The 72,089-nt window shown below is 43.1% G+C and overlaps 1 protein-coding gene across 1 annotated transcript; it reads right to left on the reverse strand.

Annotated features, from left to right (window-relative positions):
* Window positions 1-26,717: 26,717 nt before the first annotated feature.
* LOC136581753 (mucin-5AC-like) lies at window positions 26,718-53,004 on the reverse strand. Its single transcript, XM_066582375.1, has 34 exons — window positions 52,932-53,004; window positions 50,791-50,808; window positions 48,953-49,015; window positions 47,969-48,025; window positions 47,734-47,787; window positions 47,267-47,528; window positions 46,206-46,320; window positions 45,844-45,934; window positions 45,651-45,760; window positions 44,646-44,862; window positions 43,033-43,158; window positions 42,799-42,916; window positions 42,406-42,544; window positions 41,477-41,587; window positions 41,282-41,351; window positions 40,985-41,122; window positions 40,657-40,821; window positions 40,445-40,539; window positions 40,085-40,211; window positions 39,684-39,936; window positions 39,458-39,513; window positions 38,725-38,825; window positions 36,255-36,409; window positions 36,025-36,163; window positions 35,828-35,938; window positions 35,531-35,710; window positions 34,290-34,529; window positions 33,921-34,077; window positions 33,567-33,695; window positions 32,833-32,977; window positions 31,692-31,732; window positions 29,936-30,235; window positions 27,523-27,800; window positions 26,718-26,849 (listed from the first exon to the last, which is right to left on the reverse strand). Exons 1-34 carry the CDS (start codon window positions 53,002-53,004, stop codon window positions 26,718-26,720), a joined length of 4,566 nt encoding a protein of 1,521 aa, XP_066438472.1.
* Window positions 53,005-72,089: the final 19,085 nt, after the last annotated feature.

Here is a 72,089-nt window from a genome sequence, read left to right on the forward strand (position 1 = left end):
AAGGTGGGGGCGAGTTGTCTGTACTTCGGAAGGTGAAGAACCGACAACTACGAGATCCGCCTGAACAGTCAGGCACCCACAGGGTTATTAGGCGTAGGGAAGCTGTAACAGCCTTAAAATGTCTTCTCCTGAAGAGGAAGGCAGCAGACAGGTAATCAACTGCCTACTAAAGAGACGTATCGGGGCCGACTCTTCCGAACTTCCTCGGGGGAACAGTCCAGAAGGATGCCACAGCCAGCCGGGCACAGTATAAAGGCCACCGACTCAATCATAGCAGGAAGTTGTTCAAAAAGGTAAGAAGAAATAACTCGCAGGAGGAACTGTAAGAAAGAAGAAGAGGTTCAAGACGAGTCAGTCGTTCAACCATCTGGGTTTACTGTCGGGTCTTTAGGTTTCTTTTTCTTCGGTCTAGGAGACTTAGGGTTGCCCGCAACAAGCCAGGGTTCAGGTAGGTTCAGCTGTGGCAGATTCGGGAATTCTGGTAGTGGCATCCAGCTAGGGAGGTCAATGGGATCCATTTCCAAATGTTCCCAACAGTCGTGGAGGTCCTCCGGAGAGCGAACCATAAGCCTGCGGCCCTTGAAGGAAATAGAAATGCCAAAAGGGAAGAGCCATGTGTATCTGATGTCTCTTGCTCTCAAAGCTTCCAGCAGGGGGCGAAGTATACGTCGCTTTGCTAAGGTGGCGGGCGACAGATCTTGGTATATCTGAATCGGGGCATCGCCATATTTTAGGTCTTTGCAAAGTCTGGCAGCTTTTAGGACTGCAGAGGTGTCTTGGAAGGAGAGGATTTTGCATACGACATCTCTCGGGGGATCAGTCGTGGGGGGAGGGGGTCTGAGCGCGCGGTGGATGCGCTCAATTGAAATTATCGCAGCTCTTTCCGCACCAAGTAGCTGAGCAAAAATCTCTTTAGCCACTTTACTGAGGGCATCTGTTGCCCAGGACTCCGGAATACCTTTGAAGCGAACATTACAGCGGCGATTTCGATTTTCAAGGTCCTCCTGAAGTATCAGGGCTTTATTAAGATTATCATGCTGGTCTTTCAGAATGCTTGCTAACGTTAATGTATGAGAGGTCACTGCAGCGGTAGTTGTCTCTAAGTCATCCACCCTCCTCCCCATCTGTTTAATGTCCTCCTTTATTTCAGAGAGCTCATTCATTATGGGGCGCATAGCATTAAGGATTAAGTCCTTCATAAACCCTTTTGAGACCCCCTCTGAGTCCTCCTCGTCAGATGAGAGCTCTCCCCCTTCCTCCTTACTGTAACATGCTGCAGCCTGCGGGGCCGGCGCCATCTTTGGAGACGGGTGGGGGGAGCGCGCTCCGCGCTCCTTCAGGTAGCGCTGCATCCCCGGTTGATTTTTGAGAGCTCTCGGTGTGGAGAGCTGTTCACTCCCCTTCTCCTTCATGTTTCTCTTCATTCTGCGAGCTGTAAGTAGCGTTGTGGGTCCTCTGTGGGTGCCGTTCTGCGGGAGCACAGGGCTTAAGCGGCCATCTTGCTCCTCGTGCAGGCTCCGCCCCCATTATAGCAAAATTGATAGAATAAGGCACAATTGCAAACCTGATAAGAAAAGGCTGTCCACCAAAAATCACAAATCAGGCAAGGAGGGCTTTAAACAGATATACAACTTAGACCCAGTGATGACTCTGAAGGATGCTAGAGATCCACAGTGGAGATGGAAGTCTCTGTCCATAGGACTACTATAGGTCATATACTCCACAGACTGGGGTTTATGGCAGTGGCCAGAAAAAAGCCATTGCCTAAAAAAAAAGCATAATAAAAAGTATTTGGAGTTTGCCACAAACCATGTGGCCGATCCCCTGACACATAGATATAGGTTCTCTTTTCAGATGAGACTAAGAGCTCTTTCACGCAGACATAGGTGTTTTTCCGTGTGCCCACTGGTGCCGGTAAAATGCGTGAACGGGCGCACAAATCTACCAAGATACCGTTGGGTGGGGGGGGGGGAGTCAATCTAGCTCTGCTAAACTGACTTCCCCCTTTCCGCCCCCTCGCTGTTTTTCGGCAAGGGGAGAGGGTGGAATGGGGGTGAGAGCTAGTGTGCTAAGCTCCCATCTCCACCCCTTGTCAGCAGCCAGCAATGGGAGGGGGTAGAGCTCTCGCCCCATCCAGCCCCCTCCCATTGCAAACAGCCAACAAGGGGCAGAGAGAAGGAGGAGGGAGTTTAGCAGACGCGTGATATCAAGTAAATCACAGCGATATTGCAGCTGTGTTCTGTGCGATAGCGCTGCGTTTTATCGTGGCAATATTGCGATTTTGTATAGCTACAAAGTCACGCGACTTTGCAGCGCTCTTTTGTTGGGATTTTTGGGGTTGGGGAGGGGGGCTCGAAATATAAGCCCTACCATTTTCAGGTAGCATCTCCTGGTCAGAGGTTCAAAATCCTGACTCTGATTGGTTCTCGAGTGCCGCGGCTCAGCCAATCACTGCAGCGCTTGATGAACCAATCCCAGCCATTCAATGCGATGTGATGTTCTATTTTTCACCTTCAAAGTGGTCAGCATGTTAAATAAAATAGTACAACCCGCCCCCCCTCCCCCCCCCCCCCCCCAAGAAAATCCATTTTAGTTGCAGGTCATAATGCAACAAAATAGGAAGAAAAACTGTGCGTCTGTTTGTTTGTATATGAATACTGTATATGTTAATCCAAACTTCTATGTATTATACGTGCATTCAAACATTTTATAACTGTTGATTAAATTGAAAATAGACATTTCAAAGCTTGTTAGTCTAAAAGCCATCTATCTTATCCAGATTTCACACATTAGCCATATCCATAGCTATGTAGTGACCTCTAGTGTCATGTTAATAAAAAACAGCTATAGCTAGGCCAAATCTTTATTAGCAAACTAAAACTAAGGCTTTCAACAAGCTTAAAGGGGTTGTCCCGTGCCGAAACGGTTTTTTTTTTTTTTTCAACCCCCCCCCCCCCCCCGTTCGGCGCGAGACAACCCCAATGCAGGGACGTAAAAAAAAAACCGCTCAGCGCTTACCTTAATCCCCGCGCTCCGGTGACTTCTATACTTACCGGTGAAGATGGCCGCCGGGATCCTCTTCCTCCGTGGACCGCAGCTCTTCTGTGCGGTCCATTGCCGATTCCAGCCTCCTGATTGGCTGGAATCGGCACGTGACGGGGCGGAGCTACACGGAGCCGGCATCCTGCACGAGAGGCTCCATTGAAGAAAGCAGAAGACCCGGACTGCGCAAGCGCGGCTAATTTGGCCATCGGAGGCCGAAAATTAGTCGGCACCATGGAGACGAGGACGCCAGCAATGGAGCAGGTAAGTATAAAACTTTTGATAACTTCTGTATGGCTCATAATTAATGCACAATGTACATTACAAAGTGCATTATTATGGCCATACAGAAGTGTATAGACCCACTTGCTGCCGCGGGACAACCCCCTTAATATAGCAAATGTATTAAAGTTGCTGGTCCATCACCTGTGAATAGGTGATAACTGTATGATCACTTGGGGTCTAATCACTGGGACCCTCAATGATCATTTAAATGGCACATAATGCAAATTAGAGTAGTGGTCACACGTGTGTTCTACAATCATTAATAATCACCTTGAACAGCAGTCTGGCCGTTTAGCGGTGCACGTGGAGAAGAAGATCAATACAGCCAAAGAAAAGATGTGGAATATGTTTCCAGGTTTTCATATTTAGTTCTGGCGATGTTACGTGCTGGAGACCAGTAAAGAATCATTGCAAAGTTTACTGGGGTTACCTGCAGGGGCGTAACTATAGAGGATGCAGGGGATGCGGTTGCACCCGGCCCCAGGAGCTTTATCGGGCCATAAGGCCTCTCTTCTCCATACAGGGATCCCAGTACTATGAATAAAGCATCATATTTGGGGGCCCTGTTACAGATTGCATTGGGGCCCAGAAGCATCAACATATGCCTCTGATTACCAGGGTGATAATTAATAATATCTTCTGTGTGAGACTTAAATTACTATAAAAGTCTGATTGTATTTACATTATATATGGCAGTTGAAAAAGGCTGAAGGGGCTGAAACGTTTCCTCTATATTGCTAGTAGGCAATAAAACTAATGAAGTAGAAAGAAACGTGGAGTTAGATTTTCTTTGGATGCATGCGTTCTACAGCTCCAGCCAATGCCTATAGGACTGACGAAGATACATATATTCTACAAATGACTGGAAACTACTAAAATACTTTATGTATGCCATTAAATGGTTCAGTCATTGTATACAGTGTAGAAGGGCAGTACACAGGAAGGCCTACAGAGGGCTCCAGACAGGCATCCTAGAACCTAAGATAGGGTTAACATCTGTGGGTGTGGCAGAAACAAAGAGTTAAAAGTGTCAGTCCTGCCACATTTAGAGGGGATTGCTGGCTGGTAGCCAGAAAGGCGGTGAGAAACGCTGCATCAGGACTCTGAACCTGAGGTCCAGTTTGGGCCATCACGCGTTTGATAGAGGACAATACCCTCTAGACACCCCGGGCGGGGTAGTGATGGTGACCCAGTGGGTTTGTGAACCCTAAATTATAGACTGTGTGTTGTATGCTGTGTACATACATTTTGCTGTACTGCACCAATAAATGCGCCAGATTTGAAGTGAAATCTAGCCTTCTGAGCCGTTTCTACACATGTGGTGCCCAATTTCCGGTCAGAGTTTTCGGTAATCCAGAGGCAAGTGATCCCCCTTGCCACAACACTCTAAAGGGAACATGTCAGGTGCTTTATGCTGTCCTCACCAAGAGCAGGATAAAGTAATGACAGACACACCAGTACCAGTGGTTGTTGGGTGGTAGATCCAGTAGTTGACAGTGAGTGACTAACGTTTAGCTAGTGGTCCAGATGGCCAGGCTTTATTTTTGTTCCTGTTCTGTAAAGTTTATTTTGTGGCAGGTATCAATTTTTCTGAAGAGTGAATAAAAGCTGTCGAGTCCAGTTTGAACACAAATGCGCGTACATTTCCACTTGTACCAACCATTTTACCCCAGGGATGGTGATCGCATTGAGCTGACATCCCCCAAGATATCACAACCTTGAAGATCGATTAAATCTAATCCATTAGAGTTGAAAGGCCAGTGAATGTCCACTATTACTATTCCCTTTATAGTATTTTTCTGTTAATCAATAACACTTTTTGTTTGTTTGTATGTATTGTACAGCTGAATAGCAAACTTTTTTGCTTTGCTATGTGTAATCATTATTCTTCATTCTATGTGACTGGTAAGAGCACTCTCTTACTTGCCAGTTCAATGTTTGCACATGCTCGCAATACACAGATTCTTCAACACTGGACCCCAATCCTTAGTTTGACATCCACACATGGCTCGTAGCCTTCAGCTATGTGGCTCAAAATAGGAGCCCAGAATTGATGACTTGCCACATACCATATTGTACTCGGCAGTCACCACAACATACCGTAGTACAGTGTAAACCAATCTTACTGTGACAATGTGGCATCTGCTCTATTCATATGAATATGATGCCCTCCTCTCTCTTCCATTGATACATAACTTTGATGTGCCTTTGGCCATCATGCATGCCAAGTGATAAATGCAGCAGAAGAAAGGGTCGATTTTTTTTTGGAGATTTTTTTATACAGTGACATACTTTCATGTGTAATTTCTTACATCTGTTTGTTAATATTTCAGTGTTTTTTTTGGAATTGTACAAAAATGAGTCATATTGAAGGTAGAAGGTAGCTTATGAACTAGAGATGAGCGAGCCCACTCGGTAAGGCAGTTACTTGAGCGAGCATCGCTCTTCTCGAGTAACTGCTTAGGGATCCGAGCAGGCTCAGGTGGGCTGTGAGGGGAGCGGGGGGGAGCGGAGCAGGAGGAAGAGTGAGATCTCTCTCACTCTTCCTCCCGCTCTACTCCCCCCCTCCCCCACCTTCCTGCAGCCCCCCCCCCCGAGCCTGCTCGGATCACTAAGCAGTTACTCGAGAAGAGCGATGCTCGCTCGAGTAACTGCCTTACTGAGTAGGGTCGCTCATCTCTATTATGAACCTTTCTGAAAGTTGATAACTGGACTTGGACATGGCATTCTGAAGGTGAGAGATCTCATCTGATGAGCTACCACATGCTTTTCACAACCAGAGCATCTTAATATTTAATAAATAAGTTGCCCTAATTTTTTCATCTCATAGAAAAGTTAGAGATTGGACCTCAACTGCTTCAATGACTCTTAAGAGTTTGATATTGGGAAGATGTTTCATCATCTGCTAGTGTTGGCCAGAAAAATGATCGAATAGCTAAAGTTTGTGTGCAAATAGCATCATTTTTTACATCTTTTTTTGGAAAATGAAGAAACCATTAAATAAAAAAGACACCCAAAGTAAATGATTGCACATTGATTTTTATATTTTAATGACATATACATATACGAGGAATGGTAAGCATAAGAAAACAAGTAACAGCATAAAGCTTTTTGCAAGAAAGCTGGAATGCACATTTCATATCTATATATATGACCATCACATGCCTCCTTTTATCCAGCATAAGAATATGGGGTAGCAGAATGTAGACTTTAGAAGAAAAATCATTGGGGAATTTTAGTTAAGTTGGCTATCCAAAAAGCATTATATTGCTATCTTGCTCTCTGGTTTCTCGCTCATCTTCTTCTTCTCCTAGAGGTGGATTGGAATCTCTGCTGTGATTGCTGCTGCTGCTGTGATTGCTGCTGCTGCTGTGATTCCTGAATTTCAGTAGATGACAGAGGTTCGCAGGTAGCTACCGAACATCCACATCTAACCACATCTTTGTAGTAGTGGATTTTGCGACGACCATCGGCACATTTCATTTCTACTTGTCTTTCAGCGACCTCCAGTTCTGTGCAGCAAGAACACTTGTGATCCATTCCTTGTGATTCCGCTGAATATCTGAAAAGTCATATAAACAATATTATTAATCAGGTGGACAAACAATTATCTTTAGGAGATTGCCAGTTTGTTTTGGAAAAGGAGCAGTGACTCAAATTTCAGAAATTAAACTTGAAGACTTAGGCCTCATGTTCTATACATGCTTGAACATATGTGTGGTATTGTACTGCCAGGGTATTCTTCCGTACAAGCAATGGAGTCCAAAAGAAAAAAATACTCTGTTTATCTGCGCATGAAACCAAAAGCATGTGGAAGTCTAGCGTCACTCGATAAAAGTCTGTGGGTCCACTATTATGATTCCGTACATGTAAGAGACTGTACACAACCATAATATGGCCATGTGCATGAGCTCTAAGCTCCATTTATAAGATAAATGGTGGTGGAGTATACGCTGTATGTGCAGCTTATTTCTAATATTCACCCCTCATCTTGATAGTATGTGACTGATGTACTATGTTGTTGTCATGGCACTTACTTTGATGTTCCCATGCAGGGTCCTCCACAGTGTGTGAGCTCTACCGTCACTTCACAGTCATCTTCTTTCAATACTGTCAAGTTCGTCTTAGAGCTGCAGTTTTCAACCACCGGTTTCTCTACTACCTTAACTTCTACAAACAAAATAGAAAAGCTTAATATTGGCAAATATTTACTGCCCATGTCCAATCTTATTACAGTGTAGTACATTTCACTTGATATGGATTAGGATAGACTCATTATGTGTTGTTATGTTTGTTTAACAGGTACCGTATATACCGGCGTATAAGACGACTTTTGAACCCCGAAAAATCTGCTCTGCAGTCGGGGGTCGTCTTATGCGCCGGTAATACAAAAAAAAAAAAAAGTGTAAAAAAAAAAAATTTTATTACTCACCTCCCCCGGCGTTCTGTCGCGCTCCGGCAGGATGTCGCTCGCTCCGGCAGGCTGTCGCTCGCTCCTCGTCCCCGCCGCAGCATAGCTTTCTGAATGCGGGGCTTGAAATCCCCGCTTCCAGAAAGCTAATACACACGCCGGCAGCCATGACAGCATTGAATGGCTGTGATTGGCTAAAGCACACGTGGCTTCAGCCAATCACACTATTCAATGACATCATTGAATGGCTGTGATTGGCTGAAGGCGCACGTGTTAGCAATCACACCCATTCAATGATGTCATTGAATAGTGTGATTGGCTGAAGCCACGTGTGCTTTAGCCAATCACAGCCATTCAATGATGTCATGGCTGCCGGCGTGTGTATTAGCTTTCTGGAAGCGGGGATTTCAAGCCCCGCATTCAGAAAGCTATGCTGCGCCGGGGACGAGGAGCGAGCGACAGCCTGCCGGAGCGAGCGACATCCTGCCGGAGCGCGACAGAACGCCGTGGGAGGTGAGTAATAAAATTATTTTTGTTTCTCCACTGAATACCGGCGTATAAGGTGACAGTTGGGGGGTCGTCTTATACGCCCCGTCGCCTTATACGCCGGTATATACGGTACTTTGGATTTATTAATATAGAATGTCTGAAAATTTGATCTCCAGCTACAATTGGTAAGATTACCAATCAAGAAACACAAGAAATCTTAGCATGTTGTTATATACTATATGTGCTTAGTTATTTTATAGTAAGTGACTTGCCTGTCTTAGGTGTGCATGTCTGACAGCAGCCATCTTCATCAAATTTAACTGTACCCTGGAAGAAATGAAAAAACATTTTATGTCACACCAAATCTATGCAGCAACAAACCTTTATCTAAAAGTTTTGTGAAACAAGGCAAAATGGCCATTGATCTTGGTATGACCACAATGGTAGTCAAGGCAATGGATATTCTAATGACTTCAGATGCATACTTCCCCTCAGTCTTCTTTAACATGAAGGGTATTTCTTTGAGATCGGTCCTTAATCAGTGGCGGTCCAACCTCCGAGAACTTCATGAACAGTCATATTCTGGATTTCAGACCACCACTAAAGTTAGGCTATCAACGTTAAAGTTCTAGCACACTCGTAGCTATGCAGCAGAGGGATACAAACTGGTGATGCCATTCTCTTCTGTCCCCAGCTCACTCTACATTGTAAGTAAAGAGGAGCCAAGGGGCACAGGGACTAGACAAGAATTTTTCTTATTTTGCACAACACTACAGATTTTTCAATTTAGAATTGGGGACCAGAACAAATGTGAAATCTAAATACAGTAGTATGATGTTAAAATTTACAGTCCATATTGATAGCAACACTACATTCTGTATACATGATGTTACCTCCTCGCATTTTGAGATGTCTAATTCTTGGCACACTTTCTTCACTTTAGTCAAAATAGGTTGGCCATCTTCCTCTTCACACTCGTAATAACTGCAGGTGCTGCCTTCAGGACGATACGTTTCTCCAATCTAAACATTAAAAAATACAATTATAACATTAAATAAATAAATAAATAAAAAATTTAAAAAATCATAAGCTTTCACTACAGCTTAATATAAAATTGCAGTTTATCATATACAGGTTTCAGACATGATGTTTTTCACTTACCTCGATTAGAATGTTTGTGTCTTTCTTTCCACTTTCTCCCTTCTGACCATCCTTGGTGTCCTCTCCACTTTCTCCCTTCTGACCATCCTTGGTGTTCTCTCCACTTTCTCCCTTCTGACCATCCTTGGTGTCCTCTCCACTTTCTCCCTTCTGACCATCTTTGGATTTCTCTCCACTTTCTTTCTGTTGACCATCCTTGGCCTTCTCTCCGCTTTCTCCCTTCTGGCCATCCTTGGCTTTCTCTCCACTTTCATTCTGTTGACCATCCTTGGCCTTCTCTCCACTTTCTCCCTTCTGGCCATCCTTGGCTTTTTCTCCACTTTCTTTCTTCTGACCATCCTCTATGCTCTCTCCACTATCTTTCTTCTGACCATCCTCTGCATCCTGTCCAGTCTCTACCTTTCCTTTCTTCAAGATACATTGCTTGGGCACACATTCACCACAGCATTCACCTTTCTTTTCAACATATTTAAAGCCCTGGATAAAAAGAAACACAAACGCACAAAAACAGAGTAAATGCTGTTCATCTTTTGAAGGAGAGGGTAAGAGTAAAAATGAGCTGGAGCTTATGTCAGAACTTTAAGTGCCCTTTATGTACTATATTCTCAATTTCCATTATCAATGGTGTTAATACTGCTATTTAATGCATACAAATGAGCTCTCCTCCTGAAGAAAAAAGAAACTGCATTTCTAAGGCCACCTATAGATAACTTCGCACATATCCAACCTGTACCCTGCTCGGTACTGGTGAGAGACAAGACCCCCAACACAGCTATCTACAGATGGGTGTCTCTTCCATTTAGATAAAACTGTCTTTACTAAAAGAACTAATCATGTTTCAAGACTCTAATAGGTTGGATATTGAATTACAGAGTAAAGACCTATAGGTGGCTTTAGAGATTCAGATATCTGGATGAGGGCTAATTTGCATACTTTTTCCCAGGTAGCATTTCTTATAAGATTCCCTATGCCAGCTGGCAGTCTCCGCAAGGTGAAACAATAACCCCAAGAAATACTGCTATTTAATAAACAGGACTGGGAAAAAATGGGATAATGCTGTTCTGTTGAATTAGGCACATACCACAATAATATGATTACTTACCTTTTCACAGGTCTTATCACAGGCAAGCTTCTGACATTTTACTGCATAGAAACCAGATTCATCTTGCTCATCCTTGGAACACTCACATTTCTGACATGAATCCTTATTTTGTGGGATGGTGGATCCAGCCTGTGAACAAAATACATGATGCAGGATAAGTAAATATTCATCCTACGGGTCTATGATCATGTGTGTTGTGCTGGTGTGGATGGACCCTCATGAACCATTTTTATGTACCGTATATACCGGCGTATAAGGCGACGGGGCGTATAAGACAACCCCCCAACTTTCACCTTATACGCCGGTATTACAGTGGAGAAAAAAAAAATCAGTACTCACCTCCCCCGGCGGTCTGTCGCGCTCCGGCAGGCTATCGCTCCCATCTGGTCCCGGCAGAACATTGCTTTCTGAATGCGGGGCTTGAAATCCCCGCCTCCAGAAAGCTAATACACACGCCGTCAGCCAGTTACAGCCATTCAATGACATCATTGAATGGCTGTGATTGGCTAAAACACACGTCGCTTCAGCCAATCACACTATTCAATGACATCATTGAATGGGTGTGATTGCTAACACACGTGCGCCTTCAGCCAATCACAGCCATTCAATGATGTCATTGAATGGCTGTAACTGGCTGACGGCGTGTGTATTAGCTTTCTGGAGGCGGGGATTTCAAGCCCCGCATTCAGAAAGCAATGTTCTGCCAGGACCAGATGGGAGCGATAGCCTGCCGGAGCGCGACAGACCGCCGGGGGAGGTGAGTACTGCTTTTTTTTTTTTTGACACTTTTTTTTTTGTATTACCGGCGTATAAGACGACCCCCGACTTCAGAGCAGATTTTTCGGGGTTCAAAAGTCGTCTTATACGCCGGTATATACGGTATGTGTATTATTATATGGTGTATGTCACCCACACTTAACCCATTCATCGCTGAAAGTGAAACAAATAAATGTCTTGAACATGTCAAAATGCCAGTGGTGCCACATCTAAAACCACCACATTATACTTAATTCTCCCGCAAAGTGTTGATAGAACAGTAGAGTAAATTTAAATATGTGATTCCTATATATACGTACCTTATATATGGTATTTTCCACTACACAGACTGAATCAGGTTCTGGAATGGAGTACAAAAAAGTTTGTTCAAGCAAATGCTTCTCTCCAATATTATCCAAATTAGAGAACATGTAGTGTACAGGGGATGCCTATCATATCATACAAGTTGCATTTATAGATAATGCAGCGTTAAAAGGGCTATGCAATCATAAAAAATGCATATATCTTCCATCTTTTCACTTTTTAGAGTAGTCAACTATGCTATTGTACACTCAAAATACTGCAGAAAGAATGGAATCCTTATCAAATAGACACCAAATTGGTGTCTGTTTGCCTAATGACAGTGAATGGTTCCGTCTGGCTCTGTCGGGCTTCCATTTCAACATATGACAGAACCCCCAAATACAATCGCATAGTGTGTTTTGATAGGACTTTCGTTAAAACAAGTTTTCACAATCTTTCATGAGACCTACAATAATGTAAGAAGGAAATAGTGCATACCACATGTGATGGTGGCACAACAGGCACCAGGAGGCTTATGAGAGACCACACGATAGCCTGTCTCACAGTTTGGCATTAAGCATTCACATGGTTCACATGCTGCAAGAGAAAAACACACGGTCATTCGCAGTATATAACTGACTGCATTAAAGGCTAGTGCCAACATTTTGGGTATTTATCAGTTACCTTTATCTCATATTCGGTTGGAAAACAGTAGCAACCATTGATCAAATGAAATGTAATTCTTGTACTCGCATTTTGACATGTAATGAATTTCCTAATTGTATGGTGAGGGCTCTCCATATAAAAGCCCATATGGAATGTACAGTGAGAAGAGAAGCCACTCATCTTAATCAGTGCATTTGACTATTCCACCAGAGATCATCCCAAACACATCTGAAGGAATTTGGATTAAAGAAATTACCTTTCATTTCATTGTTCCCCCCTCGTCCCTCTTAACTTTAAGATCTCAGAACATCTTGCTTCGGCTGGTTGTCAAGTAGCATTTTGTCCATATAACTAAATAAGTGATGCCCAAGGGAATTTGAGGTAGTAATCCCCGTGGGAACCTGTAGTATGTATTTTGGGTTGCACACTAGATCTAGCAACTGATGTTTATGGGAGAACAGCTATAGGGAAAGTTTTTGTATCTCACAAGGAAATTGACAGTCATGTACTGGTTGTCAGATACACCTCCCCATATAGGGAATATGTCAAGAAAGTAAATGCTACTCGTGTGTTGGAAAGGAGTGTGTATCTTCCAAATAAAGGCCCCCAATGAATTTGAAAAACGTTGGTCTCCGTGGCTAGGCTACCCCGGTTTGTCCTCATTTTCTCTGATGTAGGATCGCTTACTGAGCACACTAATTTCTTTGTATCCCATGGGGAGATTTTTTTTAAGATATAGGCTAAAGATTAAGCCTCTCGTTGATGGGGATTAGTCAAATAATCAGGGACTTATAAAGTTGATCGCTGTTACTGCTATTCTCCTGGATAGACTCCTTCAGGTCCAGGATATTATATTGCACATATCTGTTTCCATATAATCATCTCTGTATGCCTCTCGATCAATGTTCGCTGTCTTGAGATGATGATCTATGTGGGTTGTTTACTATATTTTTCTTTGCAAAACTAGCAAAACACACCATAAGTTGAAGGTTGGAGTTTGAGGTTGTGTTTTTTGTCTGTTTGTACATTTTTGTTTAGTTTGGAAGAGAAAATGATTTAAAAAAGAAAAATCTGATTTTAAAAAAGTGATGTCCAGAACCTGCTATAAAAATACAGTATGCAAGAGATAATAGTAATTATCACTGAGATTACTAAAATAAATCGCTGCTAGGGTACAAAACGTCCATAATATGGCCGCCTGCAGACATATGGGTCGGATACTACTGCGAGAATTCTCGCAGCGGGATGCGACTTGTGTCCTGGTATTGAGCTTGTACTCACCCGTCCTGCGTCTTTTCTTTCTACACTGCGATGTGCCGGCTGGCGCACACCTGCACATGCACAGACCAGAGGTGGCGCGTCGGCCGTGACGTTTCTGTGCAGGAATAGGACATGCCGCGAATTGTTTACCGCGTGAATTTTCACGCGGTCAAATCGCGGCTGCCTGCATAGGATTGCATTATCTAATGCAATCCTATGGCAGTGTGCATGGGCAGAAATTCTGCGGGAAATTGCGCCGCGGAATTTCCGCCCATGTGCAGGAGGCCTATGGTGTCGGAATCCAATTCCACATAAATACAACAGGAAAAAATCTCCATATGAAAATCCCAATATTGAATCAATCGTGTCTGTTCTGTGGAAAGGGCTAGCACTATGGCCGTATTACAGGGATAAGTTTGTACAATGAGCGCAGAGTGTTAGAGCAGCAGAATGCAGTCCTAAGCTCTCACTCATAACCTGAAGGTTGGGGGTTCAATCCCCGCAGGGTTGAGGTAGCTGGCTCAAGGTTGACTCAGCCTTCTATCCTTCCGAGGTCGGTAAAATGAGCACCCAGCTTGCTGGGGGTAAAGATGACTGGAGAAAGCAATGGCAAACCAACCCACAAAAACAGCCTGCCAAGAAAACGTCACAATGAGACATCACCCTAGGAGTCGGTCAATGTCTATCTGTCTCTGCTTTTATTATAAAGGAAGTGACAGGTTCCCTTTAAGGAGATAGTACTGTATATAATGAATAATGGGTGTAATTTTAAAAAAGTATGAAATATCCTTTAATAGTATTTGTAGCTGGAAGCCACGTAGATAAGGGAATGGGGGAAGGTCTTACCCGAATACCGAAGATCAGAGGCGTAACTTGAAGCTCCTGGGCCCCGATGCAAAACCTGTAACAGGGCCCCCAACTATAATGGTTTATTCATAGTACTGGGCTCCCTATATGGAGAAGAAAGGCCTTATGGCCCCCCTAAGGCTCCTAGGCCCGGATGCAACCACATCCCCTGCATCCTCTATAGTTACGCCCCTGCCACAGACCTTCACCTGGACAAAGATCTTTGCACTCTTTACAGGGGATAGGAAGCTGGCACTGTCATCTGAAAAGAGCTGTGCTGTGGCAATGGCACGTGCCATTCAGCTGGAAATGGCGGCTGCGGCACAGTCAGTTCTCCTGTTGATGACATGCTCAGGATAGGTCATCATTAACAGTTGATCTGAGGGGGTCTGTCAAAGGAATTGCCATGGCAATCACCTGTTATCTGAGCTGGCGTTTGTGTGGAGGGAGTCGAAAATTAAGAGTTACATCTGCATTGCAGCAGATACAATGGAGCACATTTACTAAAACCAGCATTTCATACACTGGTCTTAGTGAAGTGGCTGCTGGAGTAAGTTGCAGCAAATTATTAGGAGACGCGTGCCTTTTAATAAATTTGTCAATCTCTAGCCATCCTATATGCCGAAAAGTCAAATTAACGCCATCTCCCACCTGGTACAGATTTGGAATATAATGTATGCCAGTATCTGACGTAAATTATAATAAATTTGGCAGGCCTTGGTTTTTCGGCTCCATTCCACAAAGCCATACCATCTTTTCAGAAAATTGGCAAGGGTATCATAAAAGTCAAAAAATTTAAATTTTTTTGCAGAATTACACCTTACATAAATATCTGTGACTTTTTTACACAAGAAACCTGACACATAGGCCTTGTTAAATACTCCTCCTCATATCCGCTTCCCAGTGGTAAGCAGTATTAGTTATAGTTATTAGTTTTAGTTATAAACTAGAATGTTCTCACTGATAACAGCAAACATTAATCTTTGAGAAATTGTACAATACCTTTTCTGAGACGTTCATTCCCAAATTCGCACTTTATCCATGAAATGTAATCTACACAATTTTACCCTATATTCACATTAACATTCTCAATGTTTCTTTCTTCCTATAACAAAAACTGTGACGAGTTTTAAGGTTTGTACTTACTGTGTTCTGTTGTTGTGCTAGGTTCTGTAGGTCTAACTTTTGTACCAGGAATTGTAGGAGGTCTTTTGCTTGGTCTAGAAGGTGGGCGTCTAGTGGATGTGAGATCCTTAATGAGGGTCTGTTCCGGTACAGTTAATGAACCTTCTGTGCTGCAACCCTTCATATCCCATTTCATTTCACAGTCATGTGAACAATGTGCATTGAATTGACAACCATCATTATCTGCCTTTTGATAAATCATTTCCCCTGGAATGATAAAGCATTGCAGTGCAAAACATTTTAAAATACGTGCATTAAATTATTCTCTTAGATTCACTATTATAATATAAGAACATCCTGCAATGGGTGGCTAGAAATTAAATGGGTATTCCCAGTAACGGATTTACTCTCAAAAGTGTTTAGGCACAAATTGTTTGACACTCCGTAAGTAGAGCACACCTTAAATTATGCATGGATTTGAAAACTTTATCTGCTGTTATAGAATAAATCAGGACATTGCAAAATACTTATCACCACAACCCAGTATAGATTTTGCCTTCTCACTCCCACAGCATTGGGAAACATATAAATTGATTCAAGGCCTGCCAATAGGCATAGGCCAATTGTACAGAAGATACATCTGGCCTTGGGTATTTGTACCTTATAAAGTGCTCATTCATACGAATGTAATACAACTATACGAATGTAATACAACTCTGTGAATTGCACTGAGCCAAAATACAGCATTCATAGACTCCTACAGCCCCCACTGTAGCTCTGCATGGGTAAATTCATAAGGAGGCACGTTTTTCCCACGCATTGTTTAAATATGACTAAAAAATATTTCAACTTGCTCCGTAAAAAAGAAAATATTGGTCATGTGGCACCATGTGAAGCACCATAAAGCAGCACATTGAGGCTGTTTCTATACACTTCTGGTACATCACACTGCTGTAGAAACACAGTATTTTGGCAGACGTAAGAAAAATCACACATACTGTATAGTAAATTAAAGAAAACTAAACTTCATTATGTATAGAAGATAAGCATTTACAAAAACAAATATTTAACAAAAATTAAAATACATGCTCTCACCTGGCCAATACATTTGATTGTCCGCAATGCAGAGACAACCTGGATTGGTCTCAGAACTTGAAGTGCCTGGTGGTTGTGAAGTTTGGTCTGGAACACCAGATGTTGGTTGGCCAGTAGGTGAGGTTTGACCACCAGTGGAAGTGCCTGGAACTCCTGATGTTGGTTTGGCAGGAGGTGTGGTTTGACCATCAGTTGAAGTGCCTGGAGCACCAGATGTTGGTTGGCCAGGAGGTGTCGTTTGACCATCAGATGAAGTGCCTGGAACACCAGTTGTTGGTTGGCCAGGAGGTGAGGTTTGACCATCAGTTGAAGACTCTGGAACACCAGATGTTGGTTGGCCAGGAGGTGAGGTTTGACCAGCAGTTGAAGTGCCAGGAACACCAGACGTTGGTTGGCCAGGAGGTGAGGTTTGACCATCAGTTGAAGTGCCTGGAACACCAGATGTTGGTTGGCCAGGAGGTGAGGTTTGACCATCAGTTGAAGTGCCTGGAATACCTGATGTTGGTTGGCCAGGAGGTGAGGTTTGACCATCAGTTGAAGACTCTGGAACACCAGATGTTGGTTGGCCAGGAGGTGAAGTTTGACCTTCAGTTGAAGTGCCAGGAACACCAGACGTTGGTTGGCCAGGAGGTGAGGTTTGACCATCAGTTGAAGTGCCTGGAACACCTGATGTAGTTTGGCCAGGAGGTGAGGTTTGACTGTCAGTTGAAGTGCCTGGAACACCTGATGTTGGTTGACCAGGAGGTGAGGTCTGACCATCAGTTGAAGTGCCTGGAACACCAGATGTTGGTTGGCCAGGAGGTGAGGTTTGACCATCAGTTGAAGTGCCTGGAACACCAGATGTTGGTTGGCCAGGAGGTGAGGTTTGACCATCAGTTGAAGTGCTTGGAACACCTGATGTTGGTTGGCCAGGAGGTGTGGTTTGACCATCAGTGGAAGCGCCTGGAACATCAGACGTTGGTTGGCCAGGAGGTGAGGTTTGACCTTCAGTTGAAGTGCCTGGAACACCGGATGTTGGTTGGCCAGGAGGTGAGGTTTGACCATCAATTGAAGTGCCTGGAACACCAGATGTTGGTTGGCCAGGAGGTGAGGTTTGACCATCAGTTGAAGTGCCTGGAACACCAGATGTTGGTTGGCCAGGAGGTGAGGTTTGACCGTCAGTTGAAGTGCCTGGTACACCAGATGTTGGTTGGCCAGGAGGTGAGGTTTGACCACCAGTGGAAGTGCCTGGAACACCAGATGTTGGTTGGCCAGGAGGTGAGGTTTGACCATCAGTTGAAGTGCCTGGAACACCAGATGTTGGTTGGCCAGGAGGTGAGGTTTGACCTTCAGTTGAAGTGCCTGGAACACCGGATGTTGGTTGGCCAGGAGGTGAGGTTTGACCATCAGTTGAAGTGCCTGGAACACCAGATGTTGGTTGGCCAGGAGGTGAGGTTTGACCATCAGTTGAAGTGCCTGGAACACCAGATGTTGGTTGGCCAGGAGGTGAGGTTTGACCATCAGTTGAAGTGCCTGGAACACCAGATGTTGGTTGTCCAGGAGGTGAGGTTTGGCTATCAGTTGAAGTACCTGGAACACCAGATGTTGGTTGGCCAGGAGGTGAGGTTTGACCATCAGTGGAAGTGCCTGGAACACCTGATGTTGGTTGGTCAGAAGGTGAGGTTTGACTATCAGTTGAAGTGCCTGGAACACCAGATGTTGGTTGGCCAGGAGGTGAGGTTTGACCGTCAGTTGAAGTACCTGGAACACCAGATGTTGGTTGGCCAGGAGGTGAGGTTTGACCGTCAGTTGAAGTGCCTGGAACACCAGATGTTGGTTGGCCAGGAGGTGAGGTTTGACCATCAGTTGAAGTGCCTGGAACACCTGATGTTGGTTGGTCAGGAGGTGAGGTTTGACCGTCAGTTGAAGTGCCTGGAACACCAGATGTTGGTTGGCCAGGTGGTGAGGTTTGACCGTCAGTTGAAGTACCTGAAACACCTGATGTTGGTTGGCTAGGAGGTGAGGTTTGACCATCAGTTGATGTGCCTGGAACACCTGATGTTGCTTGGCCAGGAGGTGAGGTTTGACCATCAGTTGAAGTGCCTGGAACACCAGATGTTGGTTGGCCAGGAGGTGAGGTTTGACCATCAGTCGATGTGCCTGGAACACCTGATGTTGGTTGGCCAGGAGGTGAGGTTTTACTGTCAGTTGAAGTGCCAGGAATACCTGATGTTGGTTGGCCAGGAGGTGAGGTTTGACCATCAGTTGAAGTGCCTGGAACACCAGATGTTGGTTGGCCAGGAGGTGAGGTTTGACTGTCAGTTGAAGTGCCTGGAACACCTGATGTTGGTTGGCCAGGAGGTGAGGTTTGACCATCAGTTGAAATGCCTGGAACACCAGATGTTGGTTGGCCAGGCGGGGAGGTTTGACCATCAGTGGAAGTGCCTGGAACACCAGATGTGGGCTGGCCAGGAGGTGAGGTTTGACCGTCAGTTGAAGTGCCAGATACACTAGATGTTGGTTGGCCAGGAGGTGAGGTTTGACCATCAGATGAAGTGCCTGGAACACCAGATGTTGGTTGGCCAGGAGGTGAGGTTTGACCGTCAGTTGAAGTGCCCGGAACACCAGATGTTGGTTGGCCAGGAGGTGAGGTTTGACCGTCAGTTGAAGTGCCTGGAACACCGGATGTTGGTTGGCCAGGAGGTGAGGTTTGACCATCAGTTGAAGTGCCTGGAACACCAGATGTTGGTTGGCCAGGAGGTGAGGTTTGACCATCAGTCGAAGTGCCTGGAACACCAGATGTTGGTTGGCCAGGAGGAGAGGTTTGACCATCAGTTGAAGTGCCTGGAACACCAGATGTTGGTTGGCCAGGAGGTGAGGTTTGACCATCAGTGGAAGTGCCTGGAACACCAGATGTTGGTTGGCCAGGAGGGGAGGTCTGACTATCAGTTGAAGTGCTTGGTACACCTGAAGTTGGTTGGCCAGGAGGTGAGGTTTGACCATCAGTTGAAGTGCCTGGAACACCAGATGTTGGTTGGCCAGGAGGTGAGGTTTGACTGTCAGTTGAAGTGCCTGGAACACCTGATGTTGGTTGGCCAGGAGGTGAGGTTTGACCATCAGTTGAAGTGCCTGGAACACCAGATGTTGGTTGGCCAGGAGGTGAGGTTTGACCATCAGTGGAAGTGCCTGGAACACCAGATGTTGGCTGGCCAGGAGGTGAGGTTTGACCGTCAGTTGAAGTGCCAGATACACCAGATGTTGGTTGGCCAGGAGATGAGGTTTGACCATCAGTGGAAGTGCCTGGAACACCAGATGTTGGTTGGCCAGGAGGTGAGGTTTGACCGTCAGTTGAAGTGCCCGGAACACCAGATGTTGGTTGGCCAGGAGGTGAGGTTTGACCGTCAGTTGAACTGCCTGGAACACCGGATGTTGGTTGGCTGGGAGGTGAGCTTTGACCATCAGTTTTAGTGCCTGGAACACCAGATGTTGGTTGGCCAGGAGGTGAGGTTTGACCAGCAGTTGAAGTGCCTGGAACACCAGATGTTGGTTGGCCAGGAGGTGAGGTTTGACCATCAGTCGAAGTGCCTGGAACACCAGATGTTGGTTGGCCAGGAGGTGAGGTTTGACCATCAGTTGAAGTGCCTGGAACACCAGATGTTGGTTGGCCAGGAGGTGAGGTTTGACCATCAGTGGAAGTGCCTGGAACACTAGATGTTGGCTGACCAGGAGGTGAGGTTTGACCATCAGTCGAAGTGCCTGGAATACCAGATGTTGGTTGGCCAGGAGGTGAGGTTTGACCATCGGTTGAAGTGCCTGGAACACCAGATGTTGGTTGTCCAGGAGGTGAGGTTTGACCTTCAGTTGAAGTGCCTGGAACACCAGATGTTGGTTGGCCAGGAGGTGAGGTTTGACCATCAGTTGAAGTGCCTGGAACACCAGATGTTGGTTGGCCAGGAGGTGAGGTTTGACCATCAGTTGAAATGCCTGGAACACCAGATGTTGGTTGGCCAGGAGGTGAGGTTTGACCATCAGTTGAAGTGCCTGGGAAACCTGATGTTGGTTGGCCAGGAGGTGAGGTTTGACCATCAGTTGAAGTACCTGGAACACCAGATGTTGGTTGGCCAGGAGGGGAGGTTTGACCATCAGTTGAAGTGCCTGGAACAGCAGATGTTGGTTGGCCAGGAGGTGAGGTTTGACCATCAGTCGATGTGCCTGGAACACCTGATGTTGGTTGGCCAGGAGGTGAGCTTTTACTATCAGTTGAAGTGCCAGGAATACCTGATGTTGGTTGGCCAGGAGGTGAGGTTTGACCATCAGTTGAAGTGCCTGGAACACCAGATGTTGGTTGGCCAGGAGGTGAGGTTTGACTGTCAGTTGAAGTGCCTGTTACACCAGATGTTGGTTGGCCAGGAGGTGAGGTTTGACCATCAGTTGAAGTGCCTGGAACACCTGATGTTGGTTGGCCAGGAGGTGAGGTTTGACCATCAGTGGAAGTGCCTGGAACACCAGATGTTGGTTGGCCAGGAGGTGAGGTTTGACCATCAGTCGAAGAGCCTGGAACACCAGATGTTGGTTGGCCAGGAGGTGAGGTTTGACCATCAGTCGAAGTGCCTGGAACACCAGATGTTGGTTGGCCAGGAGGTGAGGTTTGACCATCAGTTGAAGTGCCTGGAACACCAGATGTTGGTTGGCCAGGAGGTGAGGTTTGACCATCAGTGGAAGTGCCTGGAACACCAGATGTTGGCTGACCAGGAGGTGAGGTTTGACCATCAGTCGAAGTGCCTGGAACACCAGATGTTGGTTGGCCAGGAGGTGAGGTTTGACCATCGGTTGAAGTGCCTGGAACACCAGATGTTGGTTGTCCAGGAGGTGAGGTTTGACCATCAGTTGAAGTGCCTGGAACACCAGATGTTGGTTGGCCAGGAGGTGTGGTTTGACCATCAGTTGACGTGCCTGGAACACCAGATGTTGGTTGGCCAGGAGGTGAGGTTTGACCATCAGTTGAAATGCCTGGAACACCAGATGTTGGTTGGCCAGGAGGTGAGGTTTGACCATCAGTTGAAGTGCCTGGGAAACCTGATGTTGGTTGGCCAGGAGGTGAGGTTTGACCATCAGTTGAAGTACCTGGAACACCAGATGTTGGTTGGCCAGGAGGGGAGGTTTGACCATCAGTTGAAGTGCCTGAAACAGCAGATGTTGGTTGGCCAGGAGGTGAGGTTTGACCATCAGTTGAAGTGCCTGGAACACCAGATGTTGGTTGGCCAGGAGGTGAGGTTTGACCATCAGTCGATGTGCCTGGAACACCTGATGTTGGTTGGCCAGGAGGTGAGGTTTGACCATCAGTTGAAGTGCCTGGAACACCAGATGTTGGTTGGCCAGGAGGTGAGGTTTGACCATCAGTTGAAGTGCCTGGAACACCAGATGTTGGTTGGCCAGGAGGTGAGGTTTGACTGTCAGTTGAAGTGTCTGGAACACCAGATGTTGGTTGGCCAGGAGGTGAGGTTTGACCATCAGTTGAAGTGCCTGGAACACCAGATGTTGGTTGGCCTGGAGGTGAGGTTTGACCATCAGTGGAAGTGCCTGGAACACCAGATGTTGGTTGGCCAGGAGGTGAGGTTTGACCATCAGTCGAAGAGCCTGGAACACCAGATGTTGGTTGGCCAGGAGGTGAGGTTTGACCATCAGTTGAAGTGTCTGGAACACCAGATGTTGGTTGGCCAGGAGGTGAGGTTTGACCTTCAGTTGAAGTGCCTGGAACACCAGATGTTGGTTGGCCAGGAGGTGAGGTTTGACCATCAGTTGAAGTGCCTGGAACACCAGATGTTGGTTGGCCAGGAGGTGAGGTTTGACCAGTAGTTGAAGTGCCTGGAACACCTGATGTTGGTTGGCCAGGAGGTGAGGTTTGACCATCAGTTGAAGTGCCTGGAACACCTGATGTTGGTTGACCAGGAGGTGAGGTTTGACCATCAGTTGAAGTGCCTGGAACACCAGATGTTGGTTGGCCAGGAGGTGAGGTTTGACCATCAGTTGAAGTGCCTGGAACACCAGATGTTGGTTGGCCAGGAGGTGAGGTTTGACCATCAGTTGAAGTGCCTGGAAGACCAGATGTTGGTTGGCCAGGAGGTGAGGTTTGACCATCAGTTGAAGTGCCTGGAACACCAGATGTTGGTTGGCCTGGAGGTGAGGTTTGACCATCAGTTGAAGTGCCTGGAACACCAGATGTTGGTTGGCCAGGATGTGAGGTTTGACCATCAGTTGAAGTGCCTGGAACAGCAGATGTTGGTTGGCCAGGAGGTGAGGTTTGACCTTCAGTTGAAGTGCCTGGAACACCAGATGTTGGTTGGCCAGGAGGTGAGGTTTGACCATCAGTTGAAGTCCCAGGAACACCAGGTGTTGGTTGGCCAGGAGGTGAGGTTTGACCATCAGTGGAAGTGCCTGGAACACCAGATGTTGCTTGGCCAGGAGGTGAGGTTTGACCATCAGTTGAAGTGCCTGGAACACCAGATGTTGGTTGGCCAGGAGGTGAGGTTTGACCATCAGTTGAAGTGCCTGGAACACCTGATGTTGGTTGGCCAGGAGGTGAGGTTTGACCATCAGTTGAAGTGCCTGGAACACCTGATGTTGGTTGGCCAGGAGGTGAGGTTTGACCATCAGTTGAAGTGCCTGGAACACCTGATGTTGGTTGGCCAGGAGGTGAGGTTTGACCATCAGTCGAAGTGCCTGGAACACCAGATGTTGGTTGGCCAGGAGGTGAGGTTTGACCTTCAGTTGAAGTGCCTGGAACACCAGATGTTGGTTGGCCAGGATGTGAGGTTTGACCATCAGTTGAAGTGCCTGGAACAGCAGATGTTGGTTGGCCAGGAGGTGAGGTTTGACCTTCAGTTGAAGTGCCTGGAACACCAGATGTTGGTTGGCCAGGAGGTGAGGTTTGACCATCAGTTGAAGTCCCAGGAACACCAGGTGTTGGTTGGCCAGGAGGTGAGGTTTGACCATCAGCTGAAGTGCCTGGAACACCGGATGTTGGTTGACCAGGAGGTGAGGTCTGACCATCAGTTGAAGTGCCTGGAACACCAGATGTTGCTTGGCCAGGAGGTGAGGTTTGACCATCAGTTGAAGTGCCTGGAACACCAGATGTTGGTTGGCCAGGAGGTGAGGTTTGACCATCAGTTGAAGTGCTTGGAACACCTGATGTTGGTTGGCCAGGAGGTGTGGTTTGACCAACAGTGGAAGTGCCTGGAACACCAGATGTTGGTTGGCCAGGAGGTGAGGTTTGACCAGTTGTAAACTCACTTGAACCTGGTGATGTAGGCTGTGTTGTGGATGTTGTTTCTGTAGTTCCTATTACTTCACTTGATGATGGTGAAGTAGGTGCCGGTGTTGTTTCTCCACAGTTTTCAATAAACTTTTTAGAACAGCATTCATATTTGATCTCATGGTCTAGACACTGTTTGGTTTCATCTGATTGTTTTTTATTTTTGCAAATGAATCCATCTTTCAAGTTGCATGTTGCTTCTAGTCCAGTGTTTTCATAATTTAAATATGGTGGCTCAGCAGTTCTGCATTCAATTTTATTTTCAACTTCCTCATTTTTACACACTTCAATTTGATTAGCTTTCAGCTTCTTTGAATTTTCAATTTCTTCACCATTGATGCCTGTTGTAGGTTTATCACTGTTATGCCAATCTGTCCAGCGACATTCACTCTGTTTAAATTTCTCACAGCTGGTAGTAGTACCCGGGGAAGGAGAAGTTTCTGTTTTTGTCGTTGAAGTTGTTGTTGGGGATTTTGTTGCTTCGGATGATGTAGTTTGAGAGTCAGGTGGTGTAGATTCCATTGAAGTACTCTGAGTCGCAGTTATTAAACTTGTTGTAGCTTCAGTAGTTGTGGGTGTGTCAATTTTCTCACAGTACTCTGCACAACATTCATATCGTATTTGATAATTGTGACATTTTTCTTTTTTATCCTGGTCTTTATTCAAACAAATTAGTCCTTTTTCCATGTCACAAGTCATTTTTTGATGATTTTCTGTTACTTTTTCACCATCTTTATTAAGAGCCTGACATTCAATATTGCGCTGCAATTCATTGTCATTGCAAACTTTAAGTCCTTTAGCTTCTATGTCTTTAGCATTTTCAGTATCTCCTCCACTTCTTTTAGTAGTGGGCACATGGTTGTCAAACCATTGAGTCATGCGACATTCCATTTTCTTTATACAACTTGTTGGCGGTGATGTGGTAGATGTGACTCCCGTTGAAGATGTACTTGTTGGCAGACTTGTAACATCAGTAGATGAGGGTGTTGTGAATTCACCACAAGATTTCACAAACTTTTCAGAACAGCATTCAATCCTTATACTGTGGTCATGACAGTTTTCTCCAGACTGATCTCGATTCTTACAAATCAAGCCATCTTTTACATTACAAGTAGTTTTTTGGGGCTTCTTTTGTTTGTATGCTGTTTCAGAATCTTGTTCAGCTGAGCATTGAATTTGATTTTCCACTTCCCCCTCCTTACAAACTTCTAATCCTGCAGACCTTAATTTATCTGGATGTTCACTTTCTCCACCATTAGAGTCTGGAGTTGGCTTACTACCATTAAGCCACTCAGTCCAGCGACATTCTAATGCTCTTTCATTTTCACAGTCATTGGGAGAAGACGAAGTAGGTTCAGTTACTGAGCTTGTGGTATGGCTAGATGATTGAGTTCCTACTGGACTGGATGTGGTGGATGTTACAACTGGTTCACAATATGATGCACAACACTGAACCCTTATTCTGTAATTATGACAATTTTCTTGTTTCTTTTGATCTTTGTTCCTGCAGGTCAATCCACTTCCTAAGACACACTTTAGAATTTGTTGATTATCTGCTATCATTTTTCCTTCATGATCAATGGCTTCACATTGTATTTTATGTTCGTCTTCATGATCCTTGCATATCTCATGTCCTTTTGATTTTATATATTCTAGACTTTCACTTTCTCCACCATCACTCTGTTGATTAGGCTGATTAATATCATACCACGGCGTCATGCGGCACTCCATTCTGCTTTTGCATGTTGCTTGTGTTACAGTAGTAGAAGTTGTAACTTCTGGTGATGATGATGTTGAAGGAGGAACTGTGTCTTCTGGTGGGGTAGATGTTCCATGCTGTGGCATTGTTGTGGAGGATGTTCCGGAAGTTGAAGGCTCAGAAGTTTTAGTTGTTGATATTACAGGTGTAGGCACAGGCTCACAAATTTCTTTACAGCACAAAACCCTCATCATGTAATTGTGACATCTTTCTTTTTTGGGTTGGTCTCTATTTTGGCATTCCACACCATCATTCATATTGCAACTAAATTTCTGTTTGTTATCCTTAATAGGTTTGCCTTCACTGTCCATTGCAGCACATTCAATTTTGTCTTCAACTTCTCTGCTTTTACAAACTTCTATGCCCTTTGATTTTAAATCTGTAATGCTTTCAGTGTCTCCTTCATCACTTCTTGTGCCAAGCTTATTACCATCAAGCCATTCTGTCCAGTGACATTCTGTCTTAGGTACACATGCAGTTGTTGGTGAAGGTGTGCCTTCAGAAGAAGTTATAGGAATGGAAGTTTGTCCAGTTGATGATGGGGTAGAAGATGTTGATACTGGAGTTTTTGTAGAAGATTGTGAAGGTTCTGGGCCAGTTGTTCCCTGGGTTGTTGTAACACCACTAGTGGTTTTTTGTTCTGTAGTTTCAGTTGTTTTTACTGTTGGTGTTTGTGTTGGTTCACAAACTGTTCTACAACATTCAATTCGTATTTTATAGTCGAAACACTTCTCTTTCTCTTTCTTATTTTGATCTCTGTTATGGCATATCAACCCCTCTTTCAAATTACAAGTGAATTTTTGATTGTTATTAACAACAGCACGTTTGTTATCATCTACAGCTTCACACTCCATTTTGTTTGCAACTTCCTGATTTGTACAAACTTCATGTCCTGTAGATTCAATGTATTTAACATTTTCAGTGTCTCCTCCATCACCTTTACGATTAGGTGAATTAATATTATGCCATGGAGTCCAACGACATTCCATCTTTTGCACACAGCTTGTTGTTGGAGAGGGTGCAGGAACACTAGAGGTTGGTTGATCACTAGTTGAAGTTTGCTCATCAGTTGGAGTGCCAGAAACACCTGATGTTGGTTGGCCAGTAGGTGAGGTTTGACCAGTAGTTACATCAGTTGGAGTAACTGGAACACCAGATGTTGGTTGGCCAGGAGGTGAGGTTTGACCTTCAGTTGAAGTTCCTGGAACACCAGATGTTGGTTGGCCAGGAGGTGAGGTTTGACCATCAGTCGATGTGCCTGGAACACCAGATGTTGGTTGGCCAGGAGGTGAGGTTTGACCATCAGTTGAAGTGCCTGAAACACCAGATGTTGGTTGGCCAGGAGGTGAGGTTTGACTGTCAGTTGAAGTGCCTGGAACACCAGATGTTGGTTGGCCAGGAGGTGAGGTTTGACCATCAGTTGAAGTGCCTGGAACACCAGATGTTGGTTGTCCAGGAGGTGAGGTTTGACCTTCAGTTGAAGTGCCTGGAACACCTGATGTTGGTTGGCCAGGTGGTGAGGTTTGACCATCAGTTGAAGTGCCTGGAACGCCAGATGTTGGTTGGCCAGGAGGTGATGTTTGACCATCAGTTGAAGTGCCTGGAACACCAGATGTTGGTTGGCCAGGAGGTGAGGTTTGACCATCAGTGGAAGTGCCTGGAACACCAGATGTTGGTTGGCCGGGAGGTGAGGTTTTACTGTCAGTTGTAGTGCCTGGTACACCAGACGTAGGTTGGCTTGAAGGAGCAGTTTCATGTGATGGTTTTGTTGTGTCAGGATGAGATGTTCCAGGAGTAGTAGCAATTGTGCTTTGAGGTGTTTGTGAACTTTCTTGAGGCAAAGGTGTTGGGTGCCCTTTAGATGTAGGGGCTGGTGTTTCAATTGAAACCGAGCTACTAGTTCCGCATTCCTTATATGAGCAACATTTTACCCTCATTTCATAATCATTGCACTTGGATGGATTGTTTTCATGCAGACAAATAAGGCCCTCTCTTTGATTGCATGTCATCTGCTGGTTTAAATCTTTTACTGCCGTGTTAGGGTAATCTTTTGCTCTGCACTCCACCTGTGCTGGATTTGCACACACTTCGTAACCTTTCTTCTTCATATCCTCAATTTTTTCGAAATCTCCAGTCTCATTAGGACTCATTGAATTATACCATTGTGACCAAGTACAATCATAGACCTCAACACAAGAAGTGGGTGTAGCTGAAAAATATGATACAAATTCGATAAGTTAATTACAATTAAATACATTAGCAGTTAGAAAATTTAATGGGCAAATATACACAAATTATACTATATATGCAATTATACTATATATATGAAGATACTATATGAGAAAAAGTATACATGGAAACAATATAGACTATGCAATAAATATATCTAAGTATTGTTTTACAGAACGTATGACAGATTAATCTTTAGTATTTTATACCAAGCTCTTATAGGCAAACCTAAGTTAAAATTGTTTCACATCTCCTTGTCAAATTTTCTATTAACCCGTTAAGGACCAGGCTATTTTGTACCTAAAGGACCAGGCATTTTTTAGGGATTTTACCCCTGTGGTGGTTTTACTGCCCTATTTTTTTTACTTCAGGTGCCAAAATTATTGTAGATATGATACCTTTTAATGGCTAACAAAAATACATGATGTTACAGCAAGCTTTCAGGGATATATCGTCCCTTTCGTCAGGCTAATTAATGAAACATGGTTTGGATGGTACATAATTATAACATACAGAGGGGAGGGGAACACATTCCTCTTGATCTAAATAAATGTTCACACTCAGAGACTGTTTTGCACTCAAAACCTAAAACAACAGACAAACTGAGCCCAGACATAAATGGTAAATTAGTCCACTGAGCTCAGGACAGTTTTATGATGTATCTTATCTCTCCTCCAATCTGCACATGGAAGGAGAGATAACTCCTTAGAGCAGATAAGAGTTATTATACTGAAGGGCAATTTCAAGTCGCAGCATCACAGAAGAATTGGGGAGTACAAATTTATGGCCATATTTGATACCCTCAAGAATGGAATTACCTTCACCCTGGGACTCTTGCATAAGTGGAAAATATGAAAGGTCTGAAGGAGGTCAAGAGTGATGTCCTCTTTCCAATCATAATTTTTTTCTTTTGTTTTTTTTTCCTTCTTTCTTTAACCCTTTCCAGTCTAATATTTATCCTGGTTTTCCTAGGGGGCTTACTCTTTTTCTGCCGTTATACAACGGCGCTATATGCTGGCTAAAGCCAGTACTGCATGAGGTGATACGTTGGATCGGCTCCGACAGCAGAGAGGCTGGCAATATACAGTAAGAGAACCCTGACGAATGTCTTCCAACATCGAAGCTGTACAGTCTGAAATCATAATGTCTTCACAGCTCAGACAGTGGATTGGAAAGGGTTAAAACTTCATAAAAATTCTGAACTTGACTTGTAATAATGTTACCATCCAATAGGTGGTGCTGCATCTCCTTCCACATGCAGGTTGAAGGAGAGATAAGACACATCATAAAACTGTCCTGAGCATCATGTATTTTTGTTAGCTATTAAAGGGTATGTGGGAAAGAAAAACAAGAAACAGTTTCTCAGCGAACATGCAGAGTATTATTAGAATAAAAAATTAAAAGTGGACGATTCTGTTTAATTATCCAAATGGCATTCAATATTTAAATAGTTTTTTTAATTTAGTAAATTTACGCTAAAATAAAGTATGGGAATGGGTCCCTTATTTTGTTTTGGACAATTTGTATAATTTGATAAATAATTTGTATAGTTTTGGATTTGTCCCCCATGACGTCATGTAAGACCTCTGGGGATCATTCACATGGTCTTTTCTTTCATTTCACACTTTCCCACTGTAAGAGCCCCAGCTACAGGGAAAAAAAACATCCCTCTGTAGTGACATTAGTCACTAGCAGATCAGATCTGGGTCTGATAGGACCCTGCAGCTCTGCTATGCCAGGGAACTCCTGGCAGTCATGTGATCGCCGGGTCGCAAAGTGGAGGAAACACTTTCACTTCTTAGTACATAGCGCTCATTGAGTGCTATGCATCTGGGAAAGGAGAAGGCAGAAGCAGTTAAAAACTGCTTCTTCTTCGGGTTCTCAGCTGTTACTAATGGCTGACAACCAGACCTGTTTGATTGCAGGAGCAAAGACTTTAATCCCACGTTGTATATTTGCTATCGGCAGGGATTAAAGCCCAGGAACAAGCGCCATATATTTACTGCTCTTGGTCCTTACGGGGTTAAAGAAAAACTGAGTAAAACTATGTAGCGGCAGAAGAGTAGCATTTACAATAAAAGCCGTATAAAGCATGGATTTTTAAAGCCACAATACCTGTTGGAACTGATGTCGGTTCCCCAGTGGATTGAGTTGGAATTCCAGGACTGGAAGTTGTTGCTGGTTGTTCTGTGCTTTGACCAGTAGATGGTTCAGTTGGTGTTGTTTCTTCATATGAACTTGTTGGAGTAAAATTAAATTGTGTACTTGGAGCTTTGGTAGTTGGGCAAGCACCAATTTTCCTTACTATTGTTGAGTTTTCTGAACACATAGCATTCATACAGCCACCAATTCCATCGGATGTGTAGTAGATCATGTCACCGAGCAGAAATTCTTTGCCGTCATATTCACAACAAACTTGTTTTGAAGGGAAAAAAACATATAAATGTTTTCAGAAAATTATCACAATATTGTATCTCTATAACATGTACCTCACTATAGGATGCAACCAGGATTAGACAACAGGAATATAGCTGTATACGCATTGATTAAGGCAATATGTGTCTAATGCATCACAATGTTGTGCTTGACTACAACTTGCTCCAGGTACATAGTACCAACAAATTCTACAAAGAATGTGAAAATGTATGTGTAGGAATAAACTTCTAACCTGAGGTGCACACACACTAGGGACAGTATTATCTAATTCTTTCAGCATGTTTTTGGAAAGTGGAGATAAATATGAGCACTCATGAAAATCCAGGAGAACATTAAATTGACTTCTATTAGAGTACAAATAAGGAGAATGACTTCTAGCACTTTTTACGCTGGGCATCAGATGCCTGACGTATCTCTAAGGGTACCTACCCACTAGCAATTATTTTTCCTGCGATGCGAGAGTGAGTGAAAACACATGATTATGAAACCAATGATGTTCAATGGTTCCATACTCATTTGTGATTTGTACTTTTAAGTCTCGCAGCACAGATAAAATCTGCGATATCGCTCAATGTTTTCAATGGGTCTGGCGGCAGCAGCGCTAGCCCCATTCAAAAACATATGGAAAACATTGCGGACTTCTGTGACAGCTATGGCAAAGGACTCCTTCATCCTCGCGGGGACCACTGGGAGGAAGTAATCCTCTGCCACAGCTGTGGCAGAAGTCCACAATGTTATCCCATTGCTTTCAATGGGGTAGGCACTGCTACAGCCCCATTGAAAGCAGTGGGTTGCAGGCGACCCTTGTAGCAATGATTTACGGAGGAGGGCTTGAAATACAAGCCCTTCCCTGAAAATCATCCCTAGCTGCAAAAAAGTAAAAAAAAAAAAATTATACTCACCTAGAAGAGCCGTCCGGCCTCCAGAACACGGAAGACGACTGCCGTGCCGGAGAGAAGAGCTGGCAGACGAATCTCCGCCGGCCAGCCTATCTGACAGATAGGCTGACCGCGGAGAATTGTGGCAATTCACAGCATGCGAATTGCCGGTGGCAAGCGGAGAATCGCAATGGTTCTCCACTCGTGGAGACACAGGGCCGGCGCTTTCCATAGCAACGCTATGGAAAGCTTCAGAGGCCGTGATTCGCCGGCACCCTTATGCTGCTCTAAGAGAGGGCCGCAAAAACATGGTGACAGTTTTCATTTAAAAATGAAGTGTCATGCAAGGAAGCAGGAGTTAATGCATATATCTACACAGCTTTCCAAGGTAAGAAGGAGCGGTAACTATGTACTATTCATTCTTCTGCAAATAGGATAATATTATTTCAGGTTTTGGAAATGTAGCATCACAACATAACAGTTATCCTCCATATAGTGACTGATTATTATAATTACAGCATAGGTAATCTACAGCATTTTATTCCAATATGTCATACCTGCTGCTTTGGAACATACTCTTCCTTCATCCGTGCATTTGCTATAAGAAAATGCATGCATTATTAAAGAGTTAATGTCTGCTAACATATTGTTAGGGTTAGCTAATTACTCCAAATTTATTTTCTGTCTGAAAATACATCAAGTTGTTAAAAATGGAGTGTGCGTTTCATGTTGTTTTCGTTTTAACGTGATTTATAGCAGTTTTTTTTTTTACAGATACATCATTAACAGCAGAATGCCACATTATTACCGATTACTCATAATTCTAAGACTGTTTCTTCACATTGTAAAAAGCACTTGTGTTTAAAAGCCCCGCCTACTCACTGCAGCCAACGGCTGTACGATCTTACCGGCAGGTAGGCGGGATTTCAGACACATATGGTAGAAACCCAGCCAAATAGAGATGTACAGATAAAGAAGAAGAGATTGTAAACCTGCCATCCACTTAATCTCCCTACAAAGTTTCTGCAACCCAATTGTGTAGGCATACAGATTGCAACCTATTCAAGAGCTATTTGAGAGACAAATCTGATTATTATTTTCCCTGGATTTTCTATGCATTTTCCCTATAATACTCCATTTTGATAGCCATAAAGCGTTATTCACTCGGTTAGTGAGTGTAAATGCTTTTTACATCCGTATTTGTATTTTTAAAGCATAAGTATCATCCAATAGTCATATGTTTTAATGCACAGCAAAAAAATTAATATCAATGGACACGTGTAAAATTCCGGAGCGCACATGCATAATATGCAAGTGCATTCTGTTTTTTTTATGCACCTATTGACTTGAATGAATGATTTCGTTCTGAAAATCGCACCAGAATACAACACGCTGCAATTTTTTTTTACACAGACAATGGTCTGTGAAGGAAAAAGGCACACGTGAATATACACATTGACTTTAATGGGCCCAAGTTCTGTCCGGGTTCTGGCCCTTTTAAACTCAGATGGAACTCGAATGTTAAAATCACTCATATGAATAAGGCCTAGTAGTGGCGATCCATGTGAGAGACTCTTCTCTATAATCAGCTTTGATAAAAAAAGATGAGACGCAGAATCATAGATATATTTGTATAAACCCCCTCCTATACTTACATCCCTCATATATATGCAGATATGCATGCGTTAACACTCTTACCAAACTGAACATCTGGTTGGACCTGGCATTTTTTCTCCTGGTTTATATTCTTCTGACATTTCATCATAGCAGTTGCACTTTTGAACACAATGCATAGACTCCTCATCGAAGTATGGTTTATCTTCAGGACATTTGGGGTAGCACCCTGAAGCGTAGAGAAATCAATATGGGTACAATGAGAAATTAGCTCACATATTCTATTACTTCAGCTACTCTACATAATAAAGTCTTGGTAAGTATACTATTTTATGAACAACAGTTTGTTAGCGCGACATCAAAACGCATTCGCCAGTCCCTAATATAAGATGTACATGTCCAATTTAAAAAAAACACACTTTATAATATACGCGATTTAACTAAATTGTAATGAAAACTATTATTATATAAAGTATACCAACACTTTTCATGCCTCTAAAGCTACATTTATACTTGGCGTTTTGTGTACTTTTTAATATGCTTTTGAACCGGAACCCCTTAAGAAATTCTGCTGTGAATTACTCCATCTAAACATACCGTTATAATGGTCCTATTAAGCGAGAGGCCAAAAACCCTCAAATCAGCTTTTATTAAGTTACCAATACTTATTTGTTTGCATTTAATGTTGCATTTGTGGAAAGACTCACCTCTTTCGAGTATGCAAATTAATATGAACTATAATGTCAACTATGATCTTCTAATAAAGTCTATGGAAACTTAATACTTGGCAATTTTTGGTAAAGTAATGAAAAACTTACCTTCTAAGCCCAGGAAATTGTTATAGCAAGTACCGGATGGATTCCTACAAGTCTTCATACAAGGAGCACCACAGGATTGGTAATGCCATTCGCAATGGCCTTGTTCATTGTAGAAATCACAAAAGACAGCTGTGGAGATAACAAAATCAAACTGGAGTCACATTGACAGGCTGTATAGGTTTTACCACATCTGCTTAGTAGTTTGTAACTAAAAACTGCCTGCTCTAAGTATTAACCATGACTTAGGTCAAGTTGTATTAATTTAGACTTCGCAGTTTATAAATCCAGACAACATACATGATATCTGTCATATATAAAAAAGCATCTTGACTCTTACAAAAGAAAATCACTTACGGCACATATTTGGATTTCTCCATTTGATACATTGCCCCGCCTCACTGCAAGCCTGAGCATAAGCTGCTACGACAGTACAGAAGCAATCACAGTCTCCACCAGCATCGCAAGCACAAGCATCGCTTACACAATCTTCCATGAAGGGCTTGTAGTCCACCTAAATATAGGAAATAACTGGAGATTATGAATGGTGTAAGAAAGCATCATTATTTCTTACTGAGATTTTTTGGGGGGAGATTGTTTGGATTTCAGTAAGATTATCTTGGTGTATTTGAGTTGTTATTAAAAAGAACAATGTAAGATTAGAATGAAAACAGCAAAAAGTTAAATGCAAGATGATTGTAATGGTCAAAATAAACTTGTTCTCACCACAGGATGACAGGACGCAAACACCCCACTAGCGAGGATATTACATTGTTTTTGGGACCATGCTTTTCTATATGAATTAGAGCCACAGGTATCTTTAACTTCCACAGCATCGGGACATTTCGGAGAAGCTTTCCAGCTGTTTCCAAACTCAACAACATCTCCCACTACAGACTGACTTCTGGTGATGTGGTCATTGGAAGTGTCTCCATCAAAGTTACCACAGAGACCACAGAGTTTTCCCTGGAAAACAAAAAGTTTGAATGGGTAAATATAAAATTATTTAACTTCATTAAACTCACTAATCGTGTATTGAGAAAATCAAAAATCTGTATTTGTGTAGCGCCAACTTATTATGCAGCGCTTTCGAGCATGGGAGAGCACAGAAAATAAAACAATTACATGTGATACACAATCAATTTGAAACAATTTGGGTGGGATGATACAGGAGGTACAAGGGGGGGGTGATAAGACATGGGGAACACAGGCAGTACCAGAATTACATGTAGAAATCAGTTATTAAGAAGCAAATGAGTGGGGCGGTAAGGAGGTGCAGGGGTAGAGGTCTTATGCAATAAGCAGGGTGGAAGGTGTGGGTAGCCATAGGGAGGGGCAGGGGGACTAGGTCAGGAGATTTGGTACGCCTCCCTGAAGAGGTGCGTTATTAAAGGTATAATATCATGCATTGGGAATTGTCCGGATGCCTTGGGGTAGAGCGTTCCAGAGGATGGGTGCTGCTCTAGTGAAGTCCTGTAGGCAAGAATGTGAGGTTCGTATTAGAGGGGTGTTAAGTCTGAATGCATTAGCGGATTAGAGTGTGCGGGCTGGGTGATGTACAGACAGGAGGCAAGCGAGGTACGGTGGTGTGGCACCATGGGGAGCTTTGTGGGTGAGGAGTTTAAATTTAGTTCTGCATTGTATAAGCAGCCAATGCAGGGACTGGCATAGTGCAGAGGCGGCTGAGTAATGGCTGGAAAGAAAAATGAGCCTAGCTGTCGCATTTAGTATGGGTTGGAGAGGGGAGAGTCTGGTGCGGGGAAGGCCAATGAGTAGAAAGTTACAGTAGTCGAGTCGGGAGTGGATGAGGGTGACAAAGAGTGTCTTTAGCGTGTAAGTTAGGATACAGTTAACTAGGATACAGTTACCTTTATTTCATAATTTAATTTGCTATACCAAAAAGGAAAAACAAAAGCATTAAAATTTCTCACAGATTATTTTTCGAAATGTATGCAATAGGTTTATACCTTAAACTTTGGATCTATCTTAACATATATGGTGGTTTTCCTATCCCACATCACAACTAAACTGATTGCTGTCTCAATAACCATATAGAGGCCCATCTGGCGAACTTTGAAGGGTACATATTCTCCTTGATCTCTTTTAACCACATCAAACTTGTCTTTGCCAAGTATCATCTCATAGTTCTAGAAATAAAAAGAAAAACAAACTTTTAATAAAGGAAAATAAAAACACTAATATGAGAAGTTATTACAAACTAGATCAGTTTTATGATGGATATTTTTTTGATAAGAAACACTTACACCGAGGAACACTTTCAAACCTTTGGAACAGGTGGTGCCTTTTGAACCGCAACGAACATTTTCTGTGAATATTCGGAAGCTACCTTTCAAAGGATCATCAGAACAATAATCCTAAGAATATACAGAGAAGTAGATTGTGAGATGAACGTGTAAATATTACACTTGTGAGTGTGAAAGAAGACATGAAAAACATTTACCTGAGCCAAGGTGTACCAGCAATTTCCATTAAAATGATATTTTCTTTTGTCAAAAGTTTGGTAATGTCCATCTCCATATACAATACAAGTCTCCAGGCATGTGGTGGTTGTACATTCCCACTTTCTATTCTTACAAGTACTGCACAATAAGGTCATAATCAGATGATTCTAAAAATGTAACCTTCAAAAACTCCAAATAGCAAAACCACCATGGTCTCCCAGTATCTTACCAAGTGTTGCATTTGGATGGAACTGTTTCTCCTGGGGCATAGTAGTCATCATTGAGTATACAAGGACAATCTTCTTCTTTTATGCACCTTTTTCTTACATGATCAAGTACCGTTCCCTCAGGACATACGCAGCCCGATACACAGCCAGAGCTATACTGTAAGGCAATTCAAAAAAGGTAAAAATGTAAAAAAAAATCATACATAAACTAAAGTGCTATAACTTTGAAATAAAACATAGATGAATGAATATAATTGGATTTTATATTATAACCTTCAACTCCTGCACATTATTTTCGCGAATTATGATAACTTTAATGGTCATGTATATTCTGCAGCTTTGTATGGCAGGTGGGCACCAACAATTACATCAAAGTGTGCACTAGGAACAGATAGTAAATACAATAGTAACATAGTTTAAGTAATAAGTATATTACATAGTTGCACATATAGTGTGTTAGCACCCTTAAAGTAGTGTTACATCCTTGTATGTTTTTGCTTTTGTATTGCCGTCACAGCAGATCTGCACCTGTCCATTAATTTCACTTAGAAGGTGCTGACTGCCTTTTGCAAGATACTAAGAAGTTGTAATTTTAGATTATCAGATCATTTTCACTTATAACAGAAGTTATTCTTTTTTACAAAAAATGGCAGCATGCACGCAAATTATTGGTTATACCAGTGTTTCTCAACTCCAGTCCTCAGGGACCCCCAGCGGGTCAGGTTCTCAGGATTTCCTCAGTATTGCACAGGTGATGTAATTATTGTCAGTGCCTCAGACATTGCCACAGGTGTTCTTACTATAGGATATCCTGAAAACGTGTTGGGGTCCATAAGGACTGTAGTTGAGCATCACTGGGTTATACCATGTCCTAACATAATTCTACAGGACTGAAAATAAAGCAAATGGCTGCTTTTTTTCTGCAGAAACAACACCACTCTTCTTCATAAGCCATTTCTGGTATTACAACTAACCCCATTTATGCTTATGGGGCTAAGCTGCAATACAAAATTTTGTCATGGACAAGAGGGCTGGTGCTTGTGGAAAAAAACAGACCTTGGTGCTTAGACCCAGAGTAATCTAATATTAATCGCTCCTCACAAGGATAATCCACTAGTGTTTTAGATCCAAAAATCACTTTAAATGAGTTTTCTGGGACTCAAATATTCACCCATACTTAAGATAAACCATCAATATTTGATTGATAGGGGTCTGCCACTTGGAGCCCCCACTAATTAGCTGATTGAACAAGCAGTAGTTCTTGGGTGAGCACAGAGGTGTCTACTCAGGCCTGTGATGTCACATTCATCGGTCACATGGCATGAGAACAGCTCAGTCCCATTTAACCCCTTGAGTGGCACACCCGGAAATTTTCCGGGACGAGCTCCTCTGCCGATAGTGATATAGCCCAGAAGATTTCCGGGCTATGTATCACTATGGGAGCTGCAGAGCACAATGCCAAAAGCTGTGGCATTGTGCTCTGCCTGCACTGCCCCACAGAGAACAAGGCAGGACATTGAGAAGCAGGAAGATATTGCCGATCTGCCGGCAATCTCCTGCTTCTAAGTCTCCTGCTTTGTTTACAGGTTGCCATAGAGACCATTGGCTTGTCAGAAGCAAGCCGATGGTCTCGGTGGCAGGGAGAGCTGGTGCTAAACTGTCAGAGGACAGCCAGGCATCAGCTCTTACAGCAGAGATCAGAGAAAACCTCCGATCTCTGCTGTGTTAACCCCTTACATGCTGCAGTCTATGTGACTGCAGCATGTAAGGGGCTGTCACTGCAGCATGTAAAGGGCTGTTACCATCGGACCCCCAGAATGGGATCAGGGGGTCCTGATGGGTCCCTGTGGAAGTCCCCTAAAGGGACAAAAAAAAAAAGTTAAAAAATTATTTAAAAAAATAATAAAAACACTTGTCTCCCTTTACTTTGTAAAAAAATCAAAAATAAAATCACACATGTGGTATCCCTGCATTGTAATAACCCAGAGAAGGAAGTTAATACATTATTTAACCCCTTAATGACATGGCCCCTTTTTTTCTTTTTCCTCATTTTTTTTTCCTCCCCCCTGTTTAAAAAATCACAACCTGTCCCGCAAAAAACAAGCCCTTATATGGCCATGTCAATGGAAAAATGAAAAAGTTATGGCTCTTGAGACGCAACTGCAAAATTAGTTGAAATTCAATGATTAGACCATTTTAAAAAACCTGCCCTGGTGGGCACGACAGGGTGGTAGGAAACCCGCCACTCAAGGGGTTAAGTTAATGGTACTGAGCTGCAGTACCAGGCACAGCCACTATAAAATGTACAATGCTGTGCCTGGCATGCAATAAAGGGATAGCAATGCTTACGTAAAGTACTACTGTCATTTCGGTGGTGGTTCTGAGCTGAAACGCCTTCTATCCTGAGGATCAGTCATCAATATGTTAGTTTTGGAAAACCTGATTAAACATAATACATTTATGGTAACTTACACAGTCTGTATCAAAGGTGGCACAGCTTTTCTGACACTCAGAGCCTTTAGTTCCAGCAGTGGTATTCTTACATTCAAAGTAGATCATTGGAGGTTCACATTCTAGGGAAAGAAAAATATTATAATGGTAAATAAATGTATGACTGTAGCCCAATAATGAAATGTTTATAGGGGCAGCAATAACAAATACTAATTACTCAGTGTAAAGTCAGGTTACAAAGGTAACAAATACAAGAAAACAATGATAAAAACAAATGGAAGAATGGAACAAATACGGGTAAACTCATTGGTAAGGTATATCCAAATGTTTTGGATGTGTATTGTTATATTCCATTCCATTGCTTCCCACAATGGAGCCATGACAAATGTAATCGATCCATTTTCCAACAGATTCAAAAGGATACTGATGGACACCGTTACCTTTAATGGGTTCACTGGATTTCCAGAGGGAAACCAAACAAATCATATAATAGGCAAGATGAGCATGCTACTTTTTAGGTTACTTGCACAGCGCACGTTATACGATGCAAGGTCTCCCATTAAAAACAATGGGAGAAAATCTATGGCAGAAGATTCCCTTCTTCCCCGAAGTGATGCAAGGCTGTTTTGACAAGCAAACGCCTCTCATCCTAGGGAAATTCACATGGTAGGGAGTGCAATATGTGGGTCATGATTCACAGCCCATATCACGCGTGCCGATGTGAAGTTAGCTTAAGAAGTAAAGCATACAATACCTTTTGGCATGTCAGGAATGACTCCAACACAATCCATTTTTCCATTTGAGCAGGTGCTAGAAGAATGAAGAATAATGATTAACAAATGTTATTAATAGTGATATTTCACAATTTACAAAAATAGAACAAAATATAATTGACTATTTTGTGATCTCACATGAGGCAAATGGTGGTATTGATTTGATTTGCACCAGTTCCTTAGTGACCCGGAAAAGTAACATCTTACCACATCTTTCCATTATCATGAATGACTTCATTATGTGACATTGCAGTTCCCTTATGGTAACAAGGGCAGACGGCAGGGAGAACACACTGTCCATTGTCATCTCTGTAGGTTCCATCTTCACAAATACAACCATCAACCTCTTCAAAATCAATGTCACAAGTAACATCCCTTTCACTAAGAGAACGGCAGGTAGGCAAACAAGTACTGACGGTGTAGCTGTAGGCTTCACCAGGCTTGCAGGTTGTGTATGAATCTAAAGGTAAAGCACACCAAGAAAAGGTATTAGAACTGTTTAGTGATCATTTTATCTAATAACTTCATGAAATTCCTGGTTGGACAAAGAGTTTGCAATAAAGATAACCAGAAAAAGTTTTCAAAAAAGGATTCATTTGAAAACTTACGGCAAATATTTTTTCTCCAACCGCGTAAGTCAATCCCTTGTCTAGAGCAGGCACTGACATAACTCGAAAGAGCAGTGCACAAGCTGTCTTCATTTTTCTCAGAATTGCAGACTTGATACAAACATTGCTGTAGATACAATACATAAATTACTATGAAGCATACAATACACTGTAGATGTAGACTTTATATATACTGTATATATATTGAGGAAGATCATTTGTAATAACCCTGCATATATGTATCCCCAACTTTCCATTTCTCTTCCATCCCCATTCCGAGTTTCTTTGATGAAGACTTGTAAAACATATTGAGACTTGCCTAGATTTTCGTATATTACATTATAGTATATTTAGCTTTACCTTATGGTACTCTTTGGGATCAACATATTTGTGACATCTGGCAAATGGTCCATCGAGAGCCAGCAGCAGAGCACAATGGAGGGATGCGTACTGTTCTGAAATAAAATGTGCAGTCCATTTAGTTAGCGACAATACCTTTACAGAGGAGAATGTTTTTAGGCAAGGCTAACACATAGAGAATACTCACACATCTATGATATTGCAATACTTACCATTCTGACCATTGATGTTGCAGGGATCTTCACCATTGTTTTTGACACTTGGACAGTCAGGTTGAGTCTTCCACAAATTGCCAAATGAGGATCCAGTTCCTTCTATAACTCCAGCAGGAGATTTGAAATCATCGGCTTGAATGTCATTGAAGTTGCCACAGAGACCTAAAAAGATATAAGTTTGCTTTGAAGCCAGTCATCCATTGTTTATTAAGTCATTTTTACCAGCGGTGATGTACTTTGGGCACAATGTCATGGTGATGAACATCAATTAACATAATGAAATCTATGTTAGTCTTAGTCATTACACAAGCCTATGTGGTCTTACCGCAAAGTTTGTCCTTATGTTTTGGGTCAGCATATATGTAAACTTGATATGAAGGCGTCAATTGAATTGCAATCTGCATGCCCATTTTAGTCTGCATAATTACATAGTAGCTTGAAGGCTTGAAGATGGTAAAAGTGGCTGTAAACATAAAAGACGTTTGTACTGTATTATGAGGCGTGACAAATTGCTGATTTCCCTTGACCCATAGTCCTTCATTTCACATAGGAACGCTTGTCAAATACAGTCCCATATTATTATATAAGTAATTCTTTTACTGGATTCCCCCATCATACATACCTGTTGATACTGGAATTTGGGTGTAGACAGAGTTAATATATACACCGCCGCATTTTTTCACATTTATGATCTGAAGAAGAAAATAATACATTATAATAACAATCAAGTCTTTGATTTTTATGATATTAACTTGATATTGTGTATTATATTTTTTAGTTCATATAAATGTCTTATGTCATAAACTCATGTACTTACCTCCTTTCCACCGTTCAAGCTAATGGTTATGCTCTTGAGGCACGTTTCTGTATCTGTTTGCCCACATTTTTGCATTTCTGCCAAAATAGTGATTTCGCTGGAGCTACATGTCTGTAAATATGGGACAGATGCATTAAGAGTTATTTAGTTATATTTATCAACTGACTCTGAAAAGTTATCTTTAAAGGTGACCATACAAGGCGCATTAATGCATTTTATGGTCATCAGCAAGATACGTACAGGAGAGAAGCAGCCATAACGCAAATCATATCAAGACATTTTTCTCGATGCTGGTTTAGACCATCTTAAGATATCAGGGTCCTGTTTCTGATATTAGTTGAAGCTACTATACCCACCATCACAAGATAGGAAGGTGTCAATTAGTTTTGTATCTTTTTTTTATCCCTTGTAGTCAGGAAAGAAATTTTGACTCATCGGTCATTTCCTCCCTCCATTATTTTATAATGATAGTCCTTGGAGAGAAGAAACCTTTGAGTCAAGTCTTTCTGTCTAGGATACGCCACTACTTAATGCTCATGGAAATCTAACCACTGGGAACCTCGTTCTTGAGAATGAAGGGGATGCACGACTGGTTTAGCACTGTGTCCACTTCTAAGTATTACCTGAATAGTGGATGGCCAGGATAACATTGTACAGAGGAAAACCAGGGAAGGGGATGCAGTGCTAAACCAGTGTTGTAGTCCATTCATTCTCAGGTACAGTGTGGATCCTTCCAAGAGGATGTTCCATTACTTTAGTAATTAGTTTTACTGTCTATGAACATGGTGAATGGGTTCTTTTAATTTGCATGTACTGTACATATGTCTTTCGGGTTTCAGCCATGGATAAGTGCATTATCTACACCTACTATTAGCACATTGTACTTGCTTGGTCATTTATTGTAACTATGATGCATCTTTCTTAATTACCTTAGCTAATGTGTAGGTACAATCTCCATGGAAGTTGTAGCGGGTAAGATCAAAGGTGGTGATGTGAGAATTTCCTTCTAAGGCGCAAACACCGAAGCATGACTTTTTAACGCAGTTCCATTTCCCTGCTTGACATGTGCTGTTGAGGAAAGCTATTGTCAGAGGCAAGATAATCGTGTAATGACAAAAAATTGTCCCTTTTAATTTAGCATATAAGTATGTTTTAATACAGGCACAATATTAGCAATTAGGTAATAAACAGATCAATGGGAGACAAGGCTGCCTATGAAATATGCTGCATGAGCAGAGTGCTGCCCCTACAGAGAAGCCATGTACACGTATCACTGGTTTAGTCATGAGGAGTCATCATACAGATAATCTAGCAGTAGTTACCAGTCTTGGCATTTCTCTGAATATCCTTTTCCTGATGGGTACACATCTTTGCCATGGGTGCAGGGACATTGCTCCTTTGGAACACAACCTGTTCTACTGACGTCATCAAACACCATCCCTTAAAAGTTAAAAGGAAGCTTCAAATAATAGCACTTTTTTTGTACAGAATTATAGTTCATCTGCAACATATTTAAATGATAGGTTTGTGTCCTATAGAAAAGTACAGTAAGTTACCCTCAGGGCAGAAGCAGCCATCCGTGCAGTGATCATCACAAGTCGCAGAACGATCAGGGTTGGTACAAGTGTCTGGACAAGCAGTGCCACACTCTTTAAATTTTAGATTAAATGAGCATTTCAGAGCTAAAAAAGAACACAAGCAGCACATTAATAGTATACTTACATTGTCTCAATACTATAACAACATATACATATGTACAGTCATTCCAGTATAACACAAGCTTTGATATGTATATAGTATGCAATGGTTGAAGTGACCCTCCAGTGTTGGGACAAAATTCTCTCCTGGGATTGAAGGGGGGAAGTATATAACCTGTTGTTGTGCTTCTCTGCTGAATACCTTTTGATCCACCAACAAGAGATCTTATTTTCAGCAATCCAAGATGGCTTTCTAGCTAATTAATGCACAATGTGCACTTCTCGGATTGGTCAGCACTAAGGATGAGCGAGTATACTCGCTAAGGCACTACTCGTTCGAGTAATGTGCCTTAGACGAGTATCTCCCTGCTCGTCCTTAAAGATTCGGGGGCCGCCGCGGAGCGGGGAGCGGGGAGGAATGGAGGGGAGATCTCTCTCTCCCGCCCGCTCTCCCCTGCTCCCCGCCGCAACTCACCTGTCAGCCGCGGTGGTCCCCGAATCTTTATGGACGAGCAGAGAGATACTCGTCTAAAGCACATTACTTGAGCGAGTAGTGCCTTAGCGAGTATACTCACTCATCCTTAGTCAGCACTGATCACATGAGCAGTGCTGACCACTTAGAGAGCAGATATAATGCACTGGTAGTCTAACACTACCAATGTACTGTGGAGATTAGGTAGTCTGAAGATTGGGTTGGCCATCTTGGATGGCTGAAATTGATTCCCAGAACCAGCAGATCAGATGGGCATCAGCACTGAAGTCAAACAGCTAGAATATAACCTCGATTAATATAATTTTGTCTTAAAACCAGAGGCTACTTTAAAGTTCAGATAAATGCAAAATTTGATATAGCTTTGAATGGGTAGGTATCGTTTTAGGGAACTTGGGGGTAAAAGTTGCTTATGATCTTCTATATCAGTGATCTCCAACCTGTGGCTTTCTATTGCAACAGTTTATGGTGAGAGGGTGGGGTGTCATAGTTTGCCAATTGTTCTCCTCTTCAGAGTTTGTATGAATACAAATGAAGTAATTTAGAATTTTGTATGAATGCAAATTACTTCATTTGCATTCATACAAAGCTCTGAACAGGAGAACACCAAGAACATCAAAGCACAGTCAGTGCAGGATTGATCTGGGTGACTAAAGTACCATAGGATCCTCCAGTGGACCAAGGTTCTATCACAGTAATGGGTTCCTAACAAGTCAATCCCACTTAGTGCCACCTTTGGAGGTAAACACTTGGTCCTTAAAGTCTATTTCTTATGGGTTGAACTATACATTTCAGCTTACTGATGATATTACCTGCCTGTGCAACGATAAGAAAGCTTCTACAATCATTAAAAGTAGACATGAATGTGTTCTGTATAAATGGGACTGCAAAATATTCTCGAAGAGCTAAAGAAACCTAAATCTCTACGAACTACAGAACATCTAAAAAATAACAATGGCCTTTTTATTGGATTGTGACTTACGGCAGATCTTTTCTGTCCTCCAGTTCTTCGGTTTTCCACCAGCGTGGCTGCACTGTCTGGAATACTCATTAAAGATGTTGCAAAGACAGAACCCTGTTCTATTTCCTGTACATTCGCAGATATCGTGCTCACAGAGTTCAATGTACTTCTGAACTTCCACAAGTTTATTGCAACTGTGCATAGCTGCTCCGGTCAGGACAGATGTACACAGCTGTTTCTATTGGGGATTAAATGTTGAAAAAAACAATCAATAGGAAACAATGGAAAGATTTCTCAATTCACATGTGATCAATATTAGCGGGAAATTAATGTAATTTCAAATATAACATCTATTAGTTTTATGAATCAATCTGCATTGAATTGCTAAATGCTAAAGCTTGATTAACCGTTATTAATAACAGCACTTAAAGAGGGTCTATCACCTCCCGCAACATGTCTGTTTTAGTAAATACTTGCATTCCCTATAAAATAATACTTCTAGAGCATATTTTCTTACAACTATGCATTGTGCTGTTCCTCTGCTATTTATCCTGGAAATTTACAGACTCTAATGATAAACTCTAAACGGGACGTGATATCAACAGGTATTCAAAAGGGAATTTATTCATTAAAAGGATTGACTAGCACTGTAACTTTTATGTCATATCCTTAGAAAAAACAAGCGATCTATGATCATGGAGTATGATTCCCAGCAGCTACCTCAATCAATTGAATAAAGATAGCACTCTATCTCCTTTATTGTGTATCTAGGCACAGTGTCATTCAATGTGCTGTGGTTGTGCCTGGTATTGCAGCTCAATCCTTTCCAAGTTATTAGGACTAAGCTGCAATATCAGGCATAGCCACAACAAATTATATAGTGCTGCGCATTATCAAAGAGGGCTCACAGCTGCTCATGGGCATGAAACAGATGGACAGACTATGAATATTACAGTCTTAGAAAACCTCTTTAATGTATATTCCCATTGTAATTGTCGTCAAACTCTTATAAGTATAAAAGCTTACATTCATGCGACATTGTTTTGGCTCTTCTTCCTTCATGTCTTCACATGTTTTTTCTTCTGGTGTATGGTACTTCTGAAGTCTTCCATACTGATGATTAGTTAGTGGAGCATCTAAAAACAAGGCAAAATTAGTTTTCCAGTACCAACAGTATATAGTCAAGATCATATCTATTCCAAATCTACATTGCACTTACTGTTGACGATGAACTCATTGTAGATTGGTATCCCGTTGTAGTCACCACAAAGACCACAGGTTTGGTTGGCATATTTTTCATGTAGTTCCACCTATAAACGAAAAATTGACATTTTCGGAATTGTTAACACAGTGACGTATAAGTAAAGTTGAAGACTGAAGGAAAGCACCCATCATAATGACCCATCATTAGTTATATAGAATAGATAATGTAATATTATGTATTTTTTCAGAAAGGCATACAAATTACTTTTTAATTTATTTCACAAATTAACAAAAATAAACCATCCCTGTCCCCTAATAAAGAAGAAAATATTTAAAACTACTCGACATAGTGATGGAGAAGCCATTATTTTTTATTACCGAAAGAGCGTCTTCTTCATTCCACATCAAGCGAAGGCCAGTCCAGTCAACGATCATGTAGGTACCACTTTTTGAGATTTGGACTGAACCAGCACTATGCGGAAGTTCCTCCACCCTGTCCGGAAATGATAAGCATTAGTAAAAAAAATTCACAATTCATTCACATATCATGTAACAGCTCATATGAATTAACAACTAGGCCACTTGTAAGAGGCTGTACAGTAGCACAGAGGCTCAGATGGCTCCGTCTACAGAACACCGGTGCCGCCATATTGTGATCCAAGTTGCACCATATCAAATATATTTTTCATATATCAGTAATATGATATCCAATGGATTGTGTCACAATTCGTATGGAATCTGATAGAAAATACCTCCATATGGCTAAGTATGACATTTTAGGCATACAGAGGGGATAGTATGGCAATCTATGATTTCTATAGATGCAATATTGTAGCTGCATACAACTGAGAGGTGTTTCAGAGCTGCAATATAACCATGTGCATAACTTATATCTCCTGATATAATTTTGTACACATTGTCACCGACCAATTTGCATGTTTTTTGGGACGTTGACATTGATCAGACTCCTAGTACCCCCATCAATAAGTTGACTGAAGTGGAACCAGCAGGTCAGGTCAAAGCACCATATACCTAGTAGTGTCTGTGTCTGGTATTAAAGCTCAATCCCGCTCATTTATAGCGCACTGAGCCACAGAGAGTTGCAGTACCAGCTACAACTGCTACCAAATGTATGGAGAGGCCATCAACATCAAAATCCCAGAATATCGCTTTAAGCAGATTGCTGAGCAGGAAGTTGCCTGTGTCCTGTAAAATATCTTCCTACAGGATTTTTACTTTAACCTATACTATGTAGAGATATATATCAGATCACCACTGATATATAATCCATAATAGCTTGGATTTCAAATAATATATTATAATGTCACATTACAATAAAAAAATTGTACATCAAAGATGGAGAAGTACTAATTATATTTTACTTTCTAATTATCTGATTCTTTATTGTACTTAGCTATAATGCAATAATAATAACTTACGTCACTTGGTCCACGGTGACACGTTTCTCTTCCAAAACAATTGAAACACCACCTATTTTCATGTTAATGCTGGAGATAACAGGAACATTTTTCTTGACCTCACGTTTGATTCCCACATCAAACTCCTCATAAGTGGTCTTGCAGTGACGAACAAAATGATAATTACAATGCCCAGGAAAATGGAAGATGTCTCCATCAAAGGTCTTGTAGTTATAGTGGCCAAAAGTGCTGCAAACTCTCTTGTTATGAGATGGATTCATAGCTGTGGGTGCAAAGTAGTTAATAGAAGGCTATACTGTAAACACATATAAATTGGTGATTGAAGAATAGAACATTTTGGGCTGTGGTTATTATTGTAGATACATTGTTTTTAGTTTTTTTTTAAAATCACTGATTGATATACGCATTAAAGGATTTTTAACTATTGACAATCGGATATGTATAGTATTTCTGCCTACTTTACTTACTTCGGTAGACCGGAGCAGGTGATCCGATGATGTTGACCCGCGAAGATTTTTCATCTGTAAAAAGAAGTATTATGTAGTTTGTTGATTAGCCATGCAATCTAAAAATGTCAGAAGTTGGGCAATTAAAGTGTATGCCTTCCACTATCAGCTGGGACAACATAAAATAAACTACTTGCATGTAATAAAATGACTATATGTTACTTAAGTATAGAATTTTGTATGTGATATCATTCACCTGTCTGCTGCTGCTGTTGCATGTCTTCATCGTCAGCTTCAGTCTGTTCCGTTTCTTCTAAAAAGCCAATATGAATGAACATTATCAATACTAAATTATAGCCAGTTTGATGTTGCAGAAAAAGTCCATATGGAAGGAAGTCTATCCATGACTCAAGGAAGCCACATGTTTGTTGGAAGGTAAATATTTGTTGAAATGTAAGTTTTAGGCCGTTTATTTAGACTATCACCACTCAAGAAGAGCAGCAAATGTAATCGTAGTTGGCAGGATTTTAACCTGCACAGGGAGAGCCCAATGGATTTCAAGTCCATTACCTTTACTACTTGGCCATAACTACACACCGACCAGGTTCCAGTATTTAAAACAGCTGTTGCTTTAGCAAAGTCATTTCCAAATCCCATATTAGGAAATTCGGAGTTAATAGGTGTATAGTGTAGGTCCCACAGGGTATGAATATAAATGTATGATTACCAGGAGCCCGACTGCTGGGCCATCCAAAATCACTAGATGATGAGAAAAAGTTTGAAAGAAGAGGTGAACAAGTTTGCTCAGCCGTTTCCATCATTCCCATTGAGTTTGAATAGAATGGCAGCTTGCATGCTCCATTTAAACTCATGACTGCAGTGATGAGGGATGGGGGACATAGGATCTTCGTTCTTGTGTTTTTTGACTTTTAGTGACTGTGTAAGGCCGAATATTTGGGTCCTCAATGATCATACAGTAGGTTTATCATTGCTCCTGTGTATAGGTGATACATTTATATGGAGGGAAAGGCCATATAGTGGGAATTGTGCAATGTCTCGATTATCCATCTTTGATTGGGCAGTTTAAAAAATTAAGCACATGTCACTTCGATCCCCCCCCCCCAAAAATCACTGCCAAACGTTGAGCAGCATAAAAATAATGTATATATATATATATATATTATTTATTTTTTTTTTCTTTTACATTGATAACATACACATTAAAAGATAACGTACACACCTTGCTGATAGCCGTCTACATCCATTTCGCCATATTGTTGTTCAACAGAATCCCAATCATTTTCTAAAAATACAAGAACAGAAATATATCAGAACACAAGCTGGAACCTCTAATGCAGCCGTTATTCACCCTGGAGGAGAGCTTTAGTATGTCAGTTGTTACTCCCATTGAATTACATTGAATAATTCTGTATTACAACGTCTCAATACAATTTCTAAATCAGCTGTTCTAGTGGTTTAATAGATAATACTGGATTAAATGCATTCAGGAAAATGTAACTATGTAGACAAATAAAACCATGATTGCAAAGTGATTATTTTCTGTGGCTTGGCAATAAATGAACACATTAAACATAAGCTTAATTAAATCAATATGAGGATGCCATAGACACAAACATTGATTGTTAGTTGACACTTTATTAAGATAAGAGAAGAACATCTCCGAACTCCCTATGAAAGAGGGTGTTAGTATTTACATGCTATGAAAGTGATTGGCTAATGCAACACCAGGTGAGATTACTGTAGAATTACAGGAAAATCCAATTTCTTTATTATAATTTTTAGGAAATGTAAAATAACCCGTAACAAAGTCAAGGACATGTTGTAACCATGGGAATGACAGCATGTATATTACAGACCGACAAGCCCATGTACGTATGTTTCAAAGCTTGCTACAAGAAAAGATTTATTATAGCATTTCTAAGATAGCTGTAGACCAATATGAGAGTCAACAGATGTAGCTGATTCAGTGCTAATCTATTATCAATGGGGGCCGCTATTAAAACTTTTGTTCCTCTCCCGGGGTAAGTGATGCTAAAGTGTCTAACAACCACATGTCCTCCCCCTCTGGTGAAATATCTATGAGTAAATTATGTCCCGGGGCAAATATCTATCTTTGTTGTATATTTTATTCTAAGCACATCTTATAGGTGCACAAGGTATAGTTCTTTCTATAGGTTCAAGCACATACTATACCTTAAAGAAGTTCTCTAATTTTAAAAAGCAGTTTTCACAATACCCTATTGGGAGATTCAGAGTTAATGGGAGCAAGGGTCTTGTATTCAGGACCTGCATCCAGAGCGGAGAGTGGTTAAGAGGAGCATCTCTCGCCCTGGTGGATATACCCTGTCCTCTTTTTACAGACAACACAGTGACATGAATATCCACTGTGTAATGCTTGCTTTCTCCTGTGGTGGTGCTGCAGGTAAATTGAACACTTGCTACACTTGCTATTAGTTTTTCCGCCAGATTAAAAGGGATCATTGGGGGTCCGAGTATGGCGATGTTATGTAATCAGCTTAATGTCATGGGACCATTCTAACAAGTGAGGATTGTCTAAAGGGGAAAACTCCCTTAAGGATTTACCAACTCATAATCTGTAAGTACATATATTCATTACTGTATATCAAAAGAAAGGCCTTCAACCTATCCTTGTCCACTAAACAATGGGCGACATGCAAAGCAGATGCCCATAGGGACTAATCAGATTACAAAACACATCACATATTTTAGAGCCCCGCTTTGAAGAGATGGATGCGATCTATGCAATTGCTACTGACGAGTAATTCTATTAACCTTTCATTTCCATAAGTTTTTGATAAACCTTTCAAATTATTAAAATGCAAGTAGGACTAAGTAATTCTGAAATAGCATCAATTCTTCTGCTATTATAAATTCGCATACAATTAGTTTATCTTCAGAAAATCAACAATAAGGAGAGAGACCGTCCAAACATCAAATCTTAAAGTATATGTGTATTTATACTATGTGTACAATTTAGTTGAATGTTACATAGAGGAAGAAGTCTACAAATATGAAGAACAAACAAAAGTGTCTCACCTTTAACCTTCTTTTTACCTGTAAAGTCAATGAAAATAAAGTATTAAAATTAGATAAAATGCTAACATTAAATAATCACAGGAATAATTGAACTTTTTAACTCGCAATATAAATGTTTATTAACCGCAGTGGTTGAGGGAGGGCATAGTGGCTCAGTGATTAAAGGCTATGACCACCTTCATGACCATTTTTATTGTAGTAGTGCATCTAGAATGAAGTAAATTTAGAGCCTTTTTTTTTTTTTTAAATCCACCGTTTTGTGTCCACAGATCTTATGGAGCCTTATATGTCTCCATGGTAACAGACTACAAATTTTCAAATTTTGTAGGGTCTGATCGTGCAGTCACATTACCACCAATATGTTATCTAAACTACCAAATCCTATATATGAATATGTATTTGGGTTATCTTTATTAGTTATAGTATTTGCTTATATTACCTAAATCTTCACTTTTCTCATATTTTGGGTGACCATTTTGTGGGCTTAAAACAAATTTACAGTTTTCTATAGACTCATTGTGAATTACAATGTTTTCAACTTACATTGGTCACCTCTGAGTCAATTAATAATACAACTTGAGGGCCCATGGAATGTAATACACAGTAAGCTGATTGCCTTACTGGTAGCTGACCATAATCCATAGCATATTTACTCAGCGTGCGAAAATATCTTTGACAATTTATTAATTGCTCTTGAACTTTTCAGGCCAGTGTTTGCACAAGCAATAGATAAACTTTGCCTTTCTGACTTTCCACCGAAGACCTGACTTGGTAAACACTGCTAATCCAGCATTATCCTCACTGCGTGTATCCTGTATTTGTGTAATGCCTCATTTCATCCCATGGTTCATGACAATAGCAAATAGGAAAGTTCAAATTAATTTTTCTCTAAGATACAGTGGGCTTCTGATCGTCAGAAGTTCTTGTTTGATTCCCGTAACGCAATTTTTGACCCAATAGCCGTATTGGTCAAAAGTATTGAATGCCTAACTATAGCAATAAAAGCCCTTTTACACAGTAAGATTTTCAGCCGAACAGGCATTCTTATGAACACTTGTCCCCTACTATTGTCCCATGTAAACTGGGCAGCGGTAAGGCGACAAAGTGTCTGAATTTCACGATGGGTATGTCTGCGGGATACTAAATGTAGACTTAAAATTTATGGAATAATCTTATTTATACCTAGAAGGTCTTTCCTCTGTATATATGAGATGGCCAGAAATAGGCACATCTGTTATACAAGGACCCAGTATTTGGATATTGAATTGATTTAATGTTATCTTTAAGCCGGAATTATTATAATTAACAAGAAACTACTGGGACAAAAAAAAAAACAAGAACCACGGTGTATGTAAATCATTTTTTACACCCTACATTTTCTGCTTATGTGTCAGACATGTTTAATAGAGTATTAAGTTTGGAAAAATGGCTCACAGATGTGTACAGCCAGTGGAACTTTATTTTACTGTGAAAAGGAAGAATTAGTTCCTTGAAAAGAGATCTTCCAAGACTATATTCACTTGGGTGAGTGTCATATTGGTCCGAGAAATTCAGACCAGCACTGCACTTGTGAACCAGCAATATTTCAGGTGATTGTGATATGTTTTGTGAGAGTTTTTTCATGTGCATGAAGAATATGTTGTTTCAATAGTACAAATAGAAAAATTGCATTGAACACGCATGAAACTCGCATTCACATGCAGTGCAATTGGATTTTTTGTTTTTTAAATTCCCATAGGAAATAATGGGCGATTCCTAAACAGAATCACCCAACGATAGGACATGCTTGGGCTTAAGGACCAAGAGAAAAATCATTTATGTAAATTAACACATTGACAATATTATGTTATTTTCAAATGTGAGCTCTGTCTATATTGCTATCGGACAGAACTCAAACTTGCCTGCATGAATACAGCCTACCGTGTGATAACTGAGTTTTTGACGCTTTGTCAGAACTCAGTACCTTCCGATAAATGAGCGGATTCTTAAGCCAAGTGTTGGACTTGTAAGGACACTTTCACAAACCATGAACACCGATGACTTATAGACATATGGCATCAAGCACACATACCATGATAATCATAAATATATACAGCATTAACAAAATAGATTTGGATAAGTTCTTGCTGCTAGACACTTACCTTGTGCATGGATACAGGTGAGAAATATCAGGAGGCTTCCTAAACATATCAAGAGCCTCCTGTTTGTCCCCATGTTGTGTGCAGTTCGGTTACTGGACACCGAACTGGGGATCGTTATAGGAGGAACGGATGGACGGAGTCTAATCCGATCCTTTTATAGAGTAAGCCGAGAAATGGTAGGAATATTTTTGTCTAAAATGGGGTGGAGTCAGTGTAGATGTTGGCACTGCCAATGCATGGGATGTCCTAGTCTGTTCAGGATAAAAAAGGTACAAGGAAACTGTCCGGAGATGTTTGTATTATGGGAGGTGGTTTGATTGAGGTATGAAAGACATATTAAATGTAGTGAACTTTACAAAGACAATATATCTACATTGCCTACGATTTTAGATTCCTAATTGCCATTTGTATATGATATGTACATGACATTGCAAACAATGCTTATGGTTCACACAAAGAGTTATTTAACAAATCTAACCAACATAATGCTTCTAATGACATGGAATGAGTAGCCTGTCGATTGCTATGATGCCAGTCAATTAAAAGTACAGAAACAACTGAACTTAGCTCTTTGACTACTCATAGGTGTAAGCCAGATGGTCTCCATGTTTTGATCACCTTGCTACGGTGTCTAACTTTTGATCATATCTATATTAAAGCAGCTGTTTTGCATTTACTGTTGAGTTAATTGCTCTTTTCTTCTAGATGTCAGCTATAAATATTTTACTTTACGTATTTTATACACGTTGTCCATAGAAATAAATATAGCAACATCGCTAACAAAAGCAAATTTGAAACAACCCCATTTAGCAACACCAACCAGTTCCTCAAATAACATGTTTTCGAGCTCATCCGGTTCGCTTATCTGATTATGGTATCTGTAACATGTTCATTTAAAAAAACTATGAACATAGAGTATACATATTTTTTTTACATTTTTGGACACATTAATCATATCCAATATCAAACTCCTATTTCCTTTCTCAATAACCCACTTGCCCCTATATTTTCTGCTCTTCACCTAGTATAAGGGTGGATTCACATGGGTGTATTTGCGCACATGTTTGTGTGCACATTTCGCTTAAAAAAAAAACAGCATGATCTACTTTTGTATACATTTGCACATCATAGGTCCCCATAGAAGTCTATAGGGGGTACGCAATACGCTGAAAAATTTTGTGGAAAAAAGAACACATGTGGAACTCATTAGGCTAAATAGCCATGTAAATCGGGGCGTGGTTGTTTCCCGCGTGCAAAAAATGACCTGCAAGATCAATGAGTACACTAAAATACGCCGATACACGCGCAAAAAGGACTTGTTCATAGCACAAATACATTGAACTGAGTTGTGTGCGATTGTACATACGGTCATGTGAAACCAGCCCAAGAGCTAATCCTCTCACTTAACACAGCAGGACCCTTCCTATCAAGTGCAAACCATTCACAGCCTAAAGTATGTACATAAGATGTCAGCCCAATGCTCTAAGTAAGGGCCCTTTTACGGCAGCTTCACATGGGTGTATACGTTTTTGTGCATGACTCAGCGCAATGTATTTGCACTATGAACAAGTTTTTTTGCACGCGTATTGGCACATTTTACTGTACTTTTTGCGCTTGTAGGGCATCTTCATTTGCAGGTGCAGACGAACACACCCCGTTTTAAATGACTATTTAGCCTAATGAGTTCCAGATGTGTTCTTTTTCTCATGGAATAGCGCATGGTATTGCACATTTCATCGCACATTGCACGCATTTGCACCACCCCATAGACTTCTATGGTGACCTTTGGAGTTCGACCGTGCAGGAAAATAGAGTATGCTCTATCATTATAAATTAGGCAATGTGTATGAGCTCATTGGCATCATTGGGTTCTAGTCTCTGCGTATTGCATCTGTAAATTTTATGTGCACATGAACACGTGCAAATACGCCCGTGTGAAGGAGCCCTTACCCACACGTTTCTGCCATTTTCTCTGTATTCTGTCTGGCGAAGTCAGAGAATACAACTTGGATGAACTTCTTTTTAGGTTGGGAGCAATTCTTGAATTGCATTTTAATCATTCCTCTCCTATTACCACTAATCATCTAGGTCTCTCTGCATTAGTAATCCAAACTTTACACTATTAGAAAATATGAACCCATTGAAATCAAATACGTGCGCAAATATGTTCATCTGAAGCTGCCTTTAGGGCTCTTTCACATGGGTGTATGTGCAAATAGGCACGCTTCAGCACAACGTATTTGCACAATGAACTTGGTTGATTTTTGCGCGTGTCTGTGAATGTACTTTTTGCACAAGCAGCGCTTATTTATTTGCATGAGCAGCACCCCGCACCTTGATTTAAAAGGTAATTATCCTAATGAGGTCCAGATATGTGCTTTTCTTCACGGGATTGCACATTGAGCGCACATTTGCGCAGCTTCCTCAGACTTCTATAGGGACCTTTAGTGCGCAAATGGGCACAAGAATAAAGCAATTACCCCGGTGTCTGCGCTGAAAGCTGCCGCTCAATGCATTGCATGGTGCTGCTAAGTAGTCCGCCCCTTCAAGTTTTAGAATGGGTGGACTACATAGCAGGGCGGACAATGGGGGAGGTAAGTATAACACATCCCTGGATTCAGCGGGTCAACTGCAACTGATGATGATTATCCGTTCAGTCGCATCCGACCTTCAGTCACTCTATGGATCAATGTTCTCCTGTCTTTCACTGCTTCTTTCAGTTCAGCGATTGACATCTTGGTGGTGGCCTTGGTTGTATCCAGCCATCTTGTTCTAGGTCGTCCTGATCTTTTCTTTTCACTGACCTTGCCAAGCATCAGTATTGTTTCCAGTGAGTTAGCGCGCATCACATGGCCCAAAACAGAGCTTCTGTTTGATGATTTTGCCCACTAGTGATATTTTCGGTTTGACGCCATCTAACACTACCTTGTTGGTTATCAGAGCGGTCCAAGGTATCCGTAGCATTCTCCTCCAGAGTTTAAGTGCATCAATTTTCCTTCTGTCTGTTTTCCTGAGCGTCCAACTTTCGTCACCATATGTAGTTATGGGAAAGACGATTGCATTGACCAGTCTGGTTTTTGTTGCAATGCTAATGTCCTTGCTTTTTCAGATCTTTCCCATTCCTTGCATTGGATTTCTACCAAGTGTAATCCATCTCTTGATCTCAGGTCCAGATTGCCCGTTGCAGTCCATTTTGGATCCAAGGAAGATGAAATCGTGGACCGACTCGACTTCTTCATTGTGAATTTTTATGTTCCCTGTACCGTTGCCTACCGTGGTCATGACTTTCGTTTTCTTGCTGTTGAGGTACAGTCCCATGCGTTTGCTTTCCTTTTGCACTCACCCATAAACTTTCTTTATAGGGCTAAAAGTGGGTGACAGAATCTCTTTAATCATGAGTCGACTATTCACAAAGTTGCTTTTTTGATTTTTTTTGATACATTGAAGAAAATAAAGAGATTGGTGATGAAGGCGGACATGGCTGGAAGAATGAATTTCACAAAAACAATTGCTGTGTGAACAGTTTATTTGTATTAAGCAAATTATATTTTCTCTTGTCATGAAAACTAACACGTACAAATCTACGTATATACAATATAGACATGTATAACAAACATTAAATGGGGATTTAGATTGTTCCCTTAGGTCAAACATAGCTAAGCTAAACAAAGATGTTTGGTTGTACGCATGTAGTAGACTTAACGGGAGGAAAGCCAATCTCCATTAACTCACTATTTGCAAACCTTGGGAGTCAGGGCGGCTTCACAATGGCGTACGCGTCTTTGCAAGCAGCTCTGTACACCACATTTGTGCTATGAACGAGTCTGCTTTGCGCACATTTTGGCAAATTTTACTGTACTTTTTGCACACGCAGGGTATGTTCCTTTGTGCGGCACACGGACACACCCTAATTTGAATGGCTATTCAGCCTGAAGAGTTCCAGATGTGTTCCTTTTTTTACAGAATTGCGCCGCACATTACGCATTTGTGCTCGCATTGTACGTGCATTTGGGTAGCTCCCATAGACTTCTGTGGGGACACGGTGTAAAAATGCCCACAAAAAAATGGAAATGAGAACAAACCCTTTGAAATTAATAGTTTCTTTATTCTCTGTGTATTGTGCTCACAAATTTTGAGCATGCAAATACACCCGTGTGAAGCCGATCTTAAGCCAACTTCATGTTTCACAGCTTCAGCTGCGCAATAAAAATAGAACATGCTCAATTTTTCTGCATATTTATGCACAAAAGGTCCCCATAAAATGCGCAAATATATGCAGGGAGATGTGTGAAACACTGCTTAATTCCGCTGGAAAATGAACACATCCAGAACTCATTAGGACTAATTAGCCATTTCAATCTGTGTCTTTGTTTTCCCTACGCAAATCAACATGTCTTGTGGGTGCAAAAAGTACAGTAGAATACACCAATGCGCACAAATAAGAATTGTGCATTCCAAAAGAACGTAGCACTCAGCCGCGTGTAAATGCGCATATGCTCGTGTGAAGCCGGCCTTAGGCAATACTCACATGGGCGAGGGCAATTTCGGTCAGTGAAGAACTAACTGACTTCACTGCAAGAATACATGCATTTTACACCAGTTTGGGGGGTTTTAATGCAAAAGTGTCATCAGAATGTCATCCATTATCCACGTGCATCAAAAAATTGGACAATGGCACAATTGATACCATTTAATACTTCTATTTAGGTCGATGAATGCATGAAATAAACGGAGCGCACATGCATTGATTTCAACGGGCAATTCCATTCTGGTCCGAGAATTGCACCACAATAGGACATGATGTGATTCCTTTACATGGTTCGCCAGTCCATGAAATAAATTGCGCATGTTAGTACACACATTGAGGTGCTATATGGGTGCTTTACAACAAAACAAGTTATATAAAATACACAGTAATATATTTACTCCCAAACAAAATTTCTCCCATGTTGAACAAAGACTCATATGTCAATGAAAAAATTGGAGAAGGCATGGTGCTTTTGGTTTAAGGGGTTGTCCAACTTATTCTGTTATATTGTTTTGTGCAATTACTGCCCAAAACTACATTTCTATCAATATACTTACCATGGCACAAGACACCACAACATCTGACTCGTGACGTCATTAGGTCTTCTGGCCCGGTGAGGTACTGTAAACCAGTCACGCAGGCCTCTAATATAGAAGCCTCGGCTTGTTTATAGGACGTCATTGATGATGTCTTGTTTTGGGGCTTTTTATTGGTGGCAGTGGTCACTTGAGTAAAGAACCATGTACTTGCTTAAGTCGAGGCTTCGTTCAGACGAGTGCAGAGGGCCAGAGTAGCAGTGGGAAAGCAGCACAGAGAGGTTGGTGTCATATATATATATATATATATATATATATATATATATCATACCCCACTGCCATCAATGTGTTTAATAATTGAATTACATGTTCCACCAATCTACTGGTGGTATACAAATGACACTCTTTTGAGATTATCTGAAAGTCATTTTTTATAAACACTGCATGACAAAAAGTTATTTTGCCCATATTCTTGTCCACCCATTTAGCCAAAAAAGAAACACAAATCAGTACATGTGATATACACAGTAATACTTTTTGGCACATTTACTTATTAAATCAGGTACACACTGTATAATCTGATATTTTCACTAAAAATGAAAAAAACAGAGCTTGATATATGTGTGCCAATTAGAGATGAGCGAACGTACTCGTCCGAGCTTGATACTCGTTCGAGTATTAGCGTGTTCGAGATGCTCGTTACTAGAGACGAGTACCAAGCGATGTTCGAGTTACTTTCACTTTAATCTCTGAGACGTTAGCGCGCTTTTCTGGCCAATAGAAAGACAGGGAAGGCATTACAACTTCCCCCTGCGACGTTCAAGCCCTATACCACCCCCCTGCAGTGAGTGGCTGGCGAGATCAGGTGTCACCCGAGTATATAAATCGGCCCCTTCCGCGCCTCGCCACAGATGCATTCTGACATAGCTCAGGGAAAGTGCTGCTGGTGCCGGAGCGGCTATAGGGAGAGCGTTAGGAGTTATTTTAGGCTTCAAGAACCCCAACGGTCCTTCGTAGGGCCACATCTGACCGTGTACAGTACTGTTGAGGCTGCTTTTAGCAGTGTTGCACAATTTTTTTTTTCGTATATCGGGCGTGCAGAGCATTGCGTCCGCAGTCTGCAGTCATTGTACAGAGTATAGGGCCAGTACTGGTGAGGCAGGGAAAGAGATATTCAGGCTATATAGGCAGTGGGCTTTTTCCAAAAAATTGGGGAAAAATACTATATTTGGGCTGCCTGTGACCGTCTTCAGTTTACTGCGTGTCTGCTGGGGGTAGTAGTCCTAAATAATACGCAGCTAAGCGTTACAGCAGGCTTGCGCAAAATTGTTTCCTGGATCTGCTGTCTCTGTTACATGATCGCTGTCATCCCGGCAGAGGGAAACAGTATACATAATATTATATGCTGCCTACAGTATCTATCTGCTGGGGGTAGTAGTCCTAATTAATACACAGCTAAGCGTTACAGCAGGCTTGCGCAAAATTGTTTCCTGGATCTGCTGTCTCTGTTACATCAGCGCCGTCATCCCGCCAGAGGGAAAGAGTATACATAATATTATACGCTGCCTACAGTAGCTATCTGCTGGGGGTAGTAGTCCTAATTAATACGCAGCTAACCGTTGCAGCAGGCTTGCGCAAAATTGTTTCCTGGATCTGCTGTCTCTGTTACATGATCGCCGTCATCCCGCCAGAGGGAAAGAGTATACATAATATTATACGCTGCCTACAGTATCTATCTGCTGGGGGTAGTAGTCCTAATTAATACGCAGCTAAGCGTTACAGCAGGCTTGCGCAAAATTGTTTCCTGGATTTGCTGTCTCTGTTACATCAGCGCTGTCATCCCGCCAGAGGGAAACAGTATACATAATATTATACGCTGCCTACAGTATCTATCTGCTGGGGGTAGTAGTCCTAAATAATACGCAGCTAAGCGTTACAGCAGGCTTGCGCAAAATTGTTTCCTGGATCTGCTGTCTCTGTTACTTCAGCGCTGTCATCCCGCCAGAGGGAAACAGTATACATAATATTATACGCTGCCTACAGTATCTATCTGCTGGGGGTAGTAGTCCTAATTAATACGCAGCTAAGCGTTACTGCAGGCTTCCGCAAAATTGTTTCCTGGATCTGCTGTCTCTGTTACTTCAGCGCTGTCATCCCACCAGAGGGAAAGAGTATACATAATATTATACGCTGCCTACAGTATCTGTCTGCTGTATCAGCTCAGCATTTTAAAAAAATAGAAGCAAAATACTTAAGGCCTACTACTGGCCTTTGGCCACTTGACTGTTCTGCGCTGTGAATTCCACTAGCTCAGTCATACGCACCTACGTCTCACTACAGGCGTGCGCAAAATTGTTTCCTGGCTCTGCTGTGCATTCCGTAAGGGAAGTCAGCCTCCAACCACAGGCCAATAAGCGGCACATTTAATTACAGCGTTCTGTTTCTGCACTACTGGTAATACAGCATGCTGAGGGGTAGGGGTAGGCCTAGAGGACGTGGACGCGGGCGAGGACGCGGAGGCCCAAGTCAGGGTGTGGGCCTAGCTCCTGATCCAGGTGTATCGCAGCCGACTGCTGCGGGATTAGGAGAGAGGCACGTTTCCGGCGTCCCCACATTCATCTCACAATTAATGGGTCCACGCGGTAGACCTTTATTAGAAAATGAGCAGTGTGAGCAGGTCCTGTCGTGGATGGCAGAAAGTGCATCCAGCAATCTATCGACCACCCAGAATTCTGCGCCGTCCACTGCTGCAACTCTGAATCCTCTGGCTGCTGCTCCTCCTTCCTCCCAGCCTCATCACTCCATTACAATGACACATTCTGAGGAGCAGGCAGACTCCCAGGAACTGTTCTTGGGCCCCTGCCCAGAATGGGCAGCAATGGTTCCGAATCCTCTCCCACTGGAGGAGTTTGTCGTGACCGATGCCCAACCTTTGGAAAGTTCCCGAGGTCCGGGGGATGATGCTGGGGATTTCCGGCAACTGTCTCAAGAGCTTTCAGTGGGTGAGGAGGACGATGACGATGAGACACAGTTGTCTATCACTCAGGTAGTAGTAATTGGAGTAAGTCCGAGGGAGGAGCGCACAGAGGATTCGGAGGAAGAGCAGCAGGACGATGAGGTGACTGACCCCACCTGGTTTGCTACGCCTACTGAGGACAGGTCTTCAGAGGGGGAGGCAAGTGCAGCAGCAGGGCAGGTTGAAAGAGGCAGTGCGGTGGCCAGGGGTAGAGGCAGGGCCAGACCGAATAATCCACCAACTGTTTCCCAAAGCTCCCCCTCGCGCCATGCCACCCTGCAGAGGCCGAGGTGCTCAACGGTGTGGCAGTTTTTCACTGAGAGTGCAGACGACCGACGAACAGTGGTGTGCAACCTTTGTCGCGCCAAGATCAGCCGGGGAGCCACCACCACCAGCCTCACCACCACCAGCATGCGCAGACATATGATGGCCAAGCACCCCACAAGGTGGGACGAAGGCCGTTCACCGCCTCCGGTTTGCACCGCTGCCTCTCCCCCTGTGCCCCAACCTGCCACTGAGATCCAACCCCCCTCTCAGGACACAGGCACTACCGCCACCTGGCCTGCACCCACACCCTCACCTCCGCTGTGGTCGGCCCCATCCACCAATGTCTCTCAGCGCACCGTCCAGCCGTCGCTAACGCAAGTGTTGGAGCGCAAGCGCAAGTACGCCGCCACACACCCGCACGCTCAACCGTTAAACGTGCACATAGCCAAATTTATCAGCCTGGAGATGCTGCCGTATAGGGTTGTGGAAACGGAGGCTTTCAAAGGTATGATGGCGGCGGCGGCGGCCCCGCGCTACTCAGTTCCCAGTCGCCACTACTTTTCCCGATGTGCCGTCCCAGCCCTGCACGACCATGTCTCCCGCAACATTGTACGCGCCCTCACCAACGCGGTTACTGGCAAGGTTCACTTAACAACGGACACGTGGACAAGCACAGGCGGGCAGGGCCACTATATCTCCCTGACGGCACATTGGGTGAATTTAGTGGAGGCTGGGACAGAGTCAGAGCCTGGGACCGCTCACGTCCTACCCACCCCCAGAATTGCGGGCCCCAGCTCGGTGGTGGTATCTGCGGCGGTGTATGCTTCCTCCACGCAACCACCCTCCTCCTCCTCCTCCTCCTCCTCCTCCTACGCAACCTCTGTCTCGCAATCAAGATGTGTCAGCAGCAGCACGTCGCCAGTAGTCGGTGTCGCGCGTCGTGGCAGCACAGCGGTGGGCAATCGTCAGCAGGCCGTGCTGAAACTACTCAGCATAGGAGAGAAGAGGCACACGGCCCACGAACTGCTGCAGGGTCTGACAGAGCAGACTGACCGCTGGCTTGCGCCGCTGAGCCTCCAACCGGGCATGGTCGTGTGTGACAACGGTCGTAACCTGGTGGCGGCTCTGCAGCTCGGCAGCCTCACGCACGTGCCATGCCTGGCCCACGTCTTTAATTTGGTGGTTCAGCGCTTTCTGAAAAGCTACCCACGCTTGTCAGACCTGCTCGGAAAGGTGCGCCGGCTCTGCGCACATTTCCGCAAGTCCCACACGGACGCTGCCACCCTGCACACCCTGCAACATCGGTTTCATCTGCCAGTGCACCGACTGCTGTGCGACGTGCCCACACGGTGGCACTCTACGCTCCACATGTTGGCCAGGCTCTATGAGCAGTGTAGAGCTATAGTGGAATACCAACTCCAACATGGGCGGCGCAGTGGGAGTCAGCCTCCTCAATTCTTTACAGAAGAGTGGGCCTGGTTGGCAGACATCTGCCAGGTCCTTGGAAACTTTGAGGAGTCTACCCAGATGGTGAGCGGCGATGCTGCAATCATTAGCATCACCATTCCTCTGCTATGCCTCTTGAGAAGTTCCCTGCAAAGCATAAAGGCAGACGCTTTGCGCTCGGAAACAGAGGCGGGGGAAGACAGTATGTCGCTGGATAGTCAGAGCACCCTCCTGTCTATATCTCAGCGCGTTGAGGAGGAGGAGCATTAGGAGGATGAGGAGGAGGGGGAAGAGACAGCTTGGCCCACTGCTGAGGGTACCCATGCTGCTTGCCTGTCATCCTTTCAGCGTGTATGGCCTGAGGAGGAGGAGGAGGAGGAGGAGGATCCTGAAAGTGATCTTCCTAGTGAGGACAGCCATGTGTTGCGTACAGGTACCCTGGCACACATGGCTGACTTCATGTTAGGATGCCTTTCTCGTGACCCTCGCGTTACACGCATTCTGGCCACAACGGATTACTGGGTGTACACACTGCTCGACCCATGGTATAAGGAGAACCTTTCCACTCATACCCGAAGAGGAAAGGGGTTCGAGAGTGATGCTATACCACAGGACTCTGGCGGACAAACTGATGGTAAAATTCCCATCCGACAGCACTAGTGGCCGAAGGCGCAGTTCAGAGGGCCAGGTAGCAGGGGAGGCGCAGAGATCAGGCAGCATGTACAGCACAGGCAGGGGAACACTCTCTAAGGCCTTTGACAGCTTTCTGGCTCCCCAGCAAGACTGTGTCACCGCTCCCCAGTCAAGGCTGAGTCGGCGGGAGCACTGTAAAAGGATGGTGAGGGAGTATGTAGCCGATCGCACGACTGTCCTCCGTGACGCCTCTGCCCCCTACAACTACTGGGTGTCGAAGCTGGACACGTGGCCTGAACTCGCGCTGTATGCCCTGGAGGTGCTTGCTTGTCCTGCAGCTAGCGTCTTATCAGAGAGGGTGTTTAGTGCGGCTGGGGGAATCATCACAGATAAGCGTACCCGCCTGTCAACCGACAGTGCCGACAGGCTTACACTCATCAAGATGAACAAAGCCTGGATTTCCCCAGACTTCTCTTCTCCACCAGCGGACAGCAGCGATACCTAAACAATACGTAGGCTGCACCCGTGGATGGAAGCATTGTTCTCTATCACCATCAAAAACGTGGACCTTTTAGCTTCATCAATCTGTGTATAATATTCATCCTCCTCCTCCTGCTCCTCCTCCTGAAACCTGACGTAATCACGCTGAACGGGCAATTTTTCTTAGGCCCACAGGGCTCAGTCATATAATTTTTGTAAACAATTTTTATACGTTTCAATGCTCATTAAAGCGTTGAAACTTGCACCTGAACCACTTTTTATTTTAACTGGGCTGCCTCCAGGCCTAGTTACAAATTAAGCCACATTAACCAAAGCGATTAATGGGTTTCACCTGCCCTCTTGGTTGGGCATGGGCAATTTTTCTGACATTAGTACTGTTGGTACACCAATTTTTTGGGGCCCTCACCTACAGTGTAATCCAATTAATTTTTTGCCCACCTGCATTAAAGCTGACGTTACATCAGCTGTGATGGGCACTGCAATGGAATACATTTATGTACCGCCAGTGGGTTCCAGGGAGCGACCCATGCTGTCGGTCCACACGGAGTTGTAACTGCATGTGTCCACTTCTAAAGACCCCCAGTCTGACTGGAGCATGCAGTGTGGGCCGAAGCCCACCTGCATTAAACATGACATTACCTCAGCTGTGATGGGCAATGCAATGGGATATATTTATGTACAGCCGGTGGCTTCCTGGCACCCACCCATGCTGTCGGTCCACACAGGGTTGTAACTGCATATGTTCACTTCTAAAGAACCCCAGTCTGACTGGGGCATGCAGTTTGGGCCGAAGCCCACCTGCATTAAACATGACATTACCTCAACTGTGCTGGGTACTGCAATGGGATATATTCATGTACCGTCGGTGGGTTCCTGGCACCCACCCATGCTGTCGGTCCACACGGAGTTGTAACTGCATGTGTCCACTTCTAAAGAACCCCAGTCTGACTGGGGCATGCAGTGTGGGCCGAAGCCCACCTGCATTAAACATAATATTACCTCAGCTGTGATGGGCAATGCAATGGGATATATTTATGTACCGCCGGTGGCTTCCTGGCACCCACCCATGCTGTCGGGCCACAGGGACTTCACAATAGGGAGTTGTACCTGCCTGTGTCTATGAATTAAAAACCCCGGTCAGGTTGGGGCATGCAGTGTGGGCTGAAGACCACCTGCATTTAATCGGACGTTACCTTAGCTGTGATGGGCACTGCAATGGGATACATTTATGTACAGCCGGTGGGTTCCAGGGAGCCACCCATGCTGTGGGTGCACACGGAATTTCCATTGCGGAGTTGTACCTGCCTGTGACTATTTATAAAAAACCACGGTCTGACTGGGGCATGCAGACACCTTGACAGAATAAATAGTGTGTGGCACATAGGTTCCCCATTGCTATGCCCACGTGTGCAGCTCCTGATGGCGGTGGCACAGGATTATATTTCTCATTGCTTCTGTACAGCATTGTGGGCTATCGCCCCGCCCCTTTTAAAGAGGGTCACTGCCTAGCCGTGCCAACCCTCTGCAGTGTGTGCCTGCGGTTCCTCCTCATGGCAGACGCGCTTATAAATAGACATGAGGGTGGTGTGGCTATGAGGCCAGCGTGTGGCATGAGTGCAGCTGAAGGCTGTGCAGGGACACTTTGGTGTGCGCTGTGGACACTGGGTCGTGCGGGGGGGGGGTTGGTCAGCATGTAACCCAGGAGAAGTGGCAGCGGAGTGTCATGCAGGCAGTGATTGTGCTTTGTTGGAGGTAGTGTGGTGCTTAGCTAAGGTATGCATTGCTAATGAGGGCTTTTCAGAAGTAAAAGTTGTTGGGAGGGGGGGGCACTCTTGCCGCTATTGTGGCTTAATAGTGGGACCTGGGAACTTGAGATGCAGCCCAACATGTAGCCCCTCGCCTGCCCTATCCGTTGCTGTGTCGTTCCCATCACTTTCTTGAATTGCCCAGATTTTCACAAATGGAAACCTTAGCTAGCATCGGCGATATACAAAAATGCTCGAGTCGCCCATTGACTTCAATGGGGTTCGTTACTTGAAACGAACCCTCGAGCATCGCGAAAATTTCGTCCCGAGTAACGAGCACCCGAGCATTTTGGTGCTCGCTCATCTCTAGTGATTACATTTGCTCTGCTGAACAGAATAAAAAACACAGGACAACAGGTTATGACCAATGACTTAGCTCACTCAATGGCTAGACCCAGCTCCAATCTAACAAGAAAATCACTCTCTTACACCAGTCAGTCTACTGTTCACTACTATAATGGAAAAAAAAACTGCCTTTACTTTCAAAGTACTTGAAGTCTTCTATATGCGACAGTTCATCCAACCATATCCACACACACAAGCCCCAGACCTGTCAACATCTGCAATTCCCACAGCTACCTTAATTTATGCATATAAGTGGCACCCAGCCAGTACCACACTGCAATCAGTAAATGTGTCAAATATGTACATTAGTGGACTGATCAACCTTCTGTTCTCCACGTTTGTCCAACCAGCCCCTCTAATAGATCTACAAACACACCCAAAAAGTAAAGTATCGTCACAGGCTGTCACTGTTCTGAGAAAAGAAAGCTGTGGTTGTCATAGAGTCTACAATATAGAAACAAAAAAGGAACCAATTGCAAAACTAAATTGAACAGAAATTGTGAAACTAGGTGTCAAAGAAGTTGAAACCTCACAGAGATGTTTTATCAGTTTCATGAATGGTCTCAACTGCAGCATCAGAACTTCCATATTGCAATAAGTGAGAAAAACATATGGAATTGGGAATGCTTTGGGTTTGGTCATTGGACACATAAAAGGCTGGTATAGTAGTATTTAGTATGGCCATGCTCTTGATGCTATTGTTAGTATTAGTCATGTACTTTTATTACTAAATGTAATAAACCGGCTACATGGAGTATAAATTTAGGTACAAAATTTAGAAAATGTTTGGTGGGCTATTTGTACTACACTTTAATTTTTTGACATGTTGCCACATAAAATGATAGTATCTAAGGCCGGCTGCACACGAACGTGACGGACTCCGCCGCGAAATTCCGCGGCAGAGCCCGTCACTGCGCCCCCCAGGAGACCCTATACTTACCTGCGGATCCGGCGTTCTCGCTCCCGCATGATGCTTCCCCGTCCACCTCCGCCGCGTCATGTGACACGCCCACCGCGTCACATGACGCGGCGGCGGTGGGCGGGGAAGCGTTTTCATGCTATCTTCCGCTGTGCTACAGCGGAAGATAGCGTGAACGGACGGCTTCCATTGACTGCAATGGAAGCCGTCCGCGCGTACACCCGCGGCAAATAGAGCATGCCGCGGGTGAGGACGGGTGAAATCACGGTGCGGAATTCCGCTGTTCCGGAATTCCACGCGGAATTCCGCACCGTGAGCACTGAGCTATTAGGTTCAACGCAACGGATTTCCGCCGCGAATTACGCGGTGGAAATCTGTTCGTGGGAAGGAGGCCTAAAAGAAATTATTAAAATACCATTCCAAGACACAAAACATACCATAGAAGCAGAGGCGTAAGTTGCAAAATTGCAAAATCTGGAACTGGGCCACCAACTATAAAGCTTCATTGATAGTATTGGTTTGCAATATGGGGAAGAGAGACTTTATGGGCCCCCTAGGGCTCCTGGGCCCAGGTGTGACCACACCCCCTATACTTGCGTCTATGCATAAAAGCAAACCATGCAGTTGCTATGGGTCTCGAGGAGAGAGAGGTCTCAGCCCTGGTTGGTTCCACTGGTTTGCAAGACCTCTGAAGAACTTCCCTCTCAAGAGGTTCTGTATTGTATTGAGGATAGGAAACTGGCCTAAAGGTCATGGAAAAAGCACAGAGGGAAAATAAACACCAGAACTATCTGTCCTGGAAGCAAGCCCAGTAGCATCATTGGGGCTCCTTTGGACCTTTGTGGTGGATGTTATATGTTCTTATACATAAAGAATGGTAAAAACAGTGCTGCCAATACTTTATCTAATATGACAACTCTGCTATATATTTTCTCATGTATTTTGTATAATTCATTCTATCATACAAAGCTTATGAAGAAGTGTTCTTTGTGGCTTAGGCCCAAATGGAAAACTACTGGATAGGATGCAGTGGTGTCCTCAGTTTAATGACTGAATATGATCACTCCTGTATGCTGAGTGCTCTGTATGATCATTGAGAAGAAAGGACAGGGGCACTGGCGTAACTATAGGGGATGCAGTTTCACCCAGGCCCAGGAGCCTTAGGGGGCCCATAAGGCCTCTCTTCTCCATATAGGGAGCCCAGTACTATGAATAAACCATTATAGTTGGGGGCCCTGTTACAGGATTTGCATCAGAGCCCAGGAGCTTCAAGTTATGCATCTGCATTAAGGGGTTAAGAAAAGTTGGGAGGCCCGAAGATAAACTTTTGCACCCAGGCCCTTGCGCCTTTAGCTACGTCCCTGGATAGGGATATTGCTAGGGGGATCTATATGTGTCCCAGTCCCAGGTGAAAGGCAGGACAGCTTACAGTACTAGCCGTAAGAGTTAATGATAAAGTTTTAGTAATAATCGAGATGAATAATATGTTGGCAGCATTGCTGGAGCAGGACAGGCTGACGGTCATGCTGAAGAGTCACAAATCCATGTGTGCATGTCAGTATACAGGATTTGTATGTGTGGGAGAAGGAAACTGAATCTTTGCCCAGGGGCACAGCTAAAGGTTAAGGGCCCGGGTGCAAAAGTTCAGCTCTCTAACCCTCCCCCCACCCCGTCCCCATACCTGTACCCATACCTAAACCATTCTGCATACAGCTGCAAAATAAATTTACTTTAACCCCTTAAGGACATGGCCTGGGATTTTCATCTCCGCTTTTCAAAAGCCATAACTTTTTTATTTTTCCGTCGACATGGCTGTATGAGGGCTTGTTTTTGGCTTGGTGAACTGTAGTTTTTATTGGTGCTATTATTGGGTACATTAGACTATGTGGCACATAGGTTCCCCATTGCTATGCCCACGTGTGCAGCTCCTGAAGCGGGGGCACAGGATTATATTTCTCATTGCTTCTGTACAGCATTGTGGGCTATCGCCCCGCCCCTTTTAAAGAGGGTCGCTGCCTAGCCGTGCCAACCCTCTGCAGTGTGTGCCTGCGGTTCCTCCTCATGGTAGACGCACTTATAAATAGACATGAGGGTGGTGTGGCATGAGGGCAGCTGAAGGCTGGGCAGGGACAGTTTGGTGTGCGCTGTGGACACTGGGTCGTGGGGGGGGGGGGGTTGGTCAGCATGTAACCCAGGAGAAGTGGCAGCGGAGTGTCATGCAGGCAATGATTGTGCTTTGTTGGAGGTAATGTGGTGCTTAGCTAAGGTATGCATTGCTAATGAGGGCTTTTCAGAAGTAAAAATTGTTGGGAGGGGGGGGCCCACTCTTGCCGCTATTGTGGCTTAATAGTAGGACCTGGGAACTTGAGATGCAGCCCAACATGTAGCCCCTCGCCTGCCCTATCTGTTGCTGTGTTGTTCCCATCACTTTCTTGAATTGCCCAGATTTTCACAAATGGAAACCTTAGCTAGCATCGGCGATATACAAAAATGCTCGAGTCGCTCATTGACTTCAATGGGGTTCGTTAGTCGAAACGAACCCTCGAGCATCGCGAAAATTTCGTCCCGAGTAACGAGCACCCGAGCATTTTGGTGCTCGCTCATCTCTAGTGCCAATGTAAAAAGTGACATCCGCCTTTTTCTTCAATCCTATGTCTGAAAAGGATTACTAAAACTGATTTAGGCCGTTTTCACACAGGTTACAAAATCATGCGATTTTCTGGCGATTCGGCAGCGCTACAAAATGCATGTTTGTGAAAATCATGCTTTTCATTGGCTTCCTTCACATTTGTTTTGAACATTTTTTATTTAGTAGTAGGGAACACAGGAAATACATTACATTTATATTGCAACAGAATAATTTTGAGGGCTTCCGTCCCTCTTGTATGCATAACATGTTCCTGTTCCTCCATACAATTTTGATAAGTTTTTATTCAAGAGCTTATCTTTATTGACAGTTATAGCTTTAAAATAAAAACAGTTTAATAACATAACAACAGAACATAACTTTAAATTGCTCTCGTTCATTTAATTCGGATAGTGTGTAAGCCAGATGTGCCACGTTTTCTCGTATTTGTGCAGGGTATTGGATCTCATTGCCATCAATTTTTCCATAGTGGCATGGGCATGAAGCCTATTGTGGAGGTCACTCCCTTTAGGTGGTAATTGGGCCTTCCAATTCTTGGCAATTAAATTTGCAGCTGACATAAGAATGTGGGCTAGTATTTTTTTGGTGTCTATTTGATAATTTTCTAGGCCTAGTAGGAGTAGTGCTAATTCAGGTCTTCTGGGCACCTGAGAAATTGTTATTTTATTTAACATGTCATAAACCTCCTCCCAATAGGGTATCACTCGTGGACATTCCCAAAAAACATGGAGAAGTGTCCCCGAGTGGCCACATCCTCTCCAGCATTGGTCGTCGACATTTAATCCTCTATTTTTAAGAGCTCTCGGCGTAAGATACCAGCGGGTCACTATTTTCGTGAAAGTTTCAAGTATTGCTGCTCCTTTTGTCGCTTGTGAAGCTAACCTGAGGGCTGATTCCCAGCTATCCATAGAAAATGCCTTCCCCAGGTCCTTTTCCCAATTCAACAAGTGGATTTTTTTGCTGAGTTCATAATTCCCTGTTAAACAATCATAAATATTCCTAGTGAATGAGCAGTTTAACAAATCTTCTTTCTGTAGATATTGTAGTACTAATCTAGGAATTCTTATTTCGCCCATTTTAGAGGAATTTAGTAGGGAGCGGACCTGGAAATAACGCAATCTTTCACCCTCACCTAATCCAAATTGGACCCGTAGATCTTGAAAGCATTTGACTCTGTCCTTTTCTATTAAGTCCTTAATGTAGGTGATCCCCTTGGTTTTCCAAGAGCTAGTTGATAGATCATTAATGAAATGCTCTATCACCTCTAGAGGTATTTTTGGTGTTAATCGGTGGGGTGATGTGTTTTGGTTTTCAAGGAAAGCATGCCAAGAGTCCAGAGAGGCTAGCATAGTTGGAGGCAGTACCAGGTTAGTGGTACTTAATGTTTGTCCTTTTTGATAATGGCACAAAGTGGTCGCCCATAACAATGTTCCCAAAGGTTTGGGACTAATTATTGTGTTTTCTATTCCTTTCCACCCTAGGGCTGGTGTTGCTATTGTCCATTGTTTGGTCTGGTTTATGATTATGGCCTTGTAATAAGCTTCCAGTTTGGGAATTCCCACTCCCCCTTTGCCTAATCTTAGTGTCAGTATGTTTGCTGCAATCCTGGGTCTTTTGCCCTGCCAGGCAAAGTTGGAAATTTGCCTTTGGAGTTTGTTAAGAATCTGTTTAGGGACAATGACTGGCAGGGCCCTGAATACATACAAAATCTTGGGTAGAGTGATCATTTTATATACCATTATTCTGCTTAACCAAGATAGTCCTTGAGTTTTATGGGAGTTAAAGGGGTTGTCCCGCGAAAGCAAGTGGGGTTATACACTTCTGTATGGCCATATTAATGCACTTTGTAATGTACATTGTGCATTAATTATGAGCCATACAGAAGTTATCAGAAGTTTTTCACTTACCTGCTCCGTTGCTAGCGTCCTCGTTTCCATGGAGCCGTCTAATTTTCAGAGTCTAATCGCCGGATTAGACTCACTTGCGCAGTCCTGTCTTCTTCTTTTCTGAATGGGGCCGCTCGTGCCGGAGAGCGGCTCCTTGTAGCTCTGCCCCGTCACGTGCCGATTCCAGCCAATCAGGAGGCTGGAATCAGCAATGGACCGCACAGAAGCCCTGCGCTCCACCGAGGGAGAAGATCCCGGCGGCCATCTTCACAAGGTAAGTAAGAAGTCACCGGAGCACAGGGATTCAGGTAAGCGCTATCCGGTTTTCTTTTTTAACCCCTGCATCGGGTTTGTCTCGCGCTGAACGGGGGGGCTATTGAAAAAAAAAAAAACGTTTTGGCGCGGGACAACCCCTTTAATGTCCTTTTGCATGGATTCAAGGAGGGGGATGAAATTTCTTTCAACCAAAAGTTTTAGCGGGGAGGTTAGGATAATGCCTAGATATCGGATACATTCTGCTTGCCAGCTAAAAGGGAATTCTGTTTGTATTATTGATTTTAATTTTGTGGGAATGTTGGTGCCAAGGATTTGGCATTTGTTTGTATTTAATTTGTAGAAGGATACTTTTC

Source organism: Eleutherodactylus coqui, chromosome 11 (assembly GCF_035609145.1).
Source record: "Eleutherodactylus coqui strain aEleCoq1 chromosome 11, aEleCoq1.hap1, whole genome shotgun sequence".
Classification (NCBI taxonomy): domain Eukaryota; kingdom Metazoa; phylum Chordata; class Amphibia; order Anura; family Eleutherodactylidae; genus Eleutherodactylus; species Eleutherodactylus coqui.

What these genes read in the sequence shown, in the direction of transcription:
- LOC136581753 (XM_066582375.1), bottom strand. Translation starts at nt 53,004, where the DNA reads ATGGGGACAAACAGGAGGCTCTTGATATGTTTAGGAAGCCTCCTGATA. An exon ending in TGGCTGCTTCTGCCCTGAGG is followed by an intron (nt 42,917 to 43,032) that starts GTAACTTACTGT and finishes TTAACTTTTAAG; the next exon opens with GGATGGTGTTTGATGACGTC. An exon ending in CAACATCAATGGTCAGAATG is followed by an intron (nt 40,540 to 40,656) that starts GTAAGTATTGCA and finishes ATTTTATTTCAG; the next exon opens with AACAGTACGCATCCCTCCAT.